This window comes from Pelophylax lessonae (assembly GCF_965119305.1).
Source record: "Pelophylax lessonae genome assembly, chromosome: 6".
Classification (NCBI taxonomy): Eukaryota; Metazoa; Chordata; class Amphibia; order Anura; family Ranidae; genus Pelophylax; species Pelophylax lessonae.
In genome coordinates this window covers 1,447,049-1,507,996 of record NC_138773.1, presented here as the reverse complement: position 1 = coordinate 1,507,996, position 60,948 = coordinate 1,447,049, and the positions used below count along the sequence as shown (strand labels likewise).

Sequence of the window (60,948 nt, the reverse complement as noted above, 5' to 3'; positions counted from 1 at the left end):
TCCCCTGCCCGTCTACGACCCCTCCCCTGCCCGTCTACGACCCCCTCCCCTGCCCGTCTACGTCCCCTCCCCTGCCCGTCTACGACCCCTCCCCTGCCCGTCTACGACCCCTCCCCTGCCCGTCTACGTCCCCTCCCCTGCCCGTCTACGACCCCTCCCCTGCCCGTCTACGACCCCCTCCCCTGCCCGTCTACGTCCCCTCCCCTGCCCGTCTACGACCCCCTCCCCTGCCCGTCTACGTCCCCTCCCCTGCCCGTCTACGTCCCCTCCCCTGCCCGTCTACGTCCCCTCCCCTGCCCGTCTACGACCCCCTCCCCTGCCCGTCTACGACCCCTCCCCTGCCCGTCTACGACCCCCTCCCCTGCCCGTCTACGTCCCCTCCCCTGCCCGTCTACGACCCCTCCCCTGCCCGTCTACGACCCCCTCCCCTGCCCGTCTACGTCCCCTCCCCTGCCCGTCTACGTCCCCTCCCCTGCCCGTCTACGACCCCCTCCCCTGCCCGTCTACATCCCCTCCCCTGCCCATCTACGACCCCCTCCCCTGCCCGTCTACGTTCTCTCCCCTGCCCGTCTACGACCCCTCCCCTGCCCGTCTACGTCCCCCTCCCCTGCCCGTCTACGTCCCCTCCCCTGCCCGTCTACGTCCCCTCCCCTGCCCGTCTACGACCCCCTCCCCTGCCCGTCTACGACCCCTCCCCTGCCCGTCTACGACCCCCTCCCCTGCCCGTCTACGACCCCCTCCCCTGCCCGTCTACGTCCCCTCCCCTGCCCGTCTACGTCCCCCTCCCCTGCCCGTCTACGTTCTCTCCCCTGCCCGTCTACGTCCCCTCCCCGTCTACGACCCCCTCCCCTGCCCGTCTACGTTCTCTCCCCTGCCCGTCTACGTCCCCTCCCCTGCCCGTCTACGACCCCCTCCCCTGCCCGTCTACGTCCCCTCCCCTGCCCGTCTACGTTCTCTCCCCTGCCCGTCTACGTCCCCTCCCCTGCCCGTCTACGACCCCTCCCCTGCCCGTCTACGACCCCCTCCCCTGCCCGTCTACGTCCCCTCCCCTGCCCGTCTACGACCCCCTCCCCTGCCCGTCTACGTTCTCTCCCCTGCCCGTCTACGACCCCTCCCCTGCCCGTCTACGACCCCCTCCCCTGCCCGTCTACGTCCCCTCCCCCTCTCTGTCACATCACCTCCTCTCTCCTCATTGGTCTCTTTCCCCCCTCTCTCACTCTGTGCTCCTCCCCCTCCGGTTCCCCTGTCTGTCAGTCAGTCCCCCCCCCCCTATATCCCTCTGAGGGGGTCACACGCCCATTTCGGGGCCCCGGGCCCACATACCGTACAATCACACACAGCCGCCTCTTCCACTCTCCGCCATGTTGAATCGGGGACAGCCGGAAGTAGCTCTGACACATCGCGCATGCGCAGAACTATTGCAGTACGTAATGACGTCACAGCCCCAGATCCCGCCCTCCAGCCGGCGCATTAGCCAAGAGAAGTGTCACTCGTTACGTCCTACGAAGTCATTGGCTGAAATTGGAAGAGGCGGGGCGTTGCCTGGGTGACAGTATCGAGGAGAACAGACGCTGAGGAGAGAAGACGGAGAGCGGGAGGTGAGAACTCCCATAGCAACCCGGGGGAGGGGTCATGTGACCGGAGGGACCCCGTACAGGGGGGGTGTCATGTTACAGGAGGGACCCCGTACAGGGGGGTGTCATGTGACCGGAGGGACTCCGTACAGGGGGGGGGGTCATGTGACCGGAGGGACCCCGTACAGGGGGGGTGTCATGTGACCGGAGGGACCCCGTACAGGGGGGGTGTCATGTGACCGGAGGGACCCCGTACAGGGGGGGGTCATGTTACAGGGGGGTGTCATGTGATCGGAGGGACCCCATACAGGGTGGTGTCATGTGACCGGAGGGACCCCGTACAGGGGGGGTCATGTGACCGGAGGGACCCCGTACAGGGGGGGTCATGTGACCGGAGGGACCCCGTACAGGGGGGGTGTCATGTGACCGGAGGGACCCCGTACAGGGGGGGTCATGTGACCGGAGGGACCCCGTACAGGGGGGGTCATGTGACCGGAGGGACCCCGTACAGGGGGGGTGTCATGTGACCGGAGGGACCCCGTACAGGGGGGTGTCATGTTACAGGAGGGACCCCGTACAGGGGGGTGTCATGTGATCGGAGGGACCCCATACAGGGGGGTGTCATGTGACCGGAGGGACCCCGTACAGGGGGTGTCATGTTACAGGAGGGACCCCGTACAGGGGGGGTGTCATGTGACCGGAGGGACCCCGTACAGGGGGGGTGTCATGTGACCGGAGGGACCCCGTACAGGGGGGGGTGTCATGTGACCGGAGGGACCCCGTACAGGGGGGGGTCATGTAACAGGAGGGACCCCGTACAGGGGGGGTCATGTGACCGGAGGGACCCCGTACAGGGGGGGTCATGTGACCGGAGGGACCCCGTACAGGGGGGGGGTCATGTTACAGGAGGGACCCCGTACAGGGGGGTGTCATGTGATCGGAGGGACCCCATACAGGGGGGTGTCATGTGACCGGAGGGACCCCGTACAGGGGGGGGTCATGTGACCGGAGGGACCCCGTACAGGGGGGTGTCATGTGATCGGAGGGACCCCGTACAGGGGGGGGTCATGTGACCGGAGGGACCCCGTACAGGGGGGGGGGTCATGTGACCGGAGGGACCCCGTACAGGGGGTCATGTGACCGGAGGGACCCCGTACGGGGGGGGGGTCATGTGACGGGAGGGGCCCCGTACAGGGGGGGTGTCATGTGACGGGAGGGGCCCCCGTACAGGGGGGGTGTCATGTGACGGGAGGGACCCCGTACAGGGGGGTGTCATGTTACAGGAGGGACCCCGTACAGGGGGGTGTCATGTTACAGGAGGGACCCCGTACAGAGGGGTGTCATGTGATCGGAGGGTCCCCGTACAGGGGGGTGTCATGTGATCGGAGGGACCCCGTACAGGGGGGGGTCATGTGACCGGAGGGGCCCCTTACAGGGGGGGGTCATGTGACCGGAGGGGCCCCGTACAGGGGGGGTCATGTTACAGGAGGGACCCCGTACAGAGGGGTGTCATGTGATCGGAGGGACCCCGTACAGGGGGGGTCATGTGACCGGAGGGACCCCGTACAGGGGGGTTGTCATGTGACCGTAGGGACCCCGTACAGAGGGGGGTCATGTGACCGGAGGGACCCCGTACAGAGGGGGGTCATGTGACCGGAGGGACCCCGTACAGGGGGGTGTCATGTGACCGGAGGGACCCCGTACAGGGGGGGTGTCATGTGACCGGAGGGACCCCATACAGGGGGGTGTCATGTGACCGGAGGGACTCCGTACACGGGGGGGTGTCATGTGACCGGAGGGACCCCGTACAGGGGGGTTGTCATGTGACCGGAGGGACCCCGTACAGAGGGGGGGTCATGTGACCGGAGGGACCTAGTACGGGGGGGGTCATGTGACCGGAGGGACCCCGTACAGGGGGGGTGTCATGTGACCGGAGGGACCCCATACAGGGGGGGGTGTCATGTGACCGGAGGGACCCCATACAGGGGGGGTGGGTGTCATGTGACTGGAGGACCCTGTACAGGGGGGTGTCACGTGACCGGAGGGACCCCTTACAGGGGGGGTGTCGTGTGACCGGAGGGACCCCGTACAGGGGGGTGTCATGTGACGGGAGGGGCCCCGTACAGGAGGGTGTCATGTGACCGGAGGGACCCTGTTAGCTCAAATCTCGTCAGGAGGCAATTACACGATGATATACTACCCTTCAGTCCTCACTCCCCCTGTATAGTGAATTCTCTCTCCTCTGGCCAGGAGATATAACGACACACAGCACTCAAGCTTAGCGTAGATACATCTGATTTTATTGCAAGTTTCGCTCATATTTAAAGGAAGTTTTGAGCGGGAAAAACTGCTTTAAACTGGTTACAAGTCATCGGTCAAATTAACAATAGCACATATCTCACAGAAACAGTCCTTGTGTTCCCTATACACCTGTGTATGTGTGGGGTGTCGTGTGTTGGAGATTGTGTTTATGGGAGAGCCGCTCTGTCTGTGTTCAGCTGTCTGATGTGTTAATGTAAGCAATTGTCAAATGTTTATGGGTGGTGTCAGTAATCTCTATGCGCAGACTTTACTTTGTCAAGTGTCTAAATGAATGAATGAAAAGATGTTTGACATGTAAACTCCTATCAATGTCTTGTCGTCTAAATGCAAAATACAGCTGTCTGATGTCCAAGGTGTATGAATGAGGTTAGCAAGGGCCCACATTCCATCGTAGAATGGGCCCTAGCTGAAATGTAATATGATATATAATATTTTAGTAAGGCACGTTGATACACTCTTTCAGACCCCGTACAGGGGGGGGGGGGTGTCATGTGACAGGAGGGACCCCGTACAGGGGGGGGGTGTCATGTGACGGGAGGGGCCCCGTACAGGGGGGTGTCATGTGACGGGAGGGGCCCCGTACAGGGGGGTGTCATGTGACGGGAGGGGCCCCGTACAGGGGGGGGTGTCCTCTTCCTTCAATTTTTACTATGTTGTCTTCTTTCCAAACAGGAAACCATGAAGAGGCCTCACATCTGTCTATGGTAAATCAAGATGTCACCTTCCACCATAGAGTCCTCCAGAACATGGCTCCCTCTCTATAATCCACCATAGAGTCCTCCAGAACATGGCTCCCTCTCTATAATCCACCATAGAGTCCTCCAGAACATGGCTCCTCTCTATAATCCACCATAGAGTCCTCCAGAACATGGCTCCCTCTCTATAATCCACCATAGAGTCCTCCAGAACATGGCTCCCTCTCTATAATCCACCATAGAGTCCTCCACATCATTCCTACCTCTCTATAATCCACCATAGAGTCCTCCACATCATTCCTACCTCTCTATAATCCACCATAGAGTCCTCCAGAACATGGCTCCCTCTCTATAATCCACCATAGAGTCCTCCAGAACATGGCTCCCTCTCTATAACCTACCATAGAGTCCTCCAGATCATGGCTTCCTCTCTATAGTCCACCATAGAGTCCTCCACATCATTCCTACCTCTCTATAACCCACCATAGAGGCCTCCACATCATTCCTACCTCTCTATAATCCACCATAGAGTCCTCCACATCATTCCTACCTCTCTATAATCCACCATAGAGTCCTCCAGATCATGGCTTCCTCTCTATAGTCCACCATAGAGTCCTCCAGAACATGGCTTCCTCTCTATAGTCCACCATAGAGTCCTCCACATCATTCCTACCTCTCTATAACCCACCATAGAGTCCTCCACATCATTCCTACCTCTCTATAACCCACCATAGAGTCCTCCACATCATTCCTACCTCTCTATAGTCCACCATAGAGTCCTCCAGAACATGGCTTCCTCTCTATAGTCCACCATAGAGTCCTCCAGATCATGGCTTCCTCTCTATAGTCCACCATAGAGTCCTCCACATCATTCCTACCTCTCTATAATCCACCATAGAGTGCTCCAGAACATGGCTCCCTCTCTTTAACCCACCATAGAGTCCTCCAGATCATGGCTTCCTCTCTATAGTCCACCATAGAGTCCTCCACATCATTCCTACCTCTCTATAACCCACCATAGAGTCCTCCAGAACATGGCTTCCTCTCTATAGTCCACCATAGAGTCCTCCAGATCATGGCTTCCTCTCTATAGTCCACCATAGAGTCCTCCAGAACATGGCTTCCTCTCTATAGTCCACCATAGAGTCCTCCAGAACATGGCTACCTCTCTATAGTCCATCATAGAGTCCTCCAGAACATGGCTCCCTCTCTTTAACCCACCATAGAGTCCTCCAGATCATGGCTTCCTCTCTATAGTCCACCATAGAGTCCTCCACATCATTCCTACCTCTCTATAACCCACCATAGAGTCCTCCAGAACATGGCTTCCTCTCTATAGTCCACTGTAATGTGAGAAAACCATACCTCGTTAGAATTCCATACCCTCGTCACTTCCTGTCAGAAACAGCTGAGCAGCGTAGCAGTGCGTATGCTCCGAGGGAATGAAATTATCACGGTAGTGTGTAATATTACACTTGCGGCGGTTACATAAAACAGGTCGGCTGCAAAATGAGTCATCTCCGCTCCTACCCCTGTCACTTCCCTGATCTCATCTCCGCTCCTATCCCTGTCACTTCCCTGATCTCATCTCCGCTCCTATCCCTGTCACTTCCCTGATCTCATCTCCGCTCCTACCCCTGTCACTTCCCTCATCTCATCTCCGCTCCTACCCCTGTCACTTCCCTCATCTCCGCTCCTACCCCTGTCACTTCCCTGATCTCATCTCCGCTCCTACCCCTGTCACTTCCCTGATCTCATCTCCGCTCCTACCCCTGTCACTTCCCTCATCTCCGCTCCTATCCCTGTCACTTCCCTCATCTCATCTCCGCTCCTATCCCTGTCACTTCCCTCATCTCATCTCCGTTCCTACCCCTGTATCAGGGAAGTGACGACAGGGGTAGGAGCGGAGATGAGATGAGGGAAGTGACAGGGGTAGGAGCGGAGATGAGATGAGGGAAGTGACAGGGGTAAGAGCGGAGATGAGATCAGGGAAGTGACAGGGGTAGGAGCGGAGATGAGATCAGGGAAGTGACAGGGGTAGGAGCGGAGATGAGATCAGGGAAGTGACAGGGGTAGGAGCGGAGATGAGATCAGGGAAGTGACAGGGGTAGGAGCGGAGATGAGATCAGGGAAGTGACAGGGGTAGGAGTGGAGATGAGATCAGGGAAGTGACAGGGATAGGAGCGGAGATGAGATAAGGGAAGTGACAGGGATAGGAGCGGAGCTGAGATCAGAGAAGTGACAGGGGTAGGAGTGGAGCTGAGATCAGGGAAGTGACAGGGATAGGAGCGGAGATGAGATCAGAGAAGTGACAGGGGTAGGAGCGGAGCTGAGATCAGGGAAGTGACAGGGATAGGAGCGGAGATGAGATCAGGGAAGTGACAGGGGAAGGAGCGGAGATGACTCATATTGCAGAGGAGCTGTTTTAATGTAACCGCAGCAAGTGTAACATTACATACACTACTGTGATAAATCCATACCCTCCGTAGGTGCACCGGAAGTGGCGAGGGTATGGTTTTTTTCACGGAACACCGCCATAGTGTCCTCCAGAACATGGCTTCCTCTCTTTAACCCACCATAGAGTCCTCCAGAACATGGCTTCCTCTCTATAGTCCACCATAGAGTCCTCCAGAACATGGCTTCCTCTCTATAACCCACCATAGAGTCCTCCAGAACATGGCTCCCTCTCCATAGTGCTCCATAGAGTCCTCCAGAACATGGCTTCCTCTCTATAGCCCCCCATAGAGTCCTCCAGAACATGGCTTCCTCTCTATAGCCCCCCATAGAGTCCTCCAGAACATGGCTTCCTCTCTATAGCCCCCCATAGAGTCCTCCAGAACATGGCTTCCTCTCTATAACCCACCATAGTGTCCTCCGGAACATGGCTTCCTCTCTATAACCCACCATAGAGTCCTCCAGAACATGGCTCCCTCTCTATAACCCACCATAGAGTCCTCCAGAACATGGCTCCCTCTCCATAGTGCTCCATAGTGTCCTCCAGAACATGGCTTCCTCTCTATAGTCCACCATAGAGTCCTCCAGAACATGGCTTCCTCTCTATAGCCCCCCATAGAGTCCCTCAGAACATGGCTTCCTCTCTATAACCCACCATAGTGTCCTCCAGAACATGGCTTCCTCTCTATAACCCACCATAGAGTCCTCCAGAACATGGCTTCCTCTCTATAGTCCACCATAGTGTCTTCCAGAACATGTCTTTCTCTCGATACTCCTCTATAGTGTCCTCCAGAACATAGCTTCCTCTCTATGGTTGGTCCTCCTGGTGGTGAAGGGAGGTAATTGTTTGTCTTTGTATTTAGGAGAGATCTCACACTGAGTGATATGGAGACTCTGGAGAGAGTGGAGAGTGCGGGGGATGTGCGCCGGTAGGTGAAATCTCGGAGGTTCTAGGACATTGTTAGAAATCTTTGACAGTCCATCTTCCTTAATGTGTGTTGTTTTTTTTCCCTTGTCCCTCCAGAGCCCTGTCCCATCTGCTGTCTCCGGAGGAGAGGGTGTGTGAGCCTCGTGCCTCTGCTCTCCTGGATCTTTATTACTACACAGTGCGATTCTGCCGGGACAGCGGATTCACCAGAGAGCAGACGTCATGTCTATTCTCCATCATGAAGGAGATACATGGTACCTGTGTAGGTAAGACTGCAACACCCTTTTCATAAAACCCCTACCTCCGTACCTCTGTCCTCCGTACCTCTGTCCTCCGTACTCCTCTCCTCCGTACCTCCGTACTCCTCTCCTCCGTACTCCTCTCCTCCGTACTCCTCTGTCCTCCGTACCTCTGTCCTCCGTACCTCTGTCCTCCGTACCTCTGTCCTCCGTACCTCTGTCCTCCGTACCTCTGTCCCCCGTACTCCTCTCCTCCGTACCTCTGTCCTCCGTACCTCTGTCCTCCGTACCTCTGTCCTCCGTACCTCTGTACTCCTCTGTCCTCCGTACTCCTCTGTCCTCCGTACTCCTCTGTCCTCCGTACTCCTCTGTCCTCCGTACTCCTCTGTCCTCCGTACTCCTCTGTCCTCCGTACCTCTGTCCCCCGTACTCCTCTCCTCCGTACCTCTGTCCTCCTCTCCTCCGTACCTCTGTACTCCTCTCCTCCGTACTCCTCTCCTCCGTACCTCTGTACTCCTCTCCTCCGTATCTCTGTCCTCCGTACCTCTGTCCTCAGCATTAATTCCACTATTTACATCTATAGTTATCCCTACACCTCACTTCCATTCTCTAGTGTTCTCTTCTCCAACATGTCATCCTGACCTCAGTTCTGTTTTGTCCCCTCCCCTCCATGGTTTCCTCTAGGCCTTGGTTCTAAGTCATCCCACCTCTATGGATTCCTCTAGGCCTCAGTTCTTTTGTTTAGTCAGCTCACCTTCATGATTTTCTCTAGGCTTAGTTCAGTTTAGCTATTCCCACCTCTATTGTTTCCTCTAGGCCTTGGTTCTTCTGTTTAGTAATCTCAACCTCCATGTTTTCCGGGGGACCTCAGCTTCTGTCAGTTGTCTCCTCTTCTGCTAGGTATCCTCTGGACCCCCCTTCGTTAGTTTAACGTGGACCTCAGTTCCCTTATCTTGTCTTTTCTTCTAGATGTCATGTAGACCTTAGTTACTCTGTAATAGTTTCCTTCCCCCCATTGTTTCCTCTGATCCCATATCAAGCATTCTGTAGAGTTTGGTTCCTTTGTCTAGTCCTCGTTCCCTCATGGTCCCCTCTAGACCTCCATTTCCCCCAAGCAATCTCCTCTCATAGGAAATGAGCTCTAAAGGATACCTAATGTCTAGCCTCCCACAACGCATCTCCTGGACCTCTGTACCCCTTTCTAACTCCTCTCTCTGGCGTGCTGTAGAGCACAGTTCCTCCGTCTAATGATTGCTCTCCCAGGGTTCCCTCGGCACTCAATTTTTCTTTCTTCCCCCCTTTTAGCAGCGTTTTTTCTGACTCCATTCAAAATCAATGGTTCCCTATAGGAGCCTATTGATTTGAATGGAAGGCGCATCGCAAGTCGGATCAGGATGATCCGACTTGTGGTGCGACTTGCGCTGTGAGAATCTTGAGGGGGAACTCCACGCCAAAGTGGAAAAAAAAATGGCTTGGGGGTCCCCCCCCCCCAGGTTCCAAACCAGGCCCTTCAGGTCTGGTATGGATTTTGAGGGTAGCCCCACACCGAAAAAATGTCATGGCCCCCCCAAGATCCATACCAGACCCTTATCCAAGCATGCAGGCCAGGGGAGGGGACGAGTGAGCGGCCCCACCCCCCCTGGACCATACCAGGCCACACGCCCTCAACATGGGGGGTGTAGGTGGTTTGGGGGGGGCTCTGCACCCCCACCCCAAAGCACCTTGCCCCCATGTTGATGAGGACAAGTCCTCTTCCCGAAAACCCTGGGCGGTGGTTGTGGGGGTCTGCGGGCAGGGGGCTTATCGGAATCTGGAAGCCCCCTTGAACAAGGGGGCCCCCCCAGATCCCGGATCCCCTCCCTATGTGAATGGGTATGGGGTACATTGTACCCCTACCCTTTCACCCCATAAAAGGCAGTGTATGTAAATAATGACAGGAGATGGTTTGAAAAGTTTATTAAAAATCTTCATCCGGTCCTCTCCGCTCTGGTCTTCTCCCCTCCGCTCTGGTCTTCTCCCCTCCGCCCTGGTCTTCTCCCCTCCGCTCTTCTGCTCTTTTGCCTCTCGGCTCTTCTTCTGCCTCTGGTCTTCTTCCTCCGCTCTTCTTCTTCTTCCTCCGGTCCTCCTCTGACGCTGTCTCCGGTGATTATGCCGGTCTCCGGTCTATGCAGCTTATTATATAGCCATTAGGGGTGTGTCCTCCTGGTGATGTCATTGGGAGGCCCCGCCCCCTTATGTCACAGATGACGTCAGGACGCGTTTCGTCAGTGTGCGTCTCATCAGGAGTCACGTGACATTTCATTTGCATATGCTGGGAACCCAAATGTTTATTAAACAACGAGTGAACCCCAGTCTGGTCCCGTGATACTCCATTTCGTCACTTCGGGTCAGTGAAAGGCTTTTGGAACGCGGAACGACGTTCCGATCTCCGGGCCAGTTTTCTTCATTTTAAATGTAAGTTACTTTATTTGGATAAAGATGTATGGAAATACTGCACTATGGACCCCAGAGGAGAATCCTAAAGGTTATCTGTACCCCTGAAACCGCGCTCTCTACTGAGGGAACCACAATGGGAGGTCATATTGGCATCTGACCCCAAGGGGTCATCTGGTAAGTGGGCTGTGCATGCGGGGGAGGTGGAAGGAGTAGCCCATTCCACGGCTATCTGCTCACCATTCACATCAAGCACAAAGAGCACTTTTTCAGCAAATTGGACACTTTTTACAATAAAACACCATTAGTAATATTTATAGTCCCTTCGGACTTTTCACCATCACTTATTAATGTTTTGAATATATTTATTGGTTATTTATTATTTGAAAATTATTTATTTACTAATGAACATCTCGATTTATTGACTTTTCACATATTGGAGATATTTTTATGAATTTATTATATTCATGGTATATATTGGAGAACCATAGAGTCAGATTTATATAGAGACATAGGTCTCCCAGTGTTAAAGAGGAAGTAAAGTCAAAAAAAAAAAAACGAGAAAAAAAAAGCCCTGTAAAGAGAAAGGCATAATGAGCTAGTATGCATCGCATACTAGCTCATTATGTAGTACTTACCTTAAAACGAAGCCCCCGCCGTGCCGCCACCTCAGCGACAGGACGGCGACATGTCCTGCCGTCCCGCTTCCGGGTTCGCGTCCTCCGGCCATCTGATTGGCCGGATGCGCATGCGCGCGGGAGCTGCCGTTCACGGGAATGAGCTCTGAAGGAACGGCACGGGTGGCCGTTCCCTCAGAGCGCCTGCGCCGATGACGTCATCGGCAGTTTGCGCTGTAAATATCTCCTAAACGGTGCAAGTTTGGGAGATATTTATAGCACCTATAGGTAAGCCTTAATATAGGCTTACCTATAGGTAAAAGTTATACAAGAGGGTTTACAACCTCTTTAAGTGGGATTACATCTTCATAGTCCTGAGATATATTGTTGATAAATATTACTCTCCCATTTGAGTAATCCAAACCATATTCTGTGTCCATTAAGTCCATAATTTCCTTGGCCACCCTGAGCCCCTAATAGACACAGCGGACTTACACATAAGAGAACCCAAGGGGGCAGAGCGAGGGATTTCCCAACCTCTCTAAGGTAAGCTGGGTTCCACAGGCCCCCGACCAAAGTGACTCCCGTCACATCTCTCCCCTCTCTGAAGGAGACTAAAGCAGGAGGAGACCCTAAACGGGTTGACTTTGAAGTTAGTCCATAGTTCCCATCCCCCAATGTCTGTACCCACACAGTACTCCAAACAAATTGTCCGGAACACAGCGTTAATCACCCAGCCAACCTCTGCCTCTCTTGTAGAACATACCCACCGCTGGGGAGAAGCGTGGACTGGCCCTTCTCCCTGGAGTTCTTTCAGCTGCTGGGGAGAAGCGTGGACTGGCCCTTCTCCCTGGAGTTCTTTCAGCCGCTGGGGAGAAGTGTAGACTGGCCCTTCTCCCTGGAGTTCTTTCAGCTGCTGGGGAGAAGCATGGACTGGCCCATCTCCCAGGAGTTCTTTCAGCCGCTGGGGAGAAGTGTGGACTGGTACTTCTCCCAGGAGTTCTTTCAGCCGCTGGGGAGAAGTGTGGACTGGCCCTTCTCCCTGGAGTTCTTTCAGCTGCTGGGGAGAAGCGTGGACTGGTACTTCTCCCAGGAGTTCTTTCAGCTGCTGGGGAGAAGCGTGGACTGGCCCTTCTCCCTGGAGTTCTTTCAGCCGCTGGGGAGAAGTGTAGACTGGCCCTTCTCCCTGGAGTTCTTTCAGCTGCTGGGGAGAAGCATGGACTGGCCCATCTCCCAGGAGTTCTTTCAGCCGCTGGGGAGAAGTGTGGACTGGTACTTCTCCCAGGAGTTCTTTCAGCCGCTGGGGAGAAGTGTGGACTGGCCCTTCTCCCTGGAGTTCTTTCAGCTGCTGGGGAGAAGCGTGGACTGGTACTTCTCCCAGGAGTTCTTTCAGCTGCTGGGGAGAAGCGTGGACTGGTCCTTCTCCCAGGTGTCCTTTCAGCCACGGGGGAGAAGCGTGGACTGGCCCTTCTCCCAGGTGTCCTTTCAGCCGCGGGGGAGAAGCGTGGACTGGCCCTTCTCCCAGGTGTCCTTTCAGCCTCGGGGGAGAAGCGTGGACTGGCCCTTCTCCCGTGAGTTCTTTCAGCCGCTGGGGAGAAGTGTGGACTGGCCCTTCTCCCTGGAGTTCTTTCAGCCACTGGAGAGAAGACAGGGTGGCTGGGCTCACTTTGTCAGGTTGTTGGGGATCTGGGCTGACTGCCCAGCATCCCTGGGGTATACAAGTGAAGATTGCAGTCCCATCCACTTTCTCAGGAAATCCATCCTTTGTACATTGAGGGCAGAGGCCGGCAGCACACTGCTCTGTTGCCATCTCTTCTGCTGGGTTGGTGTCATCATTCTGGGGCGCCGTCTGCTGCTGGGAGGGGCCGCCTCCTTCTCACCCTGGGCCTCCAGGACTGCCGCAGGTGTGGGGCAGAGGTCTTGGACCCTCTGTCCAGTTGTCAGCGCTTCAGCTGTAGAAGTTTCTTGTAACAAGGCTAAAACAAAATACAAAATGACACGTTATTATAAGTATAAACACAGAACACCTTATTATACAGACAATAGGAAGAGAGACCCCCAGTATCAGTCACAGACTTCATGGCAATGGTCTACAACAGTCTATAGGTCTCCCAGTGTAAAGTGGGATTCAATCTTCATAGTCCTGAGATATATTGTTGATAAATATTACTCTCCCATCTGAGTAATCCAAACCATATTCTGTGTCCATCATTTCCTTGGTCACCCTGAGCCCCTAATAAACACAGGGAGACTTACACATAAGAGGAGCCTGGGGGGCTGAGACAGGGATTTCCCAACCTCTCTAAGGTAAGCTGGGTTCCACAGGCCGCCCCGACCAAAGTGACTCCCATCACATCCATCCGCAGGCCGACCTTTCCACCCACAGGCCGACCTTTCCACCCGCATTGTCCATTCTATTAGGCTGATAGTTGTGTTTGTTTCACCATCCAGAGACATCGCTGGGAAACGTGGATGAGTGTTATCAGTACTTCAAGGACCTGCTGCTGTGTCATGCCATCCATGTGAGTGCCACAAACATTAGTAATACCGACACAGGGGGTGCAGACACTACGGATGGTGACACGGGGGGTGCAGACACTACGGATGGTGACACGGGGGGTGCAGACACTACGGATGGTGACACGGGGAGGGCAGACACTACGGATGGTGACACGGGGAGGGCAGACACTACGGATGGTGACACAGGGAGGGCAGACACTATATGGATGGTGACACGGGGAGTGTAGACACTATGGATAGAGACACGGAGAGTACAGTGGGCAGTGACGGGGTGGGGGTCAGGCATTACATATGGTGACATGGGGAGGGCAGACACTACGGATGGTGACACAGGGGGTGCAGACACTACGGATGGTGACACGGGGGGTGCAGACACTACGGATGGTGACACGGGGGGTGCAGACACTACGGATGGTGACACAGGGAGGGCAGACACTACGGATGGTGACACGGGGAGTGTAGACACTATGGATAGAGACACGGAGAGTACAGTGGGCAGTGACGGGGTGGGGGTCAGGCATTACATATGGTGACATGGGGAGGGCAGACACTACGGATGGTGACACGGGGAGGGCAGACACTACGGATGGTGACACGGGGGGTGCAGACACTACGGATGGTGACACAGGGAGGGCAGACCCTATGGATGGTGACACGGGGAGTGTAGACACTATGGATAGAGACACGGAGAGTACAGTGGGCAGTGACGGGGTGGGGGTCAGGCATTACATATGGTGACATGGGGAGGGCAGACACTACGGATGGTGATACTAGTAGTACAGTGGACAGTGATGGGGTGGGGGTCAGGCATTACATATGGTGACATGGGGAGGGCAGACACTATGGATGGTGACACGGGGAGTGTAGACACTATGGATAGAGACACGGAGAGTACAGTGGGCAGTGACGGGGTGGGGTCAGGCATTACATATGGTGACATGGGGAGGGCAGACACTACGGATGGTGATACTAGGAGTACAGTGGACAGTGATGGGGTGGGGGGTCAGGCATTACATATGGTGACACGGGGAGGTGGTGACACCGTAGTATCAGGAAATGTTGGTATAGGAGTCCTGGGCAGCCCCGTGGTCAGTGTGACTCTCTCTTGTTTCTCTTGCAGAGACCTCCATTCAGCATCGCGGTGTTCACACAGCAGCAGCTTCCTAACATATCAGATTTTGTTCTGAACACTTATTTCCGCCACTTCAAGCTTTATAAATATGTCTTTACACCTCAGGTAAGTCATCAGAATTGCTGCGGGGAAATCTCACACCAGTAAGGGATCTTTGGGATATATTTGGGGCTGAATTCAGGACGGGAAGGGTGCAGGGTGTGCGTCCGGGGCCGGGAAGGGTGCGCGTCTGGGGCCGGGAAGGGTGCAGGGTGCGCGTCTGGGGCCGGGAAGGGTGCAGGGTGCACGTCTGGGGCCGGGAAGGGTGCAGGGTGTACGGAAGGGTGCAGGGTGTACGCCTGGGACCAGAAAGAGTCTGTCTGCTCCTGGTGGGAGGTTTCCTGGTGGTGATTCTTATGAGCACCTTTCTTTTCTCCTAGGTGTGCTTGGACCTCACAGTCTCCTATGAGGAGGACCCGGAAAGCCCAGAACAAGGTGTGTACATGGAGGTTGCCCCTCCCGGCAGAGAATATTGGGGCCCCTCTTGGTAGAGAATAGTGGGGCCCCTCCCCATCCTGTAGCTGTTGTGGAAGTGGATTGAATATAATGCCCCTGTAGGAGGTTGTTGGTAGTACAGTGTAACGCTTCTGCGTTTCTTATATGGTGTGGATTTTCAGCTGCAGAAATAGTTCCACGTCAGTAGTCATGTAAGAGATATGCTGAGATACCAATCCCAACCTCAATGACTCATCATGTGTGGAAGGTCTTATTTCAGCCAGTAAATACACACAATTAGCAAGCTGGTTCCTAGAGTGACTTTATGTATGTGGTAACACAATGATGAAGGTTGAGGGATAGGTTGAGTGGAGGTGATAGGTGATAGACACTTGAAGGTGAGACAGTAGCAGATGGATGCAGGAAGGTTTAGCAATGTTGTATGGTAGCAGATGACAGAGTAGCAGGTGGACATACAAAAGAGATCAACCCAGTGCAGAAAAGTAGCAGTAGTCTCAAGAGCTAGCAATCTAGTTATGCAGATGTGATAAACAGTCTTTACTATGCAGAGCTAGATAGTGTAAGCTTAGTATAAGTTTATAGAGAATTCCCCTGCGGGGTACTTAGCACTATTAGCGATACAGCCGAAGGGTGGTTCAGGAGAGGCGGATGATCCAGTAGCGGGATACAGGGATCAGCGCGGCGAGGTTCCGTCAGCGAGGTAAGCTTGCAAGCATGGAAGCTTCAAGCAAGGTTAGCATCCAGGTAAAGGTGTTTGAACGAACACATGTGAGTGAGAACCGACGCCTTAAATAGCCATCTAGTCCGGCGCTCAGTGATGACAGCTCCAGTCTTAAAGGTGTATGCGCACCTTTCCAAAAGTAATTGGTGGGGCGCATACACTTGTGGAAAATGTAATTTAGGGTACCAAAGGTACGGGAACATTACATACAGCACAGTATGGCGGTTTGCTCCGCCCTCCCCGCAGGCGGTTTGTGGGGTTCTTCCATTGATCCATTGCGCTGCCCTCATGTTGCTGGGAAGATATAATCCGCAGTGAGAAGATTCGGTTTCCTGCCAGTAGGTGAAACCTTTGCATAAACTGAATAGCAGAGCTCAGATTACACACACAGCTGAAACAATAAAGAGTGACCCCCCCCCGGCTCTTTCATGTGAAGTTTAGCCTGACCTCTGATGTAGAAAGCTCCTCGTTCTCTGAGACCCCCCCCCCATACCATGGCAGCTCCCTGGCTGAAAGGTGGATTTGTAGCACACGGTATATGTGAGGTATACAGTATATACTACCTTCACAGCACCACCGCTGTCAGCACACAGCCCTCTTCCATCTATTCCCATACAGGGAGTGGGGGGGACACGCAGAGCAGGCAGGGAGTGAGGGGGGAGGGACACGCGGAGCAGGCAGGGAGTGAGGGGGGAGGGACACGCGGAGTAGGCAGGGAGTGAGGGGGGAGGGACACGCGGAGCAGGGAGTGAGGGGGGAGGGACACGCGGAGTGGGCAGGGAGTGAGGGGGGAGGGACACGCGGAGTAGGCAGGGAGTGAGGGGGGAGGGACACGCGGAGTGGGCAGGGAGTGAGGGGGGAGGGACACGCGGAGTAGGCAGGGAGTGCGGGGGGGGACACGCGGAGTAGGCAGGGAGTGCGGGGGGGGGACACGCAGAGCAGGCAGGGACACGCAGAGCAGGCAGGGAGTGCGGGGGGAGGGACACGCAGAGCAGGCAGGGAGTGCGGGGGGAGGGACAAGCAGAGCAGGCAGGGAGTGCGGGGGGAGGGACAAGCAGGCAGGGAGTGCGGGGGGAGGGACAAGCAGAGCAGGCAGGGAGTGCGGGGGGAGGGACACGCAGAGCAGGCAGGGAGTGCGGGGGGAGGGACAAGCGGAGCAGGCAGGGAGTGCGGGGGGAGGGACAAGCGGAGCAGGCAGGGAGTGCGGGGGGAGGGACACGCGGAGCAGGCAGGGAGTGAGGGGGAGGGACACGCGGAGCAGGCAGGGAGTGCGGGGGGAGGGACACGCAGAGCAGGCAGGGAGTGCGGGGGGAGGGACAAGCGGAGCAGGCAGGGAGTGCGGGGGGAGGGACAAGCGGAGCAGGCAGGGAGTGCGGGGGGAGGGACACGCGGAGCAGGCAGGGAGTGAGGGGGAGGGACACGCGGAGCAGGCAGGGAGTGCGGGGGGAGGGACACGCAGAGCAGGCAGGGAGTGCGGGGGGAGGGACACGCAGAGCAGGCAGGGACACGCAGAGCAGGCAGGGAGTGCGGGGGGAGGGACATGCAGAGCAGGCAGGGAGTGCGGGGGGAGGGACACGCAGAGCAGGCAGGGACACGCAGAGCAGGCAGGGAGTGCGGGGGGAGGGACATGCAGAGCAGGCAGGGAGTGCGGGGGGAGGGACACGCAGAGCAGGCAGGGACACGCAGAGCAGGCAGGGAGTGCGGGGCGAGGGACACGCAGAGCAGGCAGGGAGTGAGGGGGGAGGGACACGCAGAGCAGGCAGGGAGTGCGGGGGGAGGGACACGCAGAGCAGGCAGGGAGTGCGGGGCGAGGGACATGCAGAGCAGGCAGGGAGTGAGGGGGGAGGGACACGCAGAGTAGGCAGGGAGTGCGGGGGGGAGGGACACGCAGAGCAGGCAGGGAGTGCAGGTGGGAGTGGCATGCAGCGAATCAGGAGGCACGTTACGATCACATGACTGGAGGGTTATCATGGTCGAACTCCACATGTGTAAATAACCAGCGGGCAGTGAGAGTTCTCATTATCTGACGGAAAGGTATGGGGGAGGGAGATGCCCTGGAGCAGAGAATGATGGGAATTTAGAGAAACGGGAGCAGATTGGGGGAGGTACAAGAATATGTGATCCCCGCCCCCACCTCTCCACTTAGAAAATTGAGTTTTAGGTTCAGCTGCAAATTGTTTTCTCGGAGCGCTCCTGGGACACTTCATATCCGTTACAATAGGGTTATGCTGCCACCTTCGGTGATTGGACAGGAAGGCCCCTCCTCCGTAAGACAAGGCTTCAGTTTCTGTGGCAAGCCATGATCCACGGAGGAGGGGCGGGATCTCTGTATCCCTCCATTGACTATGAAGTTTACAGGTAAACCGAAAATCCAATTTTCTTTATTGTAAATCACAGCACACAAAGCATCTTCACCCATTACCATAGGAATGTCCCAGAGCACCGAACCAAACAGGCTGGACCCAACCCAACCAAACAGGCTGGACCCAACCCAACCAAACAGGCTGGACCCAACCCAACCAAACAGGCTGGACCCAACCCAACCAAACAGGCTGGACCCAACCACAGCAACCTACAAAACATGGCGACCAGAGGCAGCGCCCTCAGCAACTCCAATATCCAAATGGTAAATCTTTATAAAAGTATGGCCTGAAGACTGAGCTACGTGGTCTGACGTTACACCATCAGAGAGAGAGGCCGACGGATCCAAAAACAATGGAATATTTGGAAGCTGTGCGACTTTTCCTTGGGAAGGGAATGTGACTGACGAATTGCAGCAGTCAATGGGCGGTAACACCGGATAGCACAGCCCACATTCATAGTGAGAATCTTCCATTCCTCTGCAATCTCCCCCAGCCAATCCATTCCTCTGCAATCTCCCCCAGCCAATCCATTCCTCTGCAATCTCCCCCCAGCCAATCCATTCCTCTGCAATCTCCCCCAGCCAAACTGCAAATCTCCCCCCGACCTGAGCAAGTGTGCTTTTTTGCTTTTTTGATCTGCATTTGCCCTTCCAGTGCTTCTTACAAAACCAGTTATAGGTGCAAGCAAATGTGGGCACCCCTTATTAACCACTTAAGCCCCGGAGGATTTGGCTGCTCAAAGACCAGGGCCTATTTTGTGATTTGGCACTGCGTGACTTTAACGGACAATTGCACGGTCGTGCGACGCTGTACCCAAATTAATTTGACGTCCTTTTTTCCTAACAAACAGAGCTTTCTTTTGGTGGTATTTCATCACCTCTGCGATTTTTTAATTTTTTGCGCTATAACCAAAAAAAGAGCAACAATTCTGAAAAATATAACAATATTTTTCACATTTTCTTTATATGAAATTCTCAAAAAAAAAAGTAAAAATCAAAATTTGTTAACATTTTAGGCCAATTTTGTTTTCTGCTACATATTTTTGGTAAAAAAAAAAAAAAAAATCGCAATAAGCGTATTTTGATTGGTTTGCGCAAAAGTTATCGCAGTTCCTAACTACAGGAAAGATTTCTGTCATTTTTATTGTTTTTTTTTTAACTAGTAATGGCGGCGATCTGCGATTTATTTTTTTTGCTGGACTGCGACATTGCGGCGGACAGATCGGACCCCTGACTGACATTTTTGGGGGTAGCAGTGACATTACTACAGTAATCAGTGCTATACATATGCACTGTTACTGTAAAAATCGTATGATCTCTGCAGTTACACCAGGGAGAATGACAGGCGGCTTTGTTTACATCAGCCGTCTGTCCTTCTCCCTCTCCAGCGGGAGATTGTGAGTGACCGGAGGACATCGGAGCCACTGGTCACACGCAGGGGGATGTCAGGGAACGAGCGGGGGCGGGAGTGTGCCCCCTAGAGGCTTGTGGGCGAGCGACGTACTGGTACGTCACTTTGCCCAGGAGCGCCAGACCGCCGCAGTATATAGTCGTGTGGTGGTCAGCAAGTGGTTAATAAGATGACTTATCCCTGACTTGGAGGGCTTTTGGAATTCATGGCTGGGGAGGCCAGAGACTGGGAATGGAATGCCTCTTGGTAGTAGAGGGATCAGTAGGTTCAGCCTTCTCTTCATGTGGTAACTCTTACCCAGACCATTAAAGGGCCCATAAGCTTCACCAGTCTATTGCAGGACCCCCTAAGGGGGTCCAATCTTCAACCATTATGGTGGGCTGTGCCACAAGTCCTCCTCTACCCCCACTGGGGATTACTGCCCCAGGGTCCAGGTACCATTCCTGTGAGGGTTAAAAAGCCGTAGGAAAATAGATCTAGAAAAGCAATCTATTCCCGGATGGAACAGTTGAGAAGCTATTTTCCTGTGGAGAGCCTCACAGACAACATCAAGACCCTAAGCAAAAAACTGGAGCTTAGCCAAATAGGAATGGGTTATGCCTGGGAGGGGTCTTGTCTTTTTTTTTTTTTGCTAGTATCCAATTACCTAAAGGTGGCAGCATAACCCTATCATAATGTCTATGAAGATGCGCTGTGTCCCGCCTGTAATGGGACAAACAGATTTTGTCTCCAAATACGGAAAGGTTTCTTCACAGTAAGAGCTGTGAAAATGTGGAATAGACTCCCTCCAGAGGTGGTTCTGGCCAGCTCACTAGATTGCTTTAAAAAAAGGTCTGGATTCTTTTCAGGGTGTACATAATATAAATGGGTATTAAAAAAATTTTTTTAGGTAAAGTTGATCCAGGGAATATCCGATTGCCTCTTGGGGGATCAGGAAGGAATTTTTTTTCCCCTGCTTTAACAAATGGGATCATGCTTTGCTGGGGTTTATTTTCAACTTCCTCTGCATCAACAACTGGTATAGGATTGTGTATATGGGATTGTATGGTTGGGGAGGGTATAGGATTGTATGGTTGGGGAGGGTATAGGATTGTGTATAGGGGATTGTATGGTTGGGGTGGGTATAGGATTGTATGGTTGGGGAGGGTATAGGATTGTGTATAGGGGATTGTATGGTTGGGGTGGGTATAGGATTGTGTATAGGGGATTGTATGGTTGGGGCGGGTATAGGATTGTGTATAGGGGATTGTATGGTTGGGGAGGGTATAGGATTGTGTATAGGGGATTGTATGGTTGGGGTGGGTATAGGATTGTGTATAGGGGATTGTATGGTTGGGGCGGGTATAGGATTGTGTATAGGGGATTGTATGGTTGGGGAGGGTATAGGATTGTGTATAGGGGATTGTATGGTTGGGGCGGGTATAGGATTGTGTATATGGGATTGTATGGTTGGGGAGGGTATAGGATTGTGTATATGGGATTGTATGGTTGGGGAGGGTATAGGGGATTGTATGGTTGGGGTGGGTATAGGATTGTGTATAGGGGATTGTATGGTTGGGGCGGGTATAGGATTGTGTATAGGGGATTGTATGGTTGGGGTGGGTATAGGATTGTGTATAGGGGATTGTATGGTTGGGGCGGGTATAGGATTGTGTATAGGGGATTGTATGGTTGGGTAGGGTATAGGATTGTGTATAGGGGATTGTATGGTTGGGGCGGGTATAGGATTGTGTATAGGGGATTGTATGGTTTGGGAGGGTATAGGATTGTGCATATGGGATTGTATGGTTGGGGAGGGTATAGGATTGTGTATATGGGATTGTATGGTTGGGTTTTCAATACTGTTTTTTTTGGTTGAACCCGATAAACTTGTGTCTTTTTTCAACCTGACTATGTAATGTACAATAATGAAAGATGATTTTAAATTCTGTTAACATTTCTCTGTTTACTTTTTGTATTCAGAAGAGAATGGAAATGTAACGTCTGCATCTGGACCTCTGAGAGAGCACATAGAGCAGCTACTGAGCCAGGAAGTCCAGGACCACTTAGAGGAAGAAGAAAAGACCAGAACCAGATCTCCCGAAGGAAGAGCAGAGACCAGGATCCGATCTCCTGATGAAAGGACAGAGGACAATGTGGAGACCAGAGACCCATCTCCCGGAGGAAGGTCAGAGGGAAGAGTGGAGACCAGAGACCCATCTCCCGGAGGAAGGTCAGAGGGAAGAGTGGAGACCAGAGACCCATCTCCCGGAGGAAGGACAGAGGGAAGAGTGGAGACCAGAGACCCATCTCCCAGAGGAAGGTCAGAGGGAAGAGTGGAGACCAGAGACCCATCTCCCGGAGGAAGGTCAGAGAGAAGAGCGGAAACCAGTACCCGATCTCCCGGAGGAAGGACAGAGGGAAGAGTGGAGACCAGAGACCCATCTCCCGGAGGAAGGTCAGAGAGAAGAGCGGAAACCAGTACCCGATCTCCGGGAGGAAGGACAGAGGGAAGAGTGGAGACCAGAGACCCATCTCCCGGAGGAAGGTCAGAGAGAAGAGCGGAAACCAGTACCCGATCTCCGGGAGGAAGGACAGAGGGAAGAGCGGAAACCAGTACCCGATCTCCGGGAGGAAGGACAGAGGGAAGAGCGGAAACCAGAACCCGATCTCCTGGAAGAAGGACAGAGGGACGATTGGAGGCCAGGAACACATATTCTGGAGAAACTGCAGGGGGTATAAAAGGATCTGCCAAAGGAAGCCTAAAATAGCCCAATCAGAATACAATCACTGACATCTTCAGGCCTCATCTGACCTTCTAATCCCCAGAACACCAAATTCTGAATTGAGCAAATGGGGGCACAATACAAAATCTTCCAGGCCAGCGTCTCATCCTCCCTGCACATTTAGGATATCCTGTCAGTTTATGCTGACCAGCAGATTTCGGGAGCTGTAATTTTAATAAATAAAGTGGAATTCAGCTACTTTGTAAAAACTGCAGGCATACCATGAGTTAAGTCTAACGAGGTACCTGCCAAATTGTAGAATTATCTCTATCATTCACATCAGACAGGCATCTTTCTGGGCTCCGATGCTGCTCGCTGTGGTCTCAGTTCCTTCAAGAGCAGAGTAACTGGAACTGCTATGCCTGCCCCTCCCCTCTATCTGCCCATTCACAGAAGCCTTTGTATTACATAAATACAAAGGCTTCTGAGGCAGCAGAGGCAAAGGATGGGCATAACTGCTGTATGCGCTCATCTCCTCTCACAGCTTGAGTGTATCCTTGGAGAGTGCAGTAAACCCATCACATATACTGTAAGTAATAGAGACAAGTCCCGGATGTGTTATGCACCTGATTGGACTTAACTCATAGTGTGCCTGAACTTTATGCAGTTGCTGAATTCATTCAGATCAGGCTTACTGTAATACAGACTGCATTCTGTTACAAGGATCATAAATAGGCCTTGAACTATATGATCAATAACTGCAGGAAAGGTCTGAGGCATTTCTGTTTCTGCTGTTATAAGGGATATCCGAGGAGCATCATTACCTAATGAGATCAAAATGTTTATCCGGTCAACCAATCTTCCACACCTTAATGAATGAGGGGGTAAAAAGATATATTAGAGGATGACTGGCCAGGCTTTAATGGTGATGAGGATCCTAATACTCTGAAGGGGTCGGGGGTGTATGACTATATCATTCTGTGTAAACTCTGCTGGACTTGTTATCCATCTCTGGGAATGTAATATCCAAAAACAAAGGCTACTCTCTGGAAAAGAGCCAAGGTTGCCTGGAACTTGCTCGAAGGTTCTACATACTTTTCCCACATTTTGGTGCCGTGACTCGGACTTGACAGAAAAAAAACACAGAGTGCAGTTTTCTATGGTTCTCACATTAGACATTTTATTTTACTTTGTAACATAAATATGAATAAAAAAATGAATGGAAGTTTATAGTTAGTGTATCTCTTGTGACTGATGTACCTAGAAAGTGTCCCCTCTGCTGTAAGAACAACCCCGCCACCCCAATCCTCGAGTCACCAGAACACAGAGAGAACACTGTGCAGTAAACAAAGAAGTCTCTGATGTTGGCTTTATCTGTGCCCAGCCAACCTGTCGAGTCCAGGGACGGTGTGTATATGCAGATGGGAATGGATCCAGCACAGATCATGATTCTTAAATGTTGGCCAGTTTCAGGGCACTGGAACCCCAAGAGATGCAGTTACAGCTCGCCATCCTGATCCTCATCCTCCCCGAGTGTTAGCAGCAGAGCTTTTGGCTGGCTCTGGAATAAAGCTGCCCGGTTTTGTCTCTCTCCCTTTTTCACCCAGTGCCCATAGATCCGGAAGGCGCAGGCATCGATCAGTCGCCGTACACCCTTTATACCATATGGGTCCCTAATAAGACGTTCACTAGTAACGGGTTGGGCTCTCCGCCACCTCATCAGTATTCGCACACATGCCAAAGCTGCATAGGCTGCCATCTGTGGAGAGACAATCCTGTTATTACAGACCAGGCTTAACGCCAGACTAAACCTCAGATTTTTTCCATTCAGGTGGAGCAGGGAAGAATTAATTGTGAATTCTTCTCAATTCCGGCCCAGGGGACGGGTGTCGGACCGCACAAGAAAAGAAGATAAATCTCCTCTAAGAAGCACTAACCCTACCCTGCTCCATCTATGGCTGAAGATAGTTTCATCATCACAATAAGCCCCCCCCCCTTCTCCATGACCAATGCAAGACAGACTGACCCGGAAACGGTGAATAGGTGTGACAGTCGAGCCCTGCTCTCGCTGGTGACTCTGGAAGAATTGATGCTGGAGCGCCTGGTCTGCCGTAAGACGCTTTTCTGGAGACACCTCGAGCAGGCGAGTAATCTAGAAGACAAGAGAGCAGAGTTTAATTCAGGAGGCTGAGAACAAACCTGTGGAGGGAGGCTCAAGATTCTCATAAGAGTGACAACTCAATTCACACCACATACACATTGCACCCGAGGAAGGGGAACATAGAGAGGTGACCCTTCCCACCCAGGGAGGAACAAAGAAAAGTCACACTTCCCACCCGGGGAGGAGAAACGTAGAGATGTGACACTTCGCTGGGAAAGAGGACGTAAAGATGCGGCCCTTTTCACCCGGGGAGGAGGAACGTAGAGGTGTGACCCTTCCCATTTGGGGAGGAGGATCATAGAGAGGCGACACTTCCCATCCGGTGACACTTCCAACCCGGGGAGGAGGAGGAGGAACGTAGAGAGGCGACGCTTCCCATCAGAGGAGGAACGTAGAGAGGTGACACTTCCCATCAGAGGAGGAGGAGGAACGTAGAGAGGCGACACTTCCCATCCGGGGAGGCGGAACCCAGAGAGGCGACACTTCCCACCCGGGGAGGAGGATCGTAGAGAGGCGACACTTCCCACCCGGTGACACTTCCAATCCTGGGAGGAGGAGGAACGTAGAGGAGGCGACACTTCCCACCCGGGGAGGAGGAACGTAGAGAGGCGACACTTCCCACCCGGGGAGGAGGAACGTAGAGAGGCGACACTTCCCACCCGGGGAGGAGGAACGTAGAGAGGCGACACTTCCCACCCGGGGAGGAGGAATGTAGAGAGGCGACACTTCCCACCCGGGGAGGAGGAATGTAGAGGTGTGACCCTTCCCATTTGGGGAGGAGGATCGTAGAGAGGCGACACTTCCCATCCGGTGACACTTCCAACCCGGGGAGGAGGAGGAACGTAGAGAGGCGACGCTTCCCATCAGAGGAGGAGGAGGAGGAATGTAGAGAGGCGACGCTTCCCATCAGAGGAGGAGGAGGAACGTAGAGAGGTGACACTTCCCATCCGGGGAGGAGGAACCTAGAGAGGTGACACTTCCCACCCGGGGAGGAGGAACGTAGAGAGGCGACACTTCCCACCCGGGGAGGAGGAACGTAGAGAGGCGGCACTTCCCACCCGGGGAGGAGGAACGTAGAGAGGCGGCACTTCCCACCCGGGGAGGAGGAACGTAGAGAGGCGGCACTTCCCACCCGGGGAGGAGGAACGTAGAGAGGCGGCACTTCCCACCCGGGGAGGAGGAACGTAGAGAGGCGGCACTTCCCACCCGGGGGGGCAGGAGGAACGTAGAGAGGCGACACTTCCCACCTGGGGGGGCAGGAGGAACGTAGAGAGGTGACATTTCCCATCCGGGGGGGGGGGGGGGGGTGGAAGGAGAAGGAACGTAGAGGAGGTGACACTTCCCACCCGGGGAGGAGGAGGAACGTAGAGGGGCGACACTTCCCACACGGGGAGGAGGAGGAACGTAGAGAGGCGACACTTCCCACATGGGGAGGAGGAACGTAGAGAGGCGACACTTCCCACATGGGGAGGAGGAGGAACGTAGAGAGGTGACACTTCCCACACGGGGAGGAGGAGGAACGTAGAGAGGTGACACTTCCCACACGGGGAGGAGGAGGAACGTAGAGGTGACACTTCCCACACGGGGGGGTGACATTACCAGATCCTTTACTGTGGCTGATCGGTCATCCCACTCAGGAGAAGTAAAATGGAAGCGCCCGTCCATGATCATACGAAGCATCAGCATCTGTCTGCGGTGCCAGAATGGAGGGGAGCCAGCCAGAAGGGTAAACATGATCACACCGCACGCCCACCTGCAGGAACAAGGCCAGGCCCAATAAATGTCTGCTACAGGCATACTGCTACTACCCCCCACCTCCCATACTTACAAGTCCACCTCCTTTCCATATCCAGGGTGAGTCTCATCCATAGAACACTTCAGAATCTCTGGAGCCAAATACCCCGGAGTTCCACACAGCTCTGAGGACAACATGAAAGAAAGGGCTGTTGAAAAAGTGATATCCAGGAGACACTTTTCTCTATCATCTCAGACTCTATCCTATCACCATTTCCTTCCTGTACAGCATTTCTTAACCTAAAGGAACCCCTGAAATTAAAATACATTGGTGGTCAGTGAGAAGAATGTCCCTTACATTGGTGATCAGTGGGAAGAATGTCCCTTACATTGGTGGTCAGTGGGAAAAATGCTCATTCCATTGAGGGTCAGTTACAAGAATGCCCATTACATTGGGGGTCAGTGGGAAAAATGCTCCTTACATTGGAGGTCAGTGGGAAGAATGTCCCTTACATCGGTGGTCAGTGGGAAGAATGTCCCTTACATTGGTGGTCAGTGGGAAGAATGTCTCTTACATTGGGGTCAGTCGGAAGAATGCCCCCCCCCCCCCCCCTGATGTGATGGTTACAATGCCACCCTTAGAGATAGGTAAAATGCTCCATGGTGTCACACTGCTGTCTCTTCCATGTTGCGTTCACCCTGGGACAATGTAGGCACCAACAAATGGGAGATCGATCAATCATTGCTCAGGGAAGGAATGTCTAGTTGAACGGTAAGATTCCTGGCTGGGAAGGAATGTCTAGTTGAATGGTAGGATTCCTGGCTGGGAAGGAATGTCCCGTTGAACAGTAGGATTCCTGGCTGGGAAGGAATGTCTAGTTGAACGGTAGGATTCCTGACTGGGAAGGAATGTCCCGTTGGACGGTAGGATTCCTGGCTGGGAAGGAATGTCTAGTTGGACGGTAGGAATCCTGGCTGGGACGGAATGTCTAGTTGGACGGTAAGATTCCTGGCTGGGAAGGAATGTCCCGTTGGCCGGTAGGATTCCTGGCTGGGAAGGAATGTCTAGTTGAATGGTAGGATTCCTGACTGGGAAGGAATGTCCCGTTGGACGGTAGGATTTCTGGCTGGGAAGGAATGTCTAGTTGGACGGTAGGAATCCTGGCTGGGACGGAATGTCTAGTTGGACGGTAAGATTCCTGGCTGGGAAGGAATGTCCCGTTGGACGGTAGGATTCCTGGCTGGGAAGGAATGTCTAGTTGAACGGTAGGATTCCTGGCTGGGAAGGAATGTCTAGTTGAACGGTAGGATTCCTGGCTGGGAAGAAATGTCTAGTTGGACGGTAAGATTCCTGGCTGGGAAGGAATGTCCGTTGAACGGTAAGATTCCTGGCTGGGAAGGAATGTCCCGTTGGACGGTAAGATTCCTGGCTGGGAAGGAATGTCCCGTTGAATGGTAGGATTCCTGGCTGGGAAGGAATGTCCCATTGAACGGTAAGATTCCTGGCTGGGAAGGAATGTCCCGTTGGACGCTAGGATTCCTGGCTGGGAAGGAATGTCCCGTTGAACGGTAGGATTCCTGGCTGGGAAGGAATGTCTAGTTGGCCGGTAGGATTCCTGACTGGGAAGGAATGTCCCATTGGACGGTAAGATTCCTGGCTGGGAAGGAATGTCCCGTTGGACGGTAAGATTCCTGGCTGGGAAGGAATGTCCCGTTGAATGGTAGGATTCCTGGCTGGGAAGGAATGTCCCGTTGAATGGTAGGATTCCTGGCTGGGAAGGAATGTCCCGTTGGACGCTAGGATTCCTGGCTGGGAAGGAATGTCCCGTTGAACGGTAGGATTCCTGGCTGGGAAGGAATGTCTAGTTGGCCGGTAGGATTCCTGACTGGGAAGGAATGTCCCGTTGGACGGTAGGATTCCTGACTGGGAAGGAATGTCCCATTGGACGGTAGGATTCCTGGCTGGGAAGGAATGTCTAGTTGGCCGGTAGGATTCCTGACTGGGAAGGAATGTCCCGTTGGACGGTAGGATTCCTGGCTGGGAAGGAATGTCCCATTGGACGGTAAGATTCCTGGCTGGGAAGGAATGTCCCATTGGACGGTAGGATTCCTGGCTGGGAAGGAATGTCTAGTTGAACGGTAGGATTCCTGGCTGGGAAGGATCGCTCTAAGCCCTGCACCCCACATCTGTATAAAGAAGACAGTCAGAGACGCACCTCTCAGCTTCTCGGGAGGTTTCAGGACGCAGCTGAAGCCAAAGTCAGACAGCTTGATGTTGAGCGAGTCGTCCATCAGGATATTCTCTGGTTTTAGATCTCGGTGTACAATGTGATTTCTGTGCAGATAAGACACGGCCTCCAGCAGGGAGCGCATTATGAACCTGCAATGACAAGGGGGGGCAGAATAACAAGAGGGAACAGAACATGGGGATCCGTGGGGGGAGAGGGAGTAAAACATGGGGATCTCCCTGGGGGGGGGGGGGGGGGGAATAGAGAGTAAAACATGGAGATCTCCCTGGGGGGATAGAGAGCAGAACATGGGGATTTCCCTGGGGGGGGGGATAGAGCGCAAAACATGGGGATCTCCCTGGGGGGAATAGAGAGCAAAACATGGGCATCTCCCTGGGGGGGGGATAGAGAGCAAAACATGGGCATCTCCCTGGGGGGGGATAGGGAGCAGAACATGGGGATCTCCGAGGGGGGATAGGGAGCAAACCTAGGGGGGATAGAGAGCAAAACATGGGGATCTCAGAGGGGGGGGAGGGAGCAGAACATGGGGATCTCCGAGGGGGGGAGAGGGAGCAGAACATGGGGATCTCCGAGGGGGGGAGAGGGAGCAGAACATGGGGATCTCCGAGGGGGGGAGAGGGAGCAGAACATGGGGATCTCCGAGGGGGGGAGAGGGAGCAGAACATGGGGATCTCCGAGGGGGGAGAGGGAGCAGAACATGGGGATCTCCGAGGGGGGGAGAGGGAGCAGAACATGGGGATCTCTGAGGGAGGAAGAGGGAGCAGAACATGGGGATCTCCGAGGGGGGGAGAGGGAGCAGAACAGTATGGACGGTGTGCAGACTATGATCAGCAGGAGGTGTGTGAGGAGAAGACAAAGGCTCCTACTTACCTACCTACGGGTCCGGTAACTCATCTCACACTTCTGGCTTCCATATTGCTCACCATGCTCTACCTCCCCGGATCGGGGAGCTCCTCATAGGAAGGGGGCTCCTCATAGGAAGGGGGCTCCACATAGGAAGGGGGCTCCACATAGGAAGGGGGCTCCACATAGGAAGGGGGCTCCACATAGGAAGGGGGCACCTCATAGGAAGGGGGCACCTCATAGGAAGGGGGCTCCTCATAGGAAGGGGGCTCCTCATAGGAAGGGGGCACCTCATAGGAAGGGGGCACCTCATAGGAAGGGGGCACCTCATAGGAAGGGGGCACCTCATAGGAAGGGGGCTCCACATAGGAAGGGGGCACCTCATAGGAAGGGGGCTCCACATAGGAAGGGGGCACCTCATAGGAAGGGGGCTTCACATAGGAAGGGGGCACCTCATAGGAAGGGGGCTCCTCATAGGAAGGGGGCTCCTCATAGGAAGGGGGCTCCTCAGGAGAAGACATTGTGCGATATTACCTCTCCAGCAAATCTTAAAGAGGAACTCCGAGATCCTCACTCCGCAAGCTCCCGCCCACCATGTACAGATGACACAAAACCAAGACAGATATCCAAACTCATCCTGAGGAAGCTCCTCACCGGGTCTCCTTCTCACTCAGCTTGACTTTTTCCGTCAGATAATCAAACAGCTCTCCTCTCTTCATCCTACGGGAGATGGAGACACCAAATCACCAAACCAGAAAGACCACCCACCTAGACCGGTCCCATAGGTCCAATCCCACCTAGACCGGTCCCATTGGTCCAATCCCGCATACTCACAAGTCAAACACCAGGAAGATGAAGGTGGAAGACTCATAGGAATCGATGAGGGAGACTGGAAGAGAAGTTAAAGTCAAAGTCAGTCGACAAAACAGCCCAACCCATTACATCGATCTCTTCTTTTATGAGCATGATGGGGGATGGAGAGGAGTCAGAGAGGAATAGAGGAGATCAGTGGTGGAGAGTTGGAAAATGACTAGAGGAGATCAGGGATGGAAAGGAGTCGGAGATAATTGAAGGAGATTGGTGATGGAGAGAAGGAGATAAGAGGAAAACGATGAAGTGAGTTAGAGGATTAGAGAAGATCAGTAATGGAAAGGAGTCCGAGATGATTGGAGGAGATCAGTGGTGGAAAGGAGTCCGAGATGATTGAAGGAGATCAGTAATGGAAAGGAGTCGGAGATGATTGGAGGAGATCAGTCAATGGGGAGAGGAGTCAAAGATAATAGGACAGAATATAAAAAGATTGGTGGATTTGGAGATGATCAGAGGAGATTGGTGATGGAGCAGCGTGGAAGATGATTGGTCAGGATATAAAATGATTGGTGAAGTGCCAGGGAGGCATTGGAGGTGGTAGGACAGATCAGTGATGGGGAGGAGTCAGGGATGATTAGAGGAGATCAGTGGTGGAGAGGAGTCGGAGATGGTAGGTCAGTGATGGAGAGGAGTCAGAGATGGTGGGACAGAAGGTCAGTGATGGAGAGGAGTTGGAGATGGTAGGACAGGGGATTAGTGGTGGAGAGGAGTGGGAGATGGTAGGACAGGAGATCAGTGATGGAGAGGAGTCGGAGATGGTAGGACAGGAGATCGGTGATGGAGAGGAGTCGGAGATGGTAGGACAGGAGATCAGTGATGGAGAGGAGTCGGAGATGGTAGGACAGGTGAAGTTCTTACTGATGGAGGGATGGTGGGACACTTGGTGAAGAGGAGTCGGAGATGGTAGGACAGGTCAGTGGTGGAGAGGAGTCGGTAGGAGAGGAGTCGGTAGGAGAGGAGTCGGTAGGACAGGAGAGGAGTCGGTAGGACAGGAGAGGAGAGGAGTCGGTAGGACAGGAGAGGAGAGGAGTCGGTAGGACAGGTGAAGTTCTTACTGATGGAGGGATGGAGGGATGGTGGGACACTTGGTGAAGAGGAGTCGGAGATGGTAGGACAGGTGTCAGTGGTGGAGAGGAGTCGGTAGGAGAGGAGTTGGTAGGAGAGGAGTCGGTAGGAGAGGAGTTGGTAGGAGAGGAGTCGGTAGGAGAGGAGTCGGTAGGAGAGGAGAGGAGTCGGTAGGAGAGGAGAGGAGTCGGTAGGAGAGGAGAGGAGAGGAGTCGGTAGGAAAGGAGAGGAGAGGAGTCGGTAGGAGAGGAGAGGAGTCGGTAGGAGAGGAGAGGAGACGGTAGGAGAGGAGAGGAGACGGTAGGAAAGGAGAGGAGAGGAGTCGGTAGGAGAGAAGTTCTTACTGATGGAGGGATGGTGGGACACTTGGTGAAGAGGAGTCGGAGATGGTAGGACAGGTCAGTGGTGGAGAGGAGTCGGTAGGAGAGGAGTTGGTAGGAGAGGAGTCGGTAGGAGAGGAGTTGGTAGGACAGGAGAGGAGTCGGTAGGACAGGAGAGGAGACGGTAGGAGAGGAGAAGTTCTTACTGATGGAGGGATGGTGGGACACTTGGTGAAGAGGAGTCGGAGATGGTAGGACAGGTCAGTGGTGGAGAGGAGTCGGTAGGAGAGGAGAGGAGTCGGTAGGAGAGGAGAGGAGTAGGTAGGACAGGAGAGGAGTCGGTAGGACAGGAGAGGAGTCGGTAGGACAGGAGAGGAGAGGAGTCGGTAGGACAGGAGAGGAGAGGAGTCGGTAGGACAGGTGAAGATCTTACTGATGGAGGGATGGTGGGACACTTGGTGAAGAGGAGTCGGAGATGGTAGGACAGGTCAGTGGTGGAGAGGAGTCGGTAGGAGAGGAGAGGAGTCGGTAGGAGAGGAGAGGAGTCGGTAGGACAGGAGAGGAGTCGGTAGGACAGGAGAGGAGTCGGTAGGACAGGAGAGGAGAGGAGTCGGTAGGACAGGAGAGGAGAGGAGTCGGTAGGACAGGAGAGGAGAGGAGTCGGTAGGACAGGAGAGGAGAGGAGTTGGTAGGACAGGAGAGGAGAGGAGTCGGTAGGACAGGTGAAGTTCTTACTGATGGAGGGATGGTGGGACACTCGTGAAGAGGAGTCGGAGATGGTAGGACAGGTCAGTGGTGGAGAGGAGTCGGTAGGAGAGGAGTCGGTAGGAGAGGAGAGGAGTCGGTAGGAGAGGAGAGGAGTCGGTAGGACAGGAGAGGAGTCGGTAGGAGAGGAGAGGAGTCGGTAGGAAAGGAGAGGAGAGGAGTCGGTAGGAAAGGAGAGGAGAGGAGTCGGTAGGAAAGGAGAGGAGAGGAGTCGGTAGGAGAGGAGAGGAGTCGGTAGGAGAGGAGAAGTTCTTACTGATGGAGGGATGGTGGGACACTTGGTGAAGAGGAGTCGGAGATGGTAGGACAGGTCAGTGGTGGAGAGGAGGACAGGACAGGAGAGGAGTCGGTAGGACAGGAGAGGAGACGGTAGGACAGGAGAGGAGACGGTAGGACAGGAGAAGTTCTTACTGATGGAGGGATGGTGGGACACTTGGTGAAGAGGAGTCGGAGATGGTAGGACAGGTCAGTGGTGGAGAGGAGTCGGTAGGAGAGGAGTCGGTAGGAGAGGAGTCGGTAGGAGAGGAGAGGAGTCGGTAGGAGAGGAGAAGTTCTTACTGATGGAGGGATGGTGGGACACTTGGTGAAGAGGAGTCGGAGATGGTAGGACAGGTCAGTGGTGGAGAGGAGTCGGTAGGAGAGGAGTTGGTAGGAGAGGAGAGGAGTCGGTAGGACAGGAGAGGAGTCGGTAGGAGAGGAGAAGTTCTTACTGATGGAGGGATGGTGGGACACTTGGTGAAGAGGAGTCGGAGATGGTAGGACAGGTCAGTGGTGGAGAGGAGTCGGTAGGAGAGGAGTTGGTAGGAGAGGAGTCGGTAGGACAGGAGAGGAGTCGGTAAGACAGGAGAGGAGTCGGTAGGACAGGAGAGGAGTCGGTAGGACAGGAGAGGAGTCGGTAGGAGAGGAGAAGTTCTTACTGATGGAGGGATGGTGGGACACTTGGTGAAGAGGAGTCGGAGATGGTAGGACAGGTCAGTGGTGGAGAGGAGTCGGTAGGAGAGGAGTTGGTAGGAGAGGAGAGGAGTCGGTAGGAGAGGAGTCGGTAGGACAGGAGAGGAGTCGGTAGGAGAGGAGAAGTTCTTACTGATGGAGGGATGGTGGGACACTTGGTGAAGGATCTCCATCTCTTTGGCGGTGGAAAGTCGAACCTCCTGTAGTTGTTCTGGACTCAGCCTCTCCGGTGTCACCTCGATAATCTTTGCGGCATATTCTCGCCCCGTTTCTCGGTGTATACAGCGCCGGACTGTGCTGGACACTCCCCTGTGAGGAACATCCATTGTGAGAGAAGATCGCCAACACGTGTCTGACATGTCATGTCTCCTGACTACACGGCATGGAAAGGGGTGGGATTTAAATCCTCTACCTTCCCCCGCTGTGTGCCCATATGATCAGACCTCCTCATACATGGGGTGTTGTGGAAATTTTGATTGACATTTCTTTAGTTAAATAGTCATAATGTCTCCCAGTGTCGGGTTTTACAGATAATCGCTATTTACAGTGATTATCGGTTTAACTGTCATTGCAGGAAAGACTTGTTAGTGAAAAATTTCCATCGGAGGAGATGGCACAATACTTGTAACAAAGAGAGTCCATCGCACAGATCTATGTCTGCAGTTCGGGGCCCCGTACTGCTGAGATATGTTTGTGATATGGAAATTCTTATTTTACCAAGATTAATAGAGGGTATCTTTTAGTCACATTCGATCGGTGTGACTGAAACACTGCTACTATTGTCTTATGCAGATGAAGCCTCATCAACTGGAACAGTTAGAATGGTCACTATCAAATCTGGTTTATATGTAAATCATGTATGATTGGACCCACTAACAAGTAATGGACTCATGTTTATGGATTGACATGAATGAACAATGAAAAGCCATGTGCCCTTTGTGGCAGTTGAGCCCTTTGTTCGCTCGTGTCCATTCATGGGCATGTACTCCACAGTTTCTATTGTGTTTTTGAATGTATACATGTTCTGTGATTGGTGGTTGTGAAGCCACTCCCTGTAACTCCCTTTTGTTCACTTGCTGTAAATAAACAAAGCCCTTCCCTGAGACACACAGAAGACACAGGAAGGCACACACACACACACAGACACACACACAGACACACGCTCACACAGCCATTCATCCATGCAGACACACAGAAACTCTTACCCACAAACACTTGCTCTTACCCACACACACACACACACATACATACCAAGAGAGAGACCTGGCAGATGGCATCGAAATGACCCAGCGTGTCTGTTCTTTTCTTTATCACCGAGCGCTTGGAAAATCCTTATGCAAAAGAGCGGTACAATTGTACTTTTCAGTACAAGCTATTAATGGAGCTTGGTGTGTAATAATCTTGAGTGCGCTGAAGCGGGTTTCTATGCTCCAAGCCCTATTAATTTCCACAACATGGGGTCACCGTTCTCCATAGCTGCAGATCCAACAGAGAACAGGCTCCTGCTGGGTGTAGTAGTACTGTAGTAGGGGTGTTGTAGGTTAGTAGAGTAGTAGTGGGAGGGGTGTAGGTGTAGTGGACGGGGTGTAGGTGTAGTGGGCGGGTGTAGGTGTAGTGGGCGGGTGTAGGTGTAGTTGTTGTGCAGGTGTAGCAGCTGGGGTGTAGTGGGTGGGGTGTAGGTGCAGTGGGTGGGGTGTAGGTGTAGTGGGTGGGGCGTAGGTGTGGTGGGGTGTAGGTGTAGTGGGTGGGGTGTAGGTGTAGTAGGTGGGGTGTAGGTGTAGTAGGTGGGGCGTAGGTGTGGTGGGTGGGGTGTGTGGGAAAAACAAGTCTGATATGTGGAGGTCCTGCCCCCCAAATCCACAGAGCTTAAAGTGGAACATCACCCAAAAGGGGAAGTTTTGTTTGGTTGCACCCCCCACCCCAATTGCTGCATTATCAGTACGGTGGGCGGGTCCAGTGATTGCGGTAGGCGGGGTGTTGGAGGGCTCTCAGTATCAGTGGGGTGGGCGGGTCCAGTAATTGCGGTGGGCGGGGTGTAGGAGGGCTCGCAGTATCAATGCGGTGCGCGGGTCCAGTAATTGCGGTGGGAGGGGTGTAGGAGGGCTCGCAGTATCAATGCGGTGCGCGGGTCCAGTGATTGCGGTGGGCGGGGTGTAGGAGGGCTCGCAGTATCAGTGCAGTGGGCGGGTCCAGTAATTGCGGTAGGCGGGGTGTTGGAGGGCTCGCAGTATTAGTGCGGTGGGCGGATCCAGTGATTGCGGTGGGCGGGGTGTAGGAGGGCTCGCAGTATCAGTGCGGTGGGCGGGTCCAATGATTGCGGTAGGCGGGGTGTTGGAGGGCTCGCAGTATCAGTGCGGTGGGCGGGTCCAGTAATTGCGGTGGGCGGGGTGTTGGAGGGCCCGCAGTATCAATGCGGTGGGCGGGTCCAGTAATTGCAGTGGGCGGGTGTAGGAGGGCTCGCAGTATCAGTGCGGTGGGCGGGTCCAGTAATTGCGGTAGGCGGGGTGTTGGAGGGCTCGCAGTATCAGTGCAGTGGGCGGGTCCAGTAATTGAGGTGGGCGGGGTGTAGGAGGGCTCGCAGTATCAATGCGGTGGGCGCGTCCAGTAATTGCGGTGGGCGGGGTGTTGGAGGGCTCGCAGTATCAGTGCAGTGGGCGGGTCCAGTAATTGCGGTGGGCGGGGTGTTGGAGGGCTCGCAGTATCAGTGCAGTGGGCGGGTCCAGTAATTGCGGTGGGCGGGGTGTTGGAGGGCTCGCAGTATCAGTGCAGTGGGCGGATCCAGTGATTGCGGTGGGCGGGGTGTAGGATGGCTCGCAGTATCAATGCGGTGGGCGCGTCCAGTAATTGCGGTGGGCGGGGTGTTGGAGGGCTCGCAGTATCAGTGCAGTGGGCGGGTCCAGTAATTGAGGTGGGCGGGGTATTGGAGGGCTCGCAGTATCAGTGCAGTGGGGGGTCCAGTAATTGCGGTTGGCGGGGTGTTGGAGGGCTCGCAGTATCAGTGCAGTGGGCGGGTCCAGTAATTGCGGTGGGCGGGGTGTTGGAGGGCTCGCAGTATCAGTGCAGTGGGCGGATCCAGTGATTGCGGTGGGCGGGGTGTAGGAGGGCTCGCAGTATTAGTGTGGTGGGCGGATCCAGTGATTGCGGTGGGCGGGGTGTAGGAGGGCTCGCAGTATCAGTGCAGTGGGCGGGTCCAGTAATTGCGGTAGGCGGGGTGTTGGAGGGCTCGCAGTATCAGTGCAGTGGGCGGGTCCAGTAATTGCGGTGGGCGGGGTGTAGGAGGGCTCGCAGTATCAGTGCAGTGGGCGGGTCCAGTGATTGCGGTTGGCGGGGTGTTGGAGGGCTCGCAGTATCAATGCGGTGGGCGCGTCCAGTAATTGCGGTGGGCGGGGTGTTGGAGGGCTCGCAGTATCAGTGCAGTGGGCGGGTCCAGTAATTGAGGTGGGCGGGGTATTGGAGGGCTCGCAGTATCAGTGCAGTGGGGGGTCCAGTAATTGCGGTTGGCGGGGTGTTGGAGGGCTCGCAGTATCAGTGCAGTGGGCGGGTCCAGTAATTGCGGTGGGCGGGGTGTTGGAGGGCTCGCAGTATCAGTGCAGTGGGCGGATCCAGTGATTGCGGTGGGCGGGGTGTAGGAGGGCTCGCAGTATCAGTGTGGTGGGCGGATCCAGTGATTGCGGTGGGCGGGGTGTAGGAGGGCTCGCAGTATCAGTGCAGTGGGCGGGTCCAGTAATTGCGGTAGGCGGGGTGTTGGAGGGCTCGCAGTATCAGTGCAGTGGGCGGGTCCAGTAATTGCGGTGGGCGGGGTGTAGGAGGGCTCGCAGTATCAGTGCAGTGGGCGGGTCCAGTGATTGCGGTGGGCGGGGTGTAGGAGGGCTCGCAGTATCAGTGCGGTGGGCGGATCCAGTGATTGCGGTGGGCGGGGTGTAGGAGGGCTCGCAGTATCAGTGCAGTGGGCGGGTCCAGTAATTGCGGTGGGCGGGGTGTAGGAGGGCTCGCAGTATCAGTGCAGTGGGCGGGTCCAGGGATTGCGGTGGGCGGGGTGTTGGAGGGCTCGCAGTATCAGTGCGGTGGGCGGGTCCAGTGATTGCGGTAGGCGGGGTGTAGGAGGGCTCGCAGTATCAGTGCAGTGGGCGGGTCCAGGGATTGCGGTGGGCGGGGTGTTGGAGGGCTCGCAGTATCAGTGCGGTGGGCAGGTCTAGTAATTGCGGTGGGCGGGGTGTAGGAGGGCTCGCAGTATCAGTGCGGTGGGCGGGTCCAGTAATTGCAGTGGGCGGGGTGTAGGAGGGCTCGCAGTATCAGTGCGGTGGGCGGGTCCAGTAATTGCAGTGGGCGGGGTGTTGGAGGGCTCGCAGTATCAGTGCGGTGGGCGGGTCCAGTAATTGCGGTGGGCGGGGTGTAGGAGGGCTCGCAGTATCAGTGCAGTGGGCGGGTCCAGGGATTGCGGTGGGCTGGGTCTAGGAGGGCTCGCAGTATCAGTGCGGTGGGCGGGTCCAGTAATTGCGGTGGGCGGGGTGTTGGAGGGCTCGCAGTATCAGTGCAGTGGGCGGGTCCAGTAATTGCGGTGGGCGGGGTGTTGGAGGGCTCGCAGTATCAGTGCAGTGGGCGGGTCCAGTAATTGCGGTGGGCGGGGTGTAGGAGGGCTCGCAGTATCAGTGCAGTGGGCAGGTCCAGTAATTGCAGTGGGCGGATCCAGTGATTGCGGTGGGCGGGTTGTAGGAGGGCTCGCAGTATCAGTGCAGTGGGCGGGTCCAGTAATTACGGTGGGCGGGGTGTTGAAGGGCTCGCAGTATCAGTGCGGTGGGCGGATCCAGTGATTGCGGTGGGCGGGGTGTAGGAGGGCTCGCAGTATCAGTGCAGTGGGCGGGTCCAGTAATTACGGTGGGCGGGGTGTAGGAGGGCTCGCAGTATCAGTGCAGTGGGCGGGTCCAGTAATTGCGGTGGGCGGGGTGTAGGAGGGCTCGCAGTATCAGTGCAGTGGGCGGGTCCAGTGATTGCGGTGGGCGGGGTGTAGGAGGGCTCGCAGTATCAGTGCGGTGGGCGGATCCAGTGATTGCGGTGGGCGGGGTGTAGGAGGGCTCGCAGTATCAGTGCGGTGGGCGGATCCAGTAATTGCGGTAGGCGGGGTGTAGGAGAGCTCGCAGTATCAGTGCAGTGGGCGGGTCCAGTGATTGCGGTGGGCGGGGTGTTGAAGGGCTCGCAGAATCAGTGCGGTGGGCGGATCCAGTGATTTCGGTGGGCGGGGTGTAGGAGGGCTCGCAGTATCAGTGCAGTGGGCGGGTCCAGTAATTGCGGTGGGCGGGGTGTAGGAGGGCTCGCAGTATCAGTGCAGTGGGCGGGTCCAGTAATTGCGGTGGGCGGGTCCAGTGATTGCGGTGGGCGGGGTGTAGGAGGGCTCGCAGTATCAGTGCAGTGGGCGGGTCCAGGGATTGCGGTGGGCGGGGTGTAGGAGGGCTCGCAGTATCAGTGCAGTGGGCGGGTCCAGTAATTGCAGTGGGCGGGGTGTAGGAGGGCTCGCAGTATCAGTGCGGTGGGCGGGTCCAGTAATTGCAGTGGGCGGGGTGTTGGAGGGCTCGCAGTATCAGTGCGGTGGGCGGGTCCAGGGATTGCGGTGGGCTGGGTCTAGGAGGGCTCGCAGTATCAGTGCGGTGGGCGGGTCCAGTAATTGCGGTGGGCGGATCCAGTGATTGCGGTGGGCGGGTGTAGGAGGGCTCGCAGTATCAGTGCGGTGGGCGGGTCCAGGGATTGCGGTGGGCGGGGTGTTGGAGGGCTCGCAGTATCAGTGCGGTGGGCAGGTCTAGTAATTGCGGTGGGCGGGGTGTAGGATGGCTCGCAGTATCAGTGCGGTGGGCGGGTCCAGTAATTGCGGTGGGCGGGGTGTAGGAGGGCTTGCAGTATCAGTGCAGTGGGCGGGTCCAGGGATTGCGGTGGGCGGGGTCTAGGAGGGCTCGCAGTATCAGTGCGGTGGGCGGATCCAGTGATTGCGGTGGGCGGGGTGTAGGAGGGCTCGCAGTATCAGTGCAGTGGGCGGGTCCAGTGATTGCAGTAGGCGGGGTGTAGGAGGGCTCGCAGTATCAGTGCAGTGGGCGGGTCCAGGGATTGCGGTGGGCGGGGTGTTGGAGGGCTCGCAGTATCAGTGCGGTGGGCGGGTCCAGTAATTGCGGTGGGCGGGGTGTAGGAGGGCTCGCAGCATCAGTGCGGTGGGCGGGTCCAGTAATTGCAGTGGGCGGGGTGTAGGAGGGCTCGCAGTATCAATGCGGTGGGCGGGTCCAGTAATTGCGGTGGGCGGGTCCAGTGATTGCAGTGGGCGGGGTGTAGGATGGCTCGCAGTATCAGTGCAGTGGGCGGATCCAGTGATTGCAGTGGGCGGGGTGTAGGAGGGCTCGCAGTATCAGTGCAGTGGGCGGGTCCAGTAATTGCGGTGGGCGGGGTGTAGGATGGCTCGCAGTATCAGTGCGGTGGGCGGGTCCAAATATTGTGGTGGGCGGATCCAGTGATTGAGGTGGGCGGGTCCAGTTATTCGGTAGGCGGAGTATAGAAGGGAGGCAGGTGTGTATATGTGGTGGGCAGGTCCCTCTTAGGATGTGGGCGGGGTGTCAGTGCGGTGGGCGGGGTCTCACCTCCCGATGATCTCCTTCGGGTCGTACTTCTGGTAGAATTCTTTGGCTCCGGCCCAGTCCGGCAGCTCATCACGTGACTCCGCGTCCCGCGTCATTGTGTGACGTCACCTCTTCTCCGCTCACCGACCGAAGCACCGGACACTCACCCGACCTCCATCCTCCCGTCCTCCGCCACCGGAAATGACGTCACCACACCTTCCGGCCTCGGTCAGCTGAGTGTGCGGGGGGCGGGGCTCAGAAAGTTTTCCCCTCCTCTAATAAGAAGCAACCGTCATCCCCTCCTCCACGCCCAACCCCCTTCTTCCTAATCACAGATAAAATATTCCACCCCTCCCCCATCCTACATGTGAAGGGTGTGCATTGCACTTCCTGTGCCTAGACACGCCCCCATATGGGGGGTCACTCCCTCTCCCTGGACACGCCCCCATATGGGGGGTCACTCCCTCTCCCTGGACACGCCCCCATATGGGGGGTCACTCCCTCTCCCTGGACACGCCCCCATATGGGGGTCACTTCCTGTGCCCAGACACTCCTGATATCGGTCACTTCCTGTGCCCAGACACTCCTGATATCGGTGACTTCCTGTGCCCAGACACTCCTGATATCGGTCACTTCCTGTGCCCAGACACTCCTGATATCGGTGACTTCCTGTGCCCAGACACTCCTGATATCGGTCACTTCCTGTGCCCAGACACTCCTGATATCGGTCACTTCCTGTGCCCAGACACTCCTGATATCGGTCACTTCCTGTGCCCAGACACTCCTGATATCGGTCACTTCCTGTGCCCAGACACTCCTGATATCGGTCACTTCCTGTGCCCAGACACTCCTGATATCGGTCACTTCCTGTGCCCAGACACTCCTGATATCGGTCACTTCCTGTGCCCAGACACTCCTGATATCGGTCACTTCCTGTGCCCAGACACTCCTGATATCGGTCACTTCCTGTGCCCAGACACTACTGATATCGGTCACTTCCTGTGCCCAGACACTCCTGATATCGTTCACTTCCTGTGCCCAGACACTCCTGATATCGGTCACTTCCTGTGCCCAGACACTCCTGATATCGGTCACTTCCTGTGCCCAGACACTACTGATATCGGATCACTTCCTGTGCCCAGACACTCCTGATATCGGTCACTTCCTGTGCCCAGACACTCCTGATATCGGTCACTTCCTGTGCCCAGACACTACTGATATCGGATCACTTCCTGTGCCCAGACACTCCTGATATCGGTCACTTCCTGTGCCCAGACACTCCTGATATCGGTCACTTCCTGTGCCCAGACACTCCTGATATCGGTCACTTCCTGTGCCCAGACACTACTGATATCGGTCACTTCCTATGCCCAGACACTCCTGATATCGGGTCACTTCCTGTGCCCAGACACTCCTGATATCGGTCACTTCCTGTGCCCAGACACTCCTGATATCGGTCACTTCCTGTGCCCAGACACTCCTGATATCGGTCACTTCCTGTGCCCAGACACTCCTGATATCGGTCACTTCCTGTGCCCAGACACTCCTGATATCGGTGACTTCCTGTGCCCAGACACTCCTGATATCGGGTCACTTCCTGTGCCCAGACACTCCTGATATCGGTGACTTCCTGTGCCCAGACACTCCTGATATCGGTCACTTCCTGTGCCCAGACACTCCTGATATCGGTCACTTCCTGTGCCCAGACACTCCTGATATCGGGTCACTTCCTGTGCCCAGACACTCCTGATATCGGTCACTTCCTGATCCCAGACACTCCTGATATCGGGTCACTTCCTGTGCCAAGACACTCCTGATATCGGTCACTTCCTGTGCCCAGACACTCCTGATATCGGTCACTTCCTGTGCCCAGACACTCCTGATATCGGACACTTCCTGTGCCCAGACACTCCTGATATCGGTCACTTCCTGTGCCCAGACACTCCTGATATCGGTCACTTCCTGTGCCCAGACACTCCTGATATCGGTCACTTCCTGTGCCCAGACATTCCTGATATCGGTCACTTCCTGTGCCCAGACACTCCTGATATCGTTCACTTCCTGTGCCCAGACACTCCTGATATCGGTCACTTCCTGTGCCCAGACACTCCTGATATCGGTCACTTCCTGTGCCCAGACACTACTGATATCGGATCACTTCCTGTGCCCAGACACTCCTGATATCGGTCACTTCCTGTGCCCAGACACTCCTGATATCGGTCACTTCCTGTGCCCAGACACTCCTGATATCGGTCACTTCCTGTGCCCAGACACTCCTGATATCGGTCACTTCCTGTGCCCAGACACTACTGATATCGGTCACTTCCTGTGCCCAGACACTCCTGATATCGGTCACTTCCTGTGCCCAGACACTCCTGATATCGGTCACTTCCTGTGCCCAGACACTACTGATATCGGTCACTTCCTGTGCCCAGACACTCCTGATATCGTTCACTTCCTGTGCCCAGACACTCCTGATATCGGGTCACTTCCTGTGCCCAGACACTCCTGATATCGGTGACTTCCTGTGCCCAGACACTCCTGATATCGGTCACTTCCTGTGCCCAGACACTCCTGATATCGGTCACTTCCTGTGCCCAGACACTCCTGATATCGGTCACTTCCTGTGCCCAGACACTCCTGATATCGGTCACTTCCTGTGCCCAGACACTACTGATATCGGATCACTTCCTGTGCCCAGACACTCCTGATATCGGTCACTTCCTGTGCCCAGACACTCCTGATATCGGTCACTTCCTGTGCCCAGACACTACTGATATCGGATCACTTCCTGTGCCCAGACACTCCTGATATCGGTCACTTCCTGTGCCCAGACACTCCTGATATCGGTCACTTCCTGTGCCCAGACACTCCTGATATCGGTCACTTCCTGTGCCCAGACACTACTGATATCGGTCACTTCCTATGCCCAGACACTCCTGATATCGGGTCACTTCCTGTGCCCAGACACTCCTGATATCGGTCACTTCCTGTGCCCAGACACTCCTGATATCGGTCACTTCCTGTGCCCAGACACTCCTGATATCGGTCACTTCCTGTGCCCAGACACTCCTGATATCGGTCACTTCCTGTGCCCAGACACTCCTGATATCGGTGACTTCCTGTGCCCAGACACTCCTGATATCGGGTCACTTCCTGTGCCCAGACACTCCTGATATCGGTGACTTCCTGTGCCCAGACACTCCTGATATCGGTCACTTCCTGTGCCCAGACACTCCTGATATCGGTCACTTCCTGTGCCCAGACACTCCTGATATCGGGTCACTTCCTGTGCCCAGACACTCCTGATATCGGTCACTTCCTGATCCCAGACACTCCTGATATCGGGTCACTTCCTGTGCCAAGACACTCCTGATATCGGTCACTTCCTGTGCCCAGACACTCCTGATATCGGTCACTTCCTGTGCCCAGACACTCCTGATATCGGACACTTCCTGTGCCCAGACACTCCTGATATCGGTCACTTCCTGTGCCCAGACACTCCTGATATCGGTCACTTCCTGTGCCCAGACACTCCTGATATCGGTCACTTCCTGTGCCCAGACATTCCTGATATCGGTCACTTCCTGTGCCCAGACACTCCTGATATCGTTCACTTCCTGTGCCCAGACACTCCTGATATCGGTCACTTCCTGTGCCCAGACACTCCTGATATCGGTCACTTCCTGTGCCCAGACACTACTGATATCGGATCACTTCCTGTGCCCAGACACTCCTGATATCGGTCACTTCCTGTGCCCAGACACTCCTGATATCGGTCACTTCCTGTGCCCAGACACTCCTGATATCGGTCACTTCCTGTGCCCAGACACTCCTGATATCGGTCACTTCCTGTGCCCAGACACTACTGATATCGGTCACTTCCTGTGCCCAGACACTCCTGATATCGTTCACTTCCTGTGCCCAGACACTCCTGATATCGGGTCACTTCCTGTGCCCAGACACTCCTGATATCGGTGACTTCCTGTGCCCAGACACTCCTGATATCGGTCACTTCCTGTGCCCAGACACTCCTGATATCGGTCACTTCCTGTGCCCAGACACTCCTGATATCGGTCACTTCCTGTGCCCAGACACTCCTGATATCGGTCACTTCCTGTGCCCAGACACTACTGATATCGGATCACTTCCTGTGCCCAGACACTCCTGATATCGGTCACTTCCTGTGCCCAGACACTCCTGATATCGGTCACTTCCTGTGCCCAGACACTACTGATATCGGATCACTTCCTGTGCCCAGACACTCCTGATATCGGTCACTTCCTGTGCCCAGACACTCCTGATATCGGTCACTTCCTGTGCCCAGACACTCCTGATATCGGTCACTTCCTGTGCCCAGACACTACTGATATCGGTCACTTCCTATGCCCAGACACTCCTGATATCGGGTCACTTCCTGTGCCCAGACACTCCTGATATCGGTCACTTCCTGTGCCCAGACACTCCTGATATCGGTCACTTCCTGTGCCCAGACACTCCTGATATCGGTCACTTCCTGTGCCCAGACACTCCTGATATCGGTCACTTCCTGTGCCCAGACACTCCTGATATCGGTGACTTCCTGTGCCCAGACACTCCTGATATCGGGTCACTTCCTGTGCCCAGACACTCCTGATATCGGTGACTTCCTGTGCCCAGACACTCCTGATATCGGTCACTTCCTGTGCCCAGACACTCCTGATATCGGTCACTTCCTGTGCCCAGACACTCCTGATATCGGGTCACTTCCTGTGCCCAGACACTCCTGATATCGGTCACTTCCTGATCCCAGACACTCCTGATATCGGGTCACTTCCTGTGCCAAGACACTCCTGATATCGGTCACTTCCTGTGCCCAGACACTCCTGATATCGGTCACTTCCTGTGCCCAGACACTCCTGATATCGGACACTTCCTGTGCCCAGACACTCCTGATATCGGTCACTTCCTGTGCCCAGACACTCCTGATATCGGTCACTTCCTGTGCCCAGACACTCCTGATATCGGTCACTTCCTGTGCCCAGACATTCCTGATATCGGTCACTTCCTGTGCCCAGACACTCCTGATATCGTTCACTTCCTGTGCCCAGACACTCCTGATATCGGTCACTTCCTGTGCCCAGACACTCCTGATATCGGTCACTTCCTGTGCCCAGACACTACTGATATCGGATCACTTCCTGTGCCCAGACACTCCTGATATCGGTCACTTCCTGTGCCCAGACACTCCTGATATCGGTCACTTCCTGTGCCCAGACACTACTGATATCGGATCACTTCCTGTGCCCAGACACTCCTGATATCGGTCACTTCCTGTACCCAGACACTCCTGATATCGGTCACTTCCTGTGCCCAGACACTCCTGATATCGGTCACTTCCTGTGCCCAGACACTCCTGATATCGGTCACTTCCTGTGCCCAGACACTACTGATATCGGTCACTTCCTATGCCCAGACACTCCTGATATCGGGTCACTTCCTGTGCCCAGACACTCCTGATATCGGTCACTTCCTGTGCCCAGACACTCCTGATATCGGTCACTTCCTGTGCCCAGACACTCCTGATATCGGTCACTTCCTGTGCCCAGACACTCCTGATATCGGTCACTTCCTGTGCCCAGACACTCCTGATATCGGTGACTTCCTGTGCCCAGACACTCCTGATATCGGGTCACTTCCTGTGCCCAGACACTCCTGATATCGGTGACTTCCTGTGCCCAGACACTCCTGATATCGGTCACTTCCTGTGCCCAGACACTCCTGATATCGGTCACTTCCTGTGCCCAGACACTCCTGATATCGGGTCACTTCCTGTGCCCAGACACTCCTGATATCGGTCACTTCCTGATCCCAGACACTCCTGATATCGGTTCACTTCCTGTGCCCAGACACTCCTGATATCGGTCACTTCCTGTGCCCAGACACTCCTGATATCGGTCACTTCCTGTGCCCAGACACTCCTGATATCGGACACTTCCTGTGCCCAGACACTCCTGATATCGGTCACTTCCTGTGCCCAGACACTCCTGATATCGGTCACTTCCTGTGCCCAGACACTCCTGATATCGGTCACTTCCTGTGCCCAGACACTCCTGATATCGGGTCACTTCCTGTGCCCAGACACTCCTGATATTGGTCACTTCCTGTGCCCAGACACTCCTGATATCGGTCACTTCCTGTGCCCAGACACTCCTGATATCGGTCACTTCCTGTGCCCAGACACTCCTGATATCGGTCACTTCCTGTGCCCAGACACTCCTGATATCGGGTCACTTCCTGTGCCCAGACACTCCTGATATCGGTGACTTCCTGTGCCCAGACACTCCTGATATCGGTCACTTCCTGTGCCCAGACACTCCTGATATCGGTCACTTCCTGTGCCCAGACACTCCTGATATCGGGTCACTTCCTGTGCCCAGACACTCCTGATATCGGTCACTTCCTGATCCCAGACACTCCTGATATCGGGTCACTTCCTGTGCCCAGACACTCCTGATATCGGTCACTTCCTGTGCCCAGACACTCCTGATATCGGTCACTTCCTGTGCCCAGACACTCCTGATATCGGACACTTCCTGTGCCCAGACACTCCTGATATCGGTCACTTCCTGTGCCCAGACACTCCTGATATCGGTCACTTCCTGTGCCCAGACACTCCTGATATCGGTCACTTCCTGTGCCCAGACATTCCTGATATCGGTCACTTCCTGTGCCCAGACACTCCTGATATCGTTCACTTCCTGTGCCCAGACACTCCTGATATCGGTCACTTCCTGTGCCCAGACACTCCTGATATCGGTCACTTCCTGTGCCCAGACACTACTGATATCGGTCACTTCCTGTGCCCAGACACTCCTGATATCGTTCACTTCCTGTGCCCAGACACTCCTGATATCGGGTCACTTCCTGTGCCCAGACACTCCTGATATCGGTGACTTCCTGTGCCCAGACACTCCTGATATCGGTCACTTCCTGTGCCCAGACACTCCTGATATCGGTCACTTCCTGTGCCCAGACACTCCTGATATCGGGTCACTTCCTGTGCCCAGACACTCCTGATATCGGTCACTTCCTGATCCCAGACACTCCTGATATCGGGTCACTTCCTGTGCCCAGACACTCCTGATATCGGTCACTTCCTGTGCCCAGACACTCCTGATATCGGTCACTTCCTGTGCCCAGACACTCCTGATATCGGACACTTCCTGTGCCCAGACACTCCTGATATCGGTCACTTCCTGTGCCCAGACACTCCTGATATCGGTCACTTCCTGTGCCCAGACACTCCTGATATCGGTCACTTCCTGTGCCCAGACATTCCTGATATCGGTCACTTCCTGTGCCCAGACACTCCTGATATCGTTCACTTCCTGTGCCCAGACACTCCTGATATCGGTCACTTCCTGTGCCCAGACACTCCTGATATCGGTCACTTCCTGTGCCCAGACACTACTGATATCGGATCACTTCCTGTGCCCAGACACTCCTGATATCGGTCACTTCCTGTGCCCAGACACTCCTGATATCGGTCACTTCCTGTGCCCAGACACTACTGATATCGGATCACTTCCTGTGCCCAGACACTCCTGATATCGGTCACTTCCTGTGCCCAGACACTCCTGATATCGGTCACTTCCTGTGCCCAGACACTCCTGATATCGGTCACTTCCTGTGCCCAGACACTCCTGATATCGGTCACTTCCTGTGCCCAGACACTACTGATATCGGTCACTTCCTATGCCCAGACACTCCTGATATCGGGTCACTTCCTGTGCCCAGACACTCCTGATATCGGTCACTTCCTGTGCCCAGACACTCCTGATATCGGTCACTTCCTGTGCCCAGACACTCCTGATATCGGTCACTTCCTGTGCCCAGACACTCCTGATATCGGTCACTTCCTGTGCCCAGACACTCCTGATATCGGTGACTTCCTGTGCCCAGACACTCCTGATATCGGTCACTTCCTGTGCCCAGACACTCCTGATATCGGTCACTTCCTGTGCCCAGACACTCCTGATATCGGGTCACTTCCTGTGCCCAGACACTCCTGATATCGGTCACTTCCTGATCCCAGACACTCCTGATATCGGGTCACTTCCTGTGCCAAGACACTCCTGATATCGGTCACTTCCTGTGCCCAGACACTCCTGATATCGGTCACTTCCTGTGCCCAGACACTCCTGATATCGGACACTTCCTGTGCCCAGACACTCCTGATATCGGTCACTTCCTGTGCCCAGACACTCCTGATATCGGTCACTTCCTGTGCCCAGACACTCCTGATATCGGTCACTTCCTGTGCCCAGACATTCCTGATATCGGTCACTTCCTGTGCCCAGACACTCCTGATATCGTTCACTTCCTGTGCCCAGACACTCCTGATATCGGTCACTTCCTGTGCCCAGACACTCCTGATATCGGTCACTTCCTGTGCCCAGACACTACTGATATCGGATCACTTCCTGTGCCCAGACACTCCTGATATCGGTCACTTCCTGTGCCCAGACACTCCTGATATCGGTCACTTCCTGTGCCCAGACACTACTGATATCGGATCACTTCCTGTGCCCAGACACTCCTGATATCGGTCACTTCCTGTACCCAGACACTCCTGATATCGGTCACTTCCTGTGCCCAGACACTCCTGATATCGGTCACTTCCTGTGCCCAGACACTCCTGATATCGGTCACTTCCTGTGCCCAGACACTCCTGATATCGGTCACTTCCTGTGCCCAGACACTCCTGATATCGGTGACTTCCTGTGCCCAGACACTCCTGATATCGGTCACTTCCTGTGCCCAGACACTCCTGATATCGTTCACTTCCTGTGCCCAGACACTCCTGATATCGGGTCACTTCCTGTGCCCAGACACTCCTGATATCGGTGACTTCCTGTGCCCAGACACTCCTGATATCGGTCACTTCCTGTGCCCAGACACTCCTGATATCGGTCACTTCCTGTGCCCAGACACTCCTGATATCGGTCACTTCCTGTGCCCAGACACTCCTGATATCGGTCACTTCCTGTGCCCAGACACTCCTGATATCGGTCACTTCCTGTGCCCAGACACTACTGATATCGGTCACTTCCTGTGCCCAGACACTCCTGATATCGTTCACTTCCTGTGCCCAGACACTCCTGATATCGGGTCACTTCCTGTGCCCAGACACTCCTGATATCGGTGACTTCCTGTGCCCAGACACTCCTGATATCGGTCACTTCCTGTGCCCAGACACTCCTGATATCGGTCACTTCCTGTGCCCAGACACTCCTGATATCGGTCACTTCCTGTGCCCAGACACTCCTGATATCGGTCACTTCCTGTGCCCAGACACTACTGATATCGGATCACTTCCTGTGCCCAGACACTCCTGATATCGGTCACTTCCTGTGCCCAGACACTCCTGATATCGGTCACTTCCTGTGCCCAGACACTACTGATATCGGATCACTTCCTGTGCCCAGACACTCCTGATATCGGTCACTTCCTGTGCCCAGACACTCCTGATATCGGTCACTTCCTGTGCCCAGACACTCCTGATATCGGTCACTTCCTGTGCCCAGACACTACTGATATCGGTCACTTCCTATGCCCAGACACTCCTGATATCGGGTCACTTCCTGTGCCCAGACACTCCTGATATCGGTCACTTCCTGTGCCCAGACACTCCTGATATCGGTCACTTCCTGTGCCCAGACACTCCTGATATCGGTCACTTCCTGTGCCCAGACACTCCTGATATCGGTCACTTCCTGTGCCCAGACACTCCTGATATCGGTGACTTCCTGTGCCCAGACACTCCTGATATCGGGTCACTTCCTGTGCCCAGACACTCCTGATATCGGTGACTTCCTGTGCCCAGACACTCCTGATATCGGTCACTTCCTGTGCCCAGACACTCCTGATATCGGTCACTTCCTGTGCCCAGACACTCCTGATATCGGGTCACTTCCTGTGCCCAGACACTCCTGATATCGGTCACTTCCTGATCCCAGACACTCCTGATATCGGGTCACTTCCTGTGCCAAGACACTCCTGATATCGGTCACTTCCTGTGCCCAGACACTCCTGATATCGGTCACTTCCTGTGCCCAGACACTCCTGATATCGGACACTTCCTGTGCCCAGACACTCCTGATATCGGTCACTTCCTGTGCCCAGACACTCCTGATATCGGTCACTTCCTGTGCCCAGACACTCCTGATATCGGTCACTTCCTGTGCCCAGACATTCCTGATATCGGTCACTTCCTGTGCCCAGACACTCCTGATATCGTTCACTTCCTGTGCCCAGACACTCCTGATATCGGTCACTTCCTGTGCCCAGACACTCCTGATATCGGTCACTTCCTGTGCCCAGACACTACTGATATCGGATCACTTCCTGTGCCCAGACACTCCTGATATCGGTCACTTCCTGTGCCCAGACACTCCTGATATCGGTCACTTCCTGTGCCCAGACACTCCTGATATCGGTCACTTCCTGTGCCCAGACACTCCTGATATCGGTCACTTCCTGTGCCCAGACACTACTGATATCGGTCACTTCCTGTGCCCAGACACTCCTGATATCGTTCACTTCCTGTGCCCAGACACTCCTGATATCGGGTCACTTCCTGTGCCCAGACACTCCTGATATCGGTGACTTCCTGTGCCCAGACACTCCTGATATCGGTCACTTCCTGTGCCCAGACACTCCTGATATCGGTCACTTCCTGTGCCCAGACACTCCTGATATCGGTCACTTCCTGTGCCCAGACACTCCTGATATCGGTCACTTCCTGTGCCCAGACACTACTGATATCGGATCACTTCCTGTGCCCAGACACTCCTGATATCGGTCACTTCCTGTGCCCAGACACTCCTGATATCGGTCACTTCCTGTGCCCAGACACTACTGATATCGGATCACTTCCTGTGCCCAGACACTCCTGATATCGGTCACTTCCTGTGCCCAGACACTCCTGATATCGGTCACTTCCTGTGCCCAGACACTCCTGATATCGGTCACTTCCTGTGCCCAGACACTACTGATATCGCTCACTTCCTATGCCCAGACACTCCTGATATCGGGTCACTTCCTGTGCCCAGACACTCCTGATATCGGTCACTTCCTGTGCCCAGACACTCCTGATATCGGTCACTTCCTGTGCCCAGACACTCCTGATATCGGTCACTTCCTGTGCCCAGACACTCCTGATATCGGTCACTTCCTGTGCCCAGACACTCCTGATATCGGTGACTTCCTGTGCCCAGACACTCCTGATATCGGGTCACTTCCTGTGCCCAGACACTCCTGATATCGGTGACTTCCTGTGCCCAGACACTCCTGATATCGGTCACTTCCTGTGCCCAGACACTCCTGATATCGGTCACTTCCTGTGCCCAGACACTCCTGATATCGGGTCACTTCCTGTGCCCAGACACTCCTGATATCGGTCACTTCCTGATCCCAGACACTCCTGATATCGGGTCACTTCCTGTGCCAAGACACTCCTGATATCGGTCACTTCCTGTGCCCAGACACTCCTGATATCGGTCACTTCCTGTGCCCAGACACTCCTGATATCGGACACTTCCTGTGCCCAGACACTCCTGATATCGGTCACTTCCTGTGCCCAGACACTCCTGATATCGGTCACTTCCTGTGCCCAGACATTCCTGATATCGGTCACTTCCTGTGCCCAGACACTCCTGATATCGTTCACTTCCTGTGCCCAGACACTCCTGATATCGGTCACTTCCTGTGCCCAGACACTCCTGATATCGGTCACTTCCTGTGCCCAGACACTACTGATATCGGATCACTTCCTGTGCCCAGACACTCCTGATATCGGTCACTTCCTGTGCCCAGACACTCCTGATATCGGTCACTTCCTGTGCCCAGACACTACTGATATCGGATCACTTCCTGTGCCCAGACACTCCTGATATCGGTCACTTCCTGTACCCAGACACTCCTGATATCGGTCACTTCCTGTGCCCAGACACTCCTGATATCGGTCACTTCCTGTGCCCAGACACTCCTGATATCGGTCACTTCCTGTGCCCAGACACTACTGATATCGGTCACTTCCTATGCCCAGACACTCCTGATATCGGGTCACTTCCTGTGCCCAGACACTCCTGATATCGGTCACTTCCTGTGCCCAGACACTCCTGATATCGGTCACTTCCTGTGCCCAGACACTCCTGATATCGGTCACTTCCTGTGCCCAGACACTCCTGATATCGGTCACTTCCTGTGCCCAGACACTCCTGATATCGGTGACTTCCTGTGCCCAGACACTCCTGATATCGGGTCACTTCCTGTGCCCAGACACTCCTGATATCGGTGACTTCCTGTGCCCAGACACTCCTGATATCGGTCACTTCCTGTGCCCAGACACTCCTGATATCGGTCACTTCCTGTGCCCAGACACTCCTGATATCGGGTCACTTCCTGTGCCCAGACACTCCTGATATCGGTCACTTCCTGATCCCAGACACTCCTGATATCGGTTCACTTCCTGTGCCCAGACACTCCTGATATCGGTCACTTCCTGTGCCCAGACACTCCTGATATCGGTCACTTCCTGTGCCCAGACACTCCTGATATCGGACACTTCCTGTGCCCAGACACTCCTGATATCGGTCACTTCCTGTGCCCAGACACTCCTGATATCGGTCACTTCCTGTGCCCAGACACTCCTGATATCGGTCACTTCCTGTGCCCAGACACTCCTGATATCGGGTCACTTCCTGTGCCCAGACACTCCTGATATTGGTCACTTCCTGTGCCCAGACACTCCTGATATCGGTCACTTCCTGTGCCCAGACACTCCTGATATCGGTCACTTCCTGTGCCCAGACACTCCTGATATCGGTCACTTCCTGTGCCCAGACACTCCTGATATCGGGTCACTTCCTGTGCCCAGACACTCCTGATATCGGTGACTTCCTGTGCCCAGACACTCCTGATATCGGTCACTTCCTGTGCCCAGACACTCCTGATATCGGTCACTTCCTGTGCCCAGACACTCCTGATATCGGGTCACTTCCTGTGCCCAGACACTCCTGATATCGGTCACTTCCTGATCCCAGACACTCCTGATATCGGGTCACTTCCTGTGCCCAGACACTCCTGATATCGGTCACTTCCTGTGCCCAGACACTCCTGATATCGGTCACTTCCTGTGCCCAGACACTCCTGATATCGGACACTTCCTGTGCCCAGACACTCCTGATATCGGTCACTTCCTGTGCCCAGACACTCCTGATATCGGTCACTTCCTGTGCCCAGACACTCCTGATATCGGTCACTTCCTGTGCCCAGACATTCCTGATATCGGTCACTTCCTGTGCCCAGACACTCCTGATATCGTTCACTTCCTGTGCCCAGACACTCCTGATATCGGTCACTTCCTGTGCCCAGACACTCCTGATATCGGTCACTTCCTGTGCCCAGACACTACTGATATCGGTCACTTCCTGTGCCCAGACACTCCTGATATCGTTCACTTCCTGTGCCCAGACACTCCTGATATCGGGTCACTTCCTGTGCCCAGACACTCCTGATATCGGTGACTTCCTGTGCCCAGACACTCCTGATATCGGTCACTTCCTGTGCCCAGACACTCCTGATATCGGTCACTTCCTGTGCCCAGACACTCCTGATATCGGGTCACTTCCTGTGCCCAGACACTCCTGATATCGGTCACTTCCTGATCCCAGACACTCCTGATATCGGGTCACTTCCTGTGCCCAGACACTCCTGATATCGGTCACTTCCTGTGCCCAGACACTCCTGATATCGGTCACTTCCTGTGCCCAGACACTCCTGATATCGGACACTTCCTGTGCCCAGACACTCCTGATATCGGTCACTTCCTGTGCCCAGACACTCCTGATATCGGTCACTTCCTGTGCCCAGACACTCCTGATATCGGTCACTTCCTGTGCCCAGACATTCCTGATATCGGTCACTTCCTGTGCCCAGACACTCCTGATATCGTTCACTTCCTGTGCCCAGACACTCCTGATATCGGTCACTTCCTGTGCCCAGACACTCCTGATATCGGTCACTTCCTGTGCCCAGACACTACTGATATCGGATCACTTCCTGTGCCCAGACACTCCTGATATCGGTCACTTCCTGTGCCCAGACACTCCTGATATCGGTCACTTCCTGTGCCCAGACACTACTGATATCGGATCACTTCCTGTGCCCAGACACTCCTGATATCGGTCACTTCCTGTGCCCAGACACTCCTGATATCGGTCACTTCCTGTGCCCAGACACTCCTGATATCGGTCACTTCCTGTGCCCAGACACTCCTGATATCGGTCACTTCCTGTGCCCAGACACTACTGATATCGGTCACTTCCTATGCCCAGACACTCCTGATATCGGGTCACTTCCTGTGCCCAGACACTCCTGATATCGGTCACTTCCTGTGCCCAGACACTCCTGATATCGGTCACTTCCTGTGCCCAGACACTCCTGATATCGGTCACTTCCTGTGCCCAGACACTCCTGATATCGGTCACTTCCTGTGCCCAGACACTCCTGATATCGGTGACTTCCTGTGCCCAGACACTCCTGATATCGGGTCACTTCCTGTGCCCAGACACTCCTGATATCGGTGACTTCCTGTGCCCAGACACTCCTGATATCGGTCACTTCCTGTGCCCAGACACTCCTGATATCGGTCACTTCCTGTGCCCAGACACTCCTGATATCGGGTCACTTCCTGTGCCCAGACACTCCTGATATCGGTCACTTCCTGATCCCAGACACTCCTGATATCGGGTCACTTCCTGTGCCCAGACACTCCTGATATCGGTCACTTCCTGTGCCCAGACACTCCTGATATCGGTCACTTCCTGTGCCCAGACACTCCTGATATCGGACACTTCCTGTGCCCAGACACTCCTGATATCGGTCACTTCCTGTGCCCAGACACTCCTGATATCGGTCACTTCCTGTGCCCAGACACTCCTGATATCGGTCACTTCCTGTGCCCAGACATTCCTGATATCGGTCACTTCCTGTGCCCAGACACTCCTGATATCGTTCACTTCCTGTGCCCAGACACTCCTGATATCGGTCACTTCCTGTGCCCAGACACTCCTGATATCGGTCACTTCCTGTGCCCAGACACTACTGATATCGGATCACTTCCTGTGCCCAGACACTCCTGATATCGGTCACTTCCTGTGCCCAGACACTCCTGATATCGGTCACTTCCTGTGCCCAGACACTACTGATATCGGATCACTTCCTGTGCCCAGACACTCCTGATATCGGTCACTTCCTGTGCCCAGACACTCCTGATATCGGTCACTTCCTGTGCCCAGACACTCCTGATATCGGTCACTTCCTGTGCCCAGACACTACTGATATCGGTCACTTCCTATGCCCAGACACTCCTGATATCGGGTCACTTCCTGTGCCCAGACACTCCTGATATCGGTCACTTCCTGTGCCCAGACACTCCTGATATCGGTCACTTCCTGTGCCCAGACACTCCTGATATCGGTCACTTCCTGTGCCCAGACACTCCTGATATCGGTCACTTCCTGTGCCCAGACACTCCTGATATCGGTGACTTCCTGTGCCCAGACACTCCTGATATCGGGTCACTTCCTGTGCCCAGACACTCCTGATATCGGTGACTTCCTGTGCCCAGACACTCCTGATATCGGTGACTTCCTGTGCCCAGACACTCCTGATATCGGTCACTTCCTGTGCCCAGACACTCCTGATATCGGGTCACTTCCTGTGCCCAGACACTCCTGATATCGGTCACTTCCTGATCCCAGACACTCCTGATATCGGTTCACTTCCTGTGCCTAGACACTCCTGATATCGGTCACTTCCTGTGCCCAGACACTCCTGATATCGGTCACTTCCTGTGCCCAGACACTCCTGATATCGGACACTTCCTGTGCCCAGACACTCCTGATATCGGTCACTTCCTGTGCCCAGACACTCCTGATATCGGTCACTTCCTGTGCCCAGACACTCCTGATATCGGTCACTTCCTCTGCCCAGACATTCCTGATATCGGTCACTTCCTGTGCCCAGACACTCCTGATATCGTTCACTTCCTGTGCCCAGACACTCCTGATATCGGTCACTTCCTGTGCCCAGACACTCCTGATATCGGTCACTTCCTGTGCCCAGACACTACTGATATCGGATCACTTCCTGTGCCCAGACACTCCTGATATCGGTCACTTCCTGTGCCCAGACACTCCTGATATCGGGTCACTTCCTGTGCCCAGACACTACTGATATCGGATCACTTCCTGTGCCCAGACACTCCTGATATCGGATCACTTCCTGTGCCCAGACACTCCTGATATCGGTCACTTCCTGTGCCCAGACACTCCTGATATCGGTCACTTCCTGTGCCCAGACACTACTGATATCGGTCACTTCCTATGCCCAGACACTCCTGATATCGGGTCACTTCCTGTGCCCAGACACTCCTGATATCGGTCACTTCCTGTGCCCAGACACTCCTGATATCGGTCACTTCCTGTGCCCAGACACTCCTGATATCGGTCACTTCCTGTGCCCAGACACTCCTGATATTGGTCACTTCCTGTGCCCAGACACTCCTGATATCGGTGACTTCCTGTGCCCAGACACTCCTGATATCGGGTCACTTCCTGTGCCCAGACACTCCTGATATCGGTGACTTCCTGTGCCCAGACACTCCTGATATCGGTCACTTCCTGTGCCCAGACACTCCTGATATCGGTCACTTCCTGTGCCCAGACACTCCTGATATCGGGTCACTTCCTGTGCCCAGACACTCCTGATATCGGTCACTTCCTGATCCCAGACACTCCTGATATCGGTTCACTTCCTGTGCCCAGACACTCCTGATATCGGTCACTTCCTGTGCCCAGACACTCCTGATATCGGTCACTTCCTGTGCCCAGACACTCCTGATATCGGACACTTCCTGTGCCCAGACACTCCTGATATCGGTCACTTCCTGTGCCCAGACACTCCTGATATCGGTCACTTCCTGTGCCCAGACACTCCTGATATCGGTCACTTCCTGTGCCCAGACACTCCTGATATCGGGTCACTTCCTGTGCCCAGACACTCCTGATATTGGTCACTTCCTGTGCCCAGACACTCCTGATATCGGTCACTTCCTGTGCCCAGACACTCCTGATATCGGTCACTTCCTGTGCCCAGACACTCCTGATATCGGTGACTTCCTGTGCCCAGACACTCCTGATATCGGGTCACTTCCTGTGCCCAGACACTCCTGATATCGGTGACTTCCTGTGCCCAGACACTCCTGATATCGGTCACTTCCTGTGCCCAGACACTCCTGATATCGGTCACTTCCTGTGCCCAGACACTCCTGATATCGGGTCACTTCCTGTGCCCAGACACTCCTGATATCGGTCACTTCCTGATCCCAGACACTCCTGATATCGGGTCACTTCCTGTGCCCAGACACTCCTGATATCGGTCACTTCCTGTGCCCAGACACTCCTGATATCGGTCACTTCCTGTGCCCAGACACTCCTGATATCGGACACTTCCTGTGCCCAGACACTCCTGATATCGGTCACTTCCTGTGCCCAGACACTCCTGATATCGGTCACTTCCTGTGCCCAGACACTCCTGATATCGGTCACTTCCTGTGCCCAGACATTCCTGATATCGGTCACTTCCTGTGCCCAGACACTCCTGATATCGTTCACTTCCTGTGCCCAGACACTCCTGATATCGGTCACTTCCTGTGCCCAGACACTCCTGATATCGGTCACTTCCTGTGCCCAGACACTACTGATATCGGTCACTTCCTGTGCCCAGACACTCCTGATATCGTTCACTTCCTGTGCCCAGACACTCCTGATATCGGGTCACTTCCTGTGCCCAGACACTCCTGATATCGGTGACTTCCTGTGCCCAGACACTCCTGATATCGGTCACTTCCTGTGCCCAGACACTCCTGATATCGGTCACTTCCTGTGCCCAGACACTCCTGATATCGGGTCACTTCCTGTGCCCAGACACTCCTGATATCGGTCACTTCCTGATCCCAGACACTCCTGATATCGGGTCACTTCCTGTGCCCAGACACTCCTGATATCGGTCACTTCCTGTGCCCAGACACTCCTGATATCGGTCACTTCCTGTGCCCAGACACTCCTGATATCGGACACTTCCTGTGCCCAGACACTCCTGATATCGGTCACTTCCTGTGCCCAGACACTCCTGATATCGGTCACTTCCTGTGCCCAGACACTCCTGATATCGGTCACTTCCTGTGCCCAGACATTCCTGATATCGGTCACTTCCTGTGCCCAGACACTCCTGATATCGTTCACTTCCTGTGCCCAGACACTCCTGATATCGGTCACTTCCTGTGCCCAGACACTCCTGATATCGGTCACTTCCTGTGCCCAGACACTACTGATATCGGATCACTTCCTGTGCCCAGACACTCCTGATATCGGTCACTTCCTGTGCCCAGACACTCCTGATATCGGTCACTTCCTGTGCCCAGACACTACTGATATCGGATCACTTCCTGTGCCCAGACACTCCTGATATCGGTCACTTCCTGTGCCCAGACACTCCTGATATCGGTCACTTCCTGTGCCCAGACACTCCTGATATCGGTCACTTCCTGTGCCCAGACACTCCTGATATCGGTCACTTCCTGTGCCCAGACACTACTGATATCGGTCACTTCCTATGCCCAGACACTCCTGATATCGGGTCACTTCCTGTGCCCAGACACTCCTGATATCGGTCACTTCCTGTGCCCAGACACTCCTGATATCGGTCACTTCCTGTGCCCAGACACTCCTGATATCGGTCACTTCCTGTGCCCAGACACTCCTGATATCGGTCACTTCCTGTGCCCAGACACTCCTGATATCGGTCACTTCCTGTGCCCAGACACTCCTGATATCGGGTCACTTCCTGTGCCCAGACACTCCTGATATCGGTGACTTCCTGTGCCCAGACACTCCTGATATCGGTCACTTCCTGTGCCCAGACACTCCTGATATCGGTCACTTCCTGTGCCCAGACACTCCTGATATCGGGTCACTTCCTGTGCCCAGACACTCCTGATATCGGTCACTTCCTGATCCCAGACACTCCTGATATCGGGTCACTTCCTGTGCCCAGACACTCCTGATATCGGTCACTTCCTGTGCCCAGACACTCCTGATATCGGTCACTTCCTGTGCCCAGACACTCCTGATATCGGACACTTCCTGTGCCCAGACACTCCTGATATCGGTCACTTCCTGTGCCCAGACACTCCTGATATCGGTCACTTCCTGTGCCCAGACACTCCTGATATCGGTCACTTCCTGTGCCCAGACATTCCTGATATCGGTCACTTCCTGTGCCCAGACACTCCTGATATCGTTCACTTCCTGTGCCCAGACACTCCTGATATCGGTCACTTCCTGTGCCCAGACACTCCTGATATCGGTCACTTCCTGTGCCCAGACACTACTGATATCGGATCACTTCCTGTGCCCAGACACTCCTGATATCGGTCACTTCCTGTGCCCAGACACTCCTGATATCGGTCACTTCCTGTGCCCAGACACTACTGATATCGGATCACTTCCTGTGCCCAGACACTCCTGATATCGGTCACTTCCTGTGCCCAGACACTCCTGATATCGGTCACTTCCTGTGCCCAGACACTCCTGATATCGGTCACTTCCTGTGCCCAGACACTACTGATATCGGTCACTTCCTATGCCCAGACACTCCTGATATCGGGTCACTTCCTGTGCCCAGACACTCCTGATATCGGTCACTTCCTGTGCCCAGACACTCCTGATATCGGTCACTTCCTGTGCCCAGACACTCCTGATATCGGTCACTTCCTGTGCCCAGACACTCCTGATATCGGTCACTTCCTGTGCCCAGACACTCCTGATATCGGTGACTTCCTGTGCCCAGACACTCCTGATATCGGGTCACTTCCTGTGCCCAGACACTCCTGATATCGGTGACTTCCTGTGCCCAGACACTCCTGATATCGGTGACTTCCTGTGCCCAGACACTCCTGATATCGGTCACTTCCTGTGCCCAGACACTCCTGATATCGGGTCACTTCCTGTGCCCAGACACTCCTGATATCGGTCACTTCCTGATCCCAGACACTCCTGATATCGGTTCACTTCCTGTGCCTAGACACTCCTGATATCGGTCACTTCCTGTGCCCAGACACTCCTGATATCGGTCACTTCCTGTGCCCAGACACTCCTGATATCGGACACTTCCTGTGCCCAGACACTCCTGATATCGGTCACTTCCTGTGCCCAGACACTCCTGATATCGGTCACTTCCTGTGCCCAGACACTCCTGATATCGGTCACTTCCTGTGCCCAGACATTCCTGATATCGGTCACTTCCTGTGCCCAGACACTCCTGATATCGTTCACTTCCTGTGCCCAGACACTCCTGATATCGGTCACTTCCTGTGCCCAGACACTCCTGATATCGGTCACTTCCTGTGCCCAGACACTACTGATATCGGATCACTTCCTGTGCCCAGACACTCCTGATATCGGTCACTTCCTGTGCCCAGACACTCCTGATATCGGGTCACTTCCTGTGCCCAGACACTACTGATATCGGATCACTTCCTGTGCCCAGACACTCCTGATATCGGATCACTTCCTGTGCCCAGACACTCCTGATATCGGTCACTTCCTGTGCCCAGACACTCCTGATATCGGTCACTTCCTGTGCCCAGACACTCCTGATATCGGTGACTTCCTGTGCCC

The 60,948-nt window shown here is 54.6% G+C and overlaps 2 protein-coding genes across 2 annotated transcripts; one reads left to right on the top strand and one right to left on the bottom strand.

Annotated features, from left to right (window-relative positions):
* Window positions 1-1,475: 1,475 nt before the first annotated feature.
* Window positions 1,476-22,653, top strand: CFAP119 (cilia and flagella associated protein 119; the record flags this gene model as incomplete). Its single annotated transcript, XM_082260525.1, has 8 exons — window positions 1,476-1,598; window positions 4,569-4,600; window positions 7,909-7,974; window positions 8,070-8,239; window positions 13,714-13,784; window positions 14,903-15,019; window positions 15,334-15,388; window positions 21,866-22,653. The coding sequence occupies exons 2-8, from the start codon at window positions 4,575-4,577 to the stop codon at window positions 22,651-22,653; spliced, it is 1,293 nt and encodes a 430-aa protein (XP_082116651.1). The 5' UTR covers window positions 1,476-1,598; window positions 4,569-4,574.
* A 1,264-nt stretch (window positions 22,654-23,917) lies between these two features.
* PHKG2 (phosphorylase kinase catalytic subunit gamma 2) lies at window positions 23,918-40,427 on the bottom strand. The gene is made up of 9 exons (XM_082262290.1): window positions 40,181-40,427; window positions 33,700-33,875; window positions 30,430-30,484; window positions 30,250-30,315; window positions 28,720-28,883; window positions 26,598-26,688; window positions 26,369-26,522; window positions 24,635-24,760; window positions 23,918-24,367 (listed from the first exon to the last, which is right to left on the bottom strand). Exons 1-9 carry the CDS (start codon window positions 40,273-40,275, stop codon window positions 24,107-24,109), a joined length of 1,188 nt encoding a protein of 395 aa, XP_082118416.1. The 5' UTR covers window positions 40,276-40,427; the 3' UTR covers window positions 23,918-24,106.
* Window positions 40,428-60,948: the final 20,521 nt, after the last annotated feature.

Bases quoted from the DNA above. Each gene is read 5' to 3' on its own strand.
- PHKG2 (XM_082262290.1), bottom strand. From the start codon at position 40,275: ATGACGCGGGACGCGGAGTCACGTGATGAGCTGCCGGACTGGGCCGGA. The intron at 30,485-33,699 runs GTAAGAACTTCT...CTTCTCTTCCAG, and splicing joins GTCCCACCATCCCTCCATCA to TCTCCCTCATCGATTCCTAT. The intron at 28,884-30,249 runs GTGAGGAGCTTC...TTGTCATTGCAG, and splicing joins CTGAGTGAGAAGGAGACCCG to GTTCATAATGCGCTCCCTGC.